Below are 72,089 nucleotides of genomic sequence, written 5' to 3'. Positions count from 1 at the left end.
AAGCCATTGGAAATGTGAAATGCTGGTACATTAATAACCGGTGTAAGCAGCAGAATGTTAATTGCGAGCATGCAAATGTGCACGCATTGCGTTGTACAGGTGCCGGATGTCAGTTTGTGGGTTGCAGTTCCATACCTGTTGCACCTAACCGGTCAATACAGAGACTGTTAATGCTATTTGTGGATGACGCTGTAGTTGGCTCCCGATTAATGTCTTACACACGCTCGACTGGAGACAGGTTTGGTGATTGAGCAGGCCAAGGCAATATCTGCTAGATGAAATAATATAAGTCTTTCTGATGTTGCAACAATTGTAAAACACGCCAAATAGTAACTTCATTTACATAAATAACACGACAGAACACAATTCAAGAAGTTCCAATATCAAATACCTATTAGGCCTATTTCAAGCAAAATGTTTTACGTTAGGAAATAGTATCACTTTCATTCGTACGCTCCAGTTTCTCAAACATGAGATCGGAAAGTAGTAGTACGAAGTTTTTATGTAAATTGGGAATCGTCATATTCTTGCATGTAATTTGTGTGATGTCCCCGTTTCTTCTCCTTCCTCATTCTAACAAACAATCCTGTCATCACTAATGCTGTAACTATTGCTGGCACTGTCAAAACTTATTCTCCGGTTACTAACCCTGACAGAATCACAGTTTCAGTTATCTTGCGTTTATTCTCCCGTTAGGCGTTATTACGTCTTCGTACAACGCGTTTTCCGCGCTATTCCGAGAACAGAACTTAAAGCGGCTGCTAACGGGAGAGTGTACAACTGGTAGTGTAGCGATATGGCAAAAATTTTCTGTCATAATTTCATTTTCTTGGATACGCCGAGAAGAATTTCTGTAATCCTTCTTACTTGTTATTCCTGTTAGTCGTTTATTTCCACTCTGGTACTATGAATCTATGGACTTCGGTAACAATTAAAACAACATCCAATCACATACATAAGCAAACAGCGATTGGCATTCACCCGTTCGGCTTTATTCGGTTCAGTTCTTATAGTCCCGTACCCTTTTGTCTGCGGAAATTTTTTTTTATTTCTAGATGCCAATGGGATTCCCCTGGCAGAGACATCACGTACACTATGCACGCATTCAAAAATCAACTTGTAACTAGTTCAGAAATCAACCTAGAACGTATTCAGAATAATTTAAAAATCAACTGGGATGCATTTCAAAATCATGTAAGTGATCGATAGAGCAACGTGCGTTCGATGCTAGGGTAGCTCGTAAAACAGTGTTTTCTTCTTCATGAATATGAATCTGGCACCTTCTGACATTGCCGCCCGGGTTAGATACCCCGATTTGCCCCCACTTAGATTCTGGCCTGCAATTCGTAAAGAACGTGGCTGTGCTTGCAATACTAATGCTTGAGATTGCATCTCCATCTGACCTGCGTGTAAACACTGACACGGTTGGTAAGGGCATCATAAAGCCTTTGTATCCTTTCCTGAGGCAAGTTGGACCACGACTGTTGTAACTCGTCCTTGATATCCTGGGATAGAGCTGGCGGCCGAGCTAGTCCCACATCTTTTGCAGGGGACGAATCAGGGGGGTCTTGCAAGCCACAGGACTATCACATCACGCAGACAGATCACAGAGACACGTGCCGTATGTGGACGAGCATTGTCCTGTTGAAAAATGTCACCACGGAACCGTCGCATGAGGACGTATGGCGTCTGTGACGTAGTGTTGCGTCGTCAGAGTTCCCTCATCAGCACCGCACCTGACCTGATCCCATACCCTGTGGCTCCCCACACCAGGACACCAGGAATAACACCTCTGCGCCGCTCCAAAACTTCGCGGAATGCGATCTCCACTATACTAATCGATGTTGGTTATTGCTGAACACAATGTGATACAATTCAATACCAGTCTACGGTTCCAGTCACGACACCACTCCAAACGCAACCACATGTGTTGGGATTGGACGACAGCCTACGTACAGGATGGTAATTCCGTTGTACGGGTACTGCTAGTCTCGGACCAATTATACGAAAACACAGATGTCATCGGAGAGTACATTACATGTTCTCGTATGTGAAATGGAGATGTGATGGGGTTACGATATGCTTGGTGCGCGGTACAGCACTTCTTCCTTGTGGTGGTCACACGCTGTCGCCTGGGGCCTTGACGATAAATATTCTTGCCTTCACGATCCCATCCAGCTCAACATCGGACCACTGTCACGTCTGAATGTCCTACAAATCTGGGTACGGTACGATTCGACCAGCCGTCCAAATGGAGACCCATAATGAGTCACCTTATAAACTCTGCCAGTTACTGATAACGATGTCTCACATGATTACAGCATCTCTGCGTCCTTCACAGCAATCACTCAACACCTGACACTGCTATATACCGTGGTCGATTTGGAAACAACGTTAAACCGCAACAACAATAATGCTCTCTGGCGGTAGTTAAACATGTCACAGATAACTGTGACTCTGATTATTCACATACCCACCGACGCTGTGAACGTATATGAAGATACATCGATATCTGACCATATCTTGAAGGTGCTTAACTTTTTTTTAATCAGACTGTGTACTTTGTTTTAGGAATGAGATACACTAATTGAAAAGACTAATTTTCCTTTTCCAAACAAATGTTTCGTTTTTCCAAGAAAGTTAATATTTTAAAAGTTACTCCCTCACGAAATAAGCGTCAAACGAAAAAACTACAAATAACGAAACTCGTCTACCTTGATGTGGGAAACCAGATGGCGATATGGTTTGCCAGCTGCGTTGTTTTAAAATAGGAACTCCCATTTTTATTTCATATTCGTGTAGTACGTAAAGAAATATGTTTTAGTTGGACCACTTTTTTCGATTTGTGATAAATGGCAGTGTAATAGTCACAAACATATGGCTCACAATTTTAGATGAACATTTGGTAACAGGTAGGTTTTTTAAATTAAAATACATAACGTAGGTACGTTTGAACATTTTACTTCTGTTGTTCCAATGTACCTTTGTGAACTTATCATTTCTGAGAACGCGTGCCGTTACAGCATGATTACCTGTAAATACAACATTAATGCAATAAATGCTCAAAAAGATGTCCGACAACCTCAATGCATTTAGCAATACGTGTAACGACATTACTCTCAACAGCAAGTAGTTCGCCTTCCGTAATGTACGCACATGTATTGACAAAGCGCTGACGCATGTTGTCAGCCGTTGTCGGTGGATCACGATAGCAAATATCCTTCAACTTTCCCCACAGAAAGAAATCTGGGGACGTCAGATCCGGTGAACGTGCTTGGACGACCAATTCACCTGTCATGAAAAATGCTATTCAATACCGCTTCAACCGCACCCGAGCTATGTGCCGGACATCCATCATGTTGGAAGTACAACATCATTCTGTCATCCAGTGAAACATCTTGTAGAAACATCGGTAGAATATTACGTAGGAAATCAGCATACATTACACCATTTCGGTTGCTATCGATAAAATGGGGGCCAATTATCCTTCTTCCCATAATGCCGCACCACACATTAACCCGCCAAGGTGGCTGATGTTTCACTTGTCGCAGCCATCGTGGATTTTCCGTTGCCCAATAGTGCATATTATGCTTGTTTACCTTACCGCTGTTGGTGAATGACGCTTCGTCGCTAAATAGAACGCGTGCAAAAAATCTGTCATCGTTCCGTAATTTGTCTTGTGCCCAGTGGCAGAAAGGTAGACGACGTTCAAAGTCGTCGCCATGCAATTCCTGGTGCATAGGAAAACGGTACGGGTGTAATTGATTTCGCAACATCGACGTTTTTAAGATTCCCGATTCTCGCGCAATTTGTCTGCTACTGATGTGCGGATTAGCCGCGAGAGCAGCTAAAACACCTACTTGGGTATCATCAGTCGTTGGAGGTCGTGGTTGACGTTTCACAAGTGGCTGAGCACTTCCTGTTTCCTTAAATAACGCAACTATCCGGTGAACTGTCCGGACACTTGGATGACGTCGTCCAGGATACCAAGGAGCATACATAGCACACCCCCGTTGGGCATTTGATCACAATAGCCATAGATTAACACGATATCGACCTTTTCTGCAATTGGTAAACGGTCCATTTTAACACGGGTAATGTATCACGAAGCAAATACCGTCCGCACTGGCGGAATGTTACGTGATTGCACGTACTTATACATCTATGACTGTTAGAGCGCCATCTATCACAAAGAGGGCCAACGATTTCGCCATTTGGTTTCCCCCTTCAAGCTAGACAATTTTCGTTATTTGTAGTTTTTTCGTTTGACACTTATTTCTTGAGATATTTGGCCCGGTCATGATCAGTGGACTACCCTGTATATATATTGTTCCAATCTTAAAATATAGTCCTTTCAAAAGTCCAGTGTTATCGCTTTGCAATAAAAAAAATTCTGCATCGAAAAAGTGCACTTTTGCTAAAATATTACTGATACGTTGCACGGCTGGCGCCAGTACCCCTGCCTTGTAGTGTCTTCTTTGCCATCCACCGATTTCGCTTTGGCTGGCCGCGAGTCAGTTGTTCACCGAGGATTCGGCTATTCAAGCCTGCAGCGTCGTGGCAGCAAGCCTCTCAGTGGATGGTCTGTCAGTTGTGGTTACAACACGGTCGGGAGGTTGGCCCTTTCTTCTCATTGCGGGTGGTATTACTGGAGTTTTGCGGCCGGAGACGGCGGAAAGGTTTTGGGCTCCGACTCGTGGCTTTGTGTTTTCTCTTTTCTCCCCACGCAGTGCATGTTGAGAAGAACAACTTGCCGGAGCGCGGCCCGGGCATATGCTGTGTGTTCGGTTTAAACATGTGCAAATGTATGCTTTTATATACTGGTTAATGGTTTTCTAACGTTGCCTTCAGTGACGAGTCCGATACGTCAAAGTTACGTCACACGTGATATGGTAACGGGGCTTGGGATTTACATCTTAGTTTCCTACAGCTTGACGATGGATCTGCAGCTATACGTAAGAAAACCCGGTGAGCTTATTATTGAGTGATGGTATATCTAAAATTGAGTCGGTTATTATGAAAAGGTCATAAGTCCATAAAACATGATTTTGAAATATTCAAAGATAACTGTTTTATGCTTCAATGGTAGAAGATATGAAGTACTTGAACTTTTATACTCTGATGTACCTGGAAACTATTAAATCTACATTTTCAAATAATCAATTTTTATTTTCACATTCTTCAAATTACTCTTTTTAATCCTTGACTCATGCCCTTTTGATCCAAATATAAATAAATAATAGTAAAACTATAGAATTTTGAGAATTTATTAAGAAACTCAAATTACAAATAATATTTTAACATAGTCATCATTACAGATGAGCATTGTTGCAATATTTACTGTAGGTTTCATACATTTTCATCTTCTTCAGCTGTTGAAGGCCAAGTGAATAAATCATTTTAAAAGTTTTCGTGCTCCTCTGGGATGTACTGTTCCAGTTTCTTTATATCGTTTATCTTAACTTTATTTATAGGACATTTCACTCTGTGCGCTAAGGTTGTGGGAGTCTAACATTTGCCAGGGGTTTTAAAAGTCTGAAAGAGTTTTGTGTCAGTCCATCAGTGAATGATCGGGCAACTAATACCACTTGGTTGTGGCTATCATGCTCAAAAATATTGTACTGTGAAACACTGAAATTTGATTGTTGATAATGTAGGGACATAAACTGTAGGCTACTTCCGGTGATATAAACAATATTACATAAAACTACTGAGAAGATGTACGAAAACGTCACGAGTCCTGGACTCATGACATTTTCATACCAATTAAAAATTTTGGCAAAGATTTTCTTGGCTTTAAAGGCAGAAACTCAAGACGTTCTCAACACAGGTACATGCGTCTACAGATGGAGAACGCGAAAGTACTGAATCTCAATTTGTGAAAAAATTGGACTATGATATTTTCATTATAACTGATTCAATTGTTATAGTCTTGGTGATTAAGTACCAAAATTTGCACCTTAAGTAACGAGTAACGGAATAACATGTAAAACTTCATAACATCCCGTGAAAGTGTAGTTCTGGTGGACTCTTGCCCGTTTAAGGCAAGCGGCAAAGTTGCTATGTTAGTCAATCCGAGTTACGATTGCATTGAATTATGACCTTGTGCACGGGCTTCTTAGGCAGTCATACGTCTAATTATGAAAAGCGGTTGTTATTACGTTTCAAGGAGCAATCGTATTTATGCATGTACTGCAGTGTTTAAATGAATTCTTAAGGGTTGAGTTCAAAAAAGGGAAGAAAATTGAGTAGCTTTCCTGTTTCAATTTTATGTTTTATTCTTTTACGTAATTTTGAGTGTGCAACCGCAAGCGTGCTGTTGTAGTTGATTTATGTTTCAGCTGGGAGGAGCGCAGTGTATTTCGTCCGGTACGTTGGGACATGGCACCGGGGCTTGAAGACTTGGCCGTTGCCAGTGGAACTGTGTTGCATTAGACCAGGCTCCATTTTCCTGGCCTTCTATCTCGATCTCGTTCTTAAGTTGAGTATTGCTGTTCTATTTGTTGCCGCCTGTGTCAAGTCGGTAAGCGTTGCAGCTCGTCCCTCCGTCGCCTTGGCGGATGCGCCTTTCGCTCGAAATAGGAATTTAAACTTGTAAAATTAGGTCACTCTGTACTTAGTGCCTGATAAGATTGCTGAAGGCTCCGTCTTATTAATTCTGTATTACCTTATCAGCCATTTTATCATATTTGTATCTTGTATGCTGATTGTGAACTTCAAATTTTTATAAAGGAGGGTTTCATGTGCGTTTGAGCTCAGGGAATGTTTAGATACTGAGGCGCTGTGTGTATTAATATTTTGTTTTTTAATTAGTGCCTACCTGTAATTGCATCAATTGGATTATTCATAAGTCAGAAGTTTGTGACTTTACTGCCGCGCGTTCAGGTCTTAGAAGTTGTCTTATTGTTACTTGTGTGCATTATGTTATGCCTTAATGTTATACATTGGTATGAGTTTATATTACAAAGAAGAAGTCATTGTACAGGATAGACTTTCGGGTTCAGAGTTTGGCAAGTTTTGATTGTATTAAGTATTTATATCAACAGAAAATTTCTTAATACGTGCATTTGTTATACAGATTTCAACAGGGATATAAGAAAAAAAAAATATTGTGCTTGTTAAATTGATTGATTTTATTGTATTTAAATTGTGCAAGTTAATAAACATGAACACAAGTTGTGAATGTTTGGCCCTGCTGCTTCCTGTCGTACTATTGGACGCAAACAGCACGTTCCAATTAGGTTACTTACTAAAATATTAAAATTAGAAATCTTAACTTTACAGTAAATTCTTAAATATCTTTTAGTAGATTCAAGTGTTCGCCAAAACATCCGGCCCATAATCTAGATTATTTGTGCCTGTTTAAGGGCGTCCATAGAAAAGTGAAACTAAGCAGTGTCCATAATGGCCTGCACATACCTTTAAACAGGCATCGAACAGAAAGCCTGAGGCAGTCAATAGCTATCATTCAAACAGCAAAGTTAGTATGTTAGTCAGCCCGAGTTATGTTCGTAATTTTAAAATCTTTCTGTCTTTAATGTTGACATAAAATCGTAATTCTTGTTTATTTTAATATTTCACGATTTCTGTCCTGCGCGTTCCTTTAAACAAGCGTTGAATCGAAACCCAGAGTTAATCGATAGCTAATATTCAAGCAGCAAAGTTGCTATGTTAGTCAATCCGAGTTACGATTGCATTGAATTATGACCTTGTGCACGGGCTTCTTAGCCAGTCATACGTCTAATTATGAATAGCCTCATGTGAACTCTTATTGGCGACTTGTAGTCTTTGTAACTTACTGCCATGTTTTAAATGTATATCATTCACTGTGAGCAACTTGATTATCAAGAATGTTTAGGAACAATAAATGTGCGTGGAGTGAAAATCGAACTTACCTATGTCGTATACAATTATTTGGTAGTTTGAATCATGGAATAATCACCATAAGTGGCATGCTGAAAAGGAAAACCTTCTGAGGCACAAAACAGGCTGCAAAGCATACAGCTTACTGCGGAAAAATAAACGAAAAATATATCTGTTCAAAAAAGCAGATAAAAATTCACTTGACGCCTTCCTGAGAGAAAATCTCCACTCCTACCAAATTAATAATTTAAATGTAGAGTAGATGTGGGTTTAGTTCAAAGAAATATTATCGGCAGCAATTGAGAGATATATACCAAATAAATAACAAACGACGGAGCTGATCCTCATCGGAGTAGTGAAGCATCTCAAATCACTTAATAAAAGGAACTCTTCTGGTCCAGACTGTATACCAGTTAGGTTACTTTCAAAGTATACTGATGCATTATTTCCATACTTGACAATGACATACAACCGTTGGCTCGAAGAATGATCCGTCCCCAAAGACTGGAATGTGGCACAGGTCACGCCATTATTCAAGAAAGGTAGTAGGAGTAATGCACTAAATTACAGGCCCATATTGTTAACTTCGATATGCAGCAGGATTTAGGAACATATTGAACATTATGAATTATCTCGAAGAAAACGGACTATTGACACACAGTCAACATCGGTTTAGAAAACATCGTTCCTGTGAAACACAACTGGCTCTTTATTTACATGAAGTGTTGAGTGCTATTGACAGTGTGTTCCCTGCCGCCGTTGGATAAGCAGCTGCCAGCATCAAGTCGTAGACTCTTAGCTCACTTATTTGTTACATAGTTAAATTCTTAATTTTTTTGCGTATTTTTGGGTACTTGCATTGTTTGATTCATAAATTTCGGGCGTATTATAGTATTTGAGAGTTGTAGCATCGCGCTTTAGTACCTGAATAGTGTAAATTCGCGTAGTCTCCTTTTGCCGCCGGGCAGTGTGTCAGCAGTGCGCAAGTAGCAGCATTACTGCGTTTACTAAACAATCTTGCATTTTAATAACATTGTTTGTGCTCTCTGTAGATTAGTTCAGACGTTCTTTGCACAACAGTATTTAGCATGGATAGGGAATGTGACTGCTGTGATCGGATGCGGGCTGTGTTGGCACCCCTTCGCTCCCAGCTTCAGGCAGTGTTGGCTCCGGTCACACAGCTTGAGGCTGTTGCCAATGGGCATCACTGTGGGGGTCCGGATGGGGGTTTGTCGGGGACGGCCAGCTCGTCCCACGCATCCCCCGATCGGACTACGGCTGTAGCTGCCCGGGATACTGCCCACACTGAGGCTGACCCTTCACCCGTGGTAGTAGAGTGGAAGGTCATCTCGAGGTGTGGCAGGGGGCGAAAGGAAGGAGGGCTGAACGGAAGGCCTCTCCAGATTGTCTGACGAACTGGTTTCAGGCTCTGTCTCTGGCTGATACTGATCTTCGGCCAGACATGCCTGTTTGTCCTGTTCCAGAGGTTGTCCCTCAGTCTGCAAGATCCGGGCGGTCGCAGAGGGTGGGCTTACTAGTAGTTGGGAGCTCCAACGTCAGGCGCTTAATGGGGCTCCTTAGGGATATGGCAGCAAGATAGGGGAAGAAAACCAATGTGCACTCCGTGTGCATACCGGGGGGAATCATTCCAGATGTGGAAACGGTCCTTCTGGATGCCATGAAGGGTACAGGGTGCACCCATCTGCAGGTGGTCGCTCATGTCGGCACCAATGATGTGTGTCGCTATGGATCGGAAGAAATCCTCTCTGGCTTCCGGCGGCTATCTGATTTGGTGAAGACTGCCAGTCTCGCTAGCGGAATGAAAGCAGAGCTCACCATCTGCAGCATCGTCGACAGGACTGACTGCCGACCTTTGGTACAGAGCCGAGTGGAGGGTCTGAAGCACAGGCTGAGCCGGTTCTGGCTGCAAATTCCACTGGATAGGTCAGGAGTCCACTACACACAGCAAGCGGCTTCACGGGTAGCAGGGGATGTGTGGCGTGGACTGGGCGGTTTTTTAGGTTAGATGGCCTCGGGCAAGTACAGAAAGGGCAACAGCCTCAAATGGTGCGGGTCAAAGTCAGGACATGCAGGGGCCAAGCAGCAATCGGTATTGTAATTGTAAACTGTCGAAGCTGCATTGGTAAAGTACCGGAACTTCAAGCGCTAATAGAAAGCACCGAAGCTGAAATCGTTATAGGTACGGAAAGCTGGCTGAGGCCAGAGATAAATTCTGCAGAAATTTTTACAAAGGCACAGACGGTGTTTAGAAAGGATAGAATGCATGCAACCGGTGGTGGCGTGTTTGTTCCTGTTAGTAGTAGTTTATCCTGTAGTGAAGTAGAAGTGGATAGTTCCTGTGAATTATTATGTGTGGAAGTTTCACTCAACAACCGAGCTAGATTCATAATTGGCTCCTGATACCGACACCCCGACTCAGCAGCATTAGTGTCAGAACAACTGAGAGAAAATCTGGAATACATTTCAGATAAATTTTCTCAGCATGTTATAGTCTTTGGTGGAGATTTCAGTTTACAAGGTATAAACTGGGACACTCAGATATTTAGGACGGGTGGTAGGGACAGAGCATCGAGTGACATTATACAGAGTGCACTATCCGAAAATTACCTCGAGCAATTAGACAGAGAACCGACGCGTGGAGATAACATCTTGGATCTACTGATAACAAACAGATCCGAACTTTTCAACTCCGTAAGCGCAGGACAAGGAATCAGTGATCATAAGGCAAATTTCAGACTACCTAACAGATCAAAACGAAAATTTCTGTGCCGACACTCACAATGTTGAGTATTTATGAAAAAAGTTCAAGGCAATCGTAAAATGCGTTTTAGACAGGTACGTGCCGAGTAAAACTGTGAGGGACGGGAAAAACCCACCGTGGTTCAACAACAAAGTTAGGAAACCACTGCAAAAGCAAAGAGAGCATCGCTGCAAGTTTAAACGCAGCTAAAACCTCTGAGACAAACAGAAGCTAAACGATGTTAAAGTTAGCGTAAGGAAGGCTATGCGTGAAGCGTTCAGTGAATTCGAAAGTAAAATTCTATGTACCGACTTGACAGAAAATCCTAGGAAGTTCTGGTCTTTCGTTAAATCAGTAAGTGACTCGAAACAGCATATCCAGACACTCTGGGATGATGATGGCATTGAAACAGAGGATGACACACGTAAAGCTGATATACTAAACACCTTTTCCCAAAGCTGTTTCACAGAGGAAGACAGCACTGCAGTTCCTTCTCTAAATCCTCGCACAAACGAAAAAATGGCTGACATCGAAATAAGTGTCCAAGGAATAGAAAAGCAACTGAAATCACTCAACAGAGGAAAGGACCTGACGGGATACCAATTCGATTCTACACAGAGTACGCGAAAGAATTTGCCCCCCTTCTAACAGCCGTGTACTGCAAGTCCCTAGAGGAACAGAAGGTTCCATTTGATTGGAAAAGAGCACAGGTAGTCCCAGTCTTCAAGAAGGGTCGTCGAGCAGATGCGCAAAACAATAGACCTATATCTCTGACATCGTAGAATTTTAGAACATGTTTTTTGCTCGTGTATCGTCATTTCTGGAAACCCAGAATTTACGCTGTAGGAATCAACATGGATTCCGGAAACAGCGATCGTGTGAGACCCAACTCGTTTTATTTGTTAATGAGACCCAGAAAATATTAGATACAGGCTCCCGGGTAGATGCTATTTTCCTTGACTTCCGGAAGGCGTTCGATACAGTCCGCACTGTCGCCTGATAAAGAAAGTAAGAGCCCACGGAATATCAGACCAGCTGTGTGGCTGGATTGAAGAGTTTTTAGCAAACAGAATACAGCAGAAATGCAGGAAGATCTGCAGCGGATAGACACTTGGTGCAGGGAGTGGCAACTGACCCTTAACAAAGACTAATGTAATGTATTGCTAATACATAAAAAGAAGGAGCCTTTATTGTATGATTATGTGACAGCGGAACAAACACTGGTAGCAGTTAGTTCTGTAAAATATCTGGGAGTATGCGTGCGGAACGATTTGAAGTGGAATGATCATATATAATTAATTGTTGGTAAGGCAGGTACCAGGTTGAGTTTCATTGGGAGAGTCCTTAGAAAATGTAGTCCATCAACAAAGGAGGTGGCTTACAAAACACTCGTTCGACCTATACTTGAGTATTGCTCATCAGTGTGGGATCCGTACCAGGTCGGGTTGACAGAGGAGATAGAGAAGATCCAAAGAAGAGCGGCGCGTTTCGTCACAGGGTTATTCGGTAAGCGTGCTAGCGTTACGGAGATGTTTAGCAAACTCAAGTGGCAGACTCTGCAAGAGGGGCGCTCTGCATCGCGGTGTAGCTTGCTGCCCAGGTTTCGAGAGAGTGCGTTTCTGGATGAGGTATCGAATATATTGCTTCCCCCTACTTATACCTCCCGAGGAGATCACGAGTGTAAAATTAGAGAGATTCGAGCGCGCACGGAGGCTTTCCGGCAGTCGATCTTCCCGCGAACCATACGCGACGGGAACAAGAAAGGGAGGTAATGACAGTGGCAAGTAAAGTGCCCTCCGCCACACACCGTTGGGTGGCTTGCGGACTATAAATGTAGATGTAGATGTAGAAGGGATTTGAGATCGATTCCGTATTTCTGGATTTCCGGAAAGATTTTGACACTGTACCACACAAGCGGCTCGTAGTGGAATTGCGTAGTTATGGAATATCGTTTCAGTTATGTGACTGGATTTGTAACTTCCTATCAGAGTGGTCACAGTTCGGAGTAATTGACGGAAAGTCATCGTTTGAAACAGAAGTGATTTCTGGCATTCCCCAAGGTAGTGTAATAGGCCCTTTGCTGTTCCTTGTCTATATAAACAATATGGCAGACAATCTATGCAGCCGTCTTCGGTTGTTTGCAGATGATGCTGTCATTTATCGACTAATAAAGTCATCAGAAGATCAAAACAAATTCGAAAACGATTTAGAAAGCATATCTGAATGGTGCGAACATTGGCAGTTGACCCTAAATAACGAAAAGTGTGAGGTCATACACAAGAGTGCTAAAAAGAATTCGTTAAACGATAAATGAGTCAAATCTAAAGACCTTAAATTCAACTAAATACTTAGGAATTACAATTATGAACAATTTAAATTTGAAGGAACACATAGAAAATGTTGTGGAGAAGGCTAACCAAAAACTGCGTTTTATTGGCTGGACACTTAGAAAATACAACAGATCTTCTTTTAGAATATGGCTGCGCGGTGATGGGTCCGTACCAGATAAGTGAGGGAGTACATCGAAGACGTTCAAAAAAGAGCAGCACGTTTTGTATTATCGCTAAATATGGGAGAGAGTCTCACTGAATTGATACAGGATTTGGGCTCGACATCATTAAAAGGCGTTTTTCGTTGCTACAGAATCTCCTCACGAAATCCCAAGCACCAACTTTCTTCTCTGAATGCGAAAATATTTTGTTGACACCGACCTACATGCGGAGAAACGATCACCACGATAAAGTAAGGGAAGTCAGAGCTCGTACGGAAAGATACAGTTGTTCGTTCTTTCCGAGCGCTATACGAGGTTGGGATATTGGAGAGTTGTGAAGGTGGTTCGATGAACCCTGTGCCAGGCACTTAAATGTGGTTAGCAGAGTATCCATGTAGCTGTAGATGTAGAAAGTGGGAGCGCCGACATTCATGGGTACCAACCGTTTGCTAGTCGAAACTATTTCGTTACTCCTTCTTCGGAAAATAGTTATATCAAGCGTATTCAAAATGCCAGATTCTGTGCGCTCATACATGTTCCCATTTACCAATTATTCCATTTCACTACAAGTACTGCGTTTATTCTAAAGAAAAAGAGAGAAAGCACAGTAAGCATAAAACGATACTACAGAACACGACAAACAGGTTCTTACCGTTGTAAGGCTCATTTCATGTTTTACCATCGACAAAGTATGTCCTGCTTTCTGAACCGCTACTCGCTTGAGACATTTATATTTGCGCTCTGTACCAATAAGTGCTGTCGAGTGTAATTGCAGTTAACAGCCCGCACTCTCGCTGATACACCGTCTGCTACATTTTCCTTGGAAATTACACTGAGAACTTTTCACTTACTGAGACATTCAGGGAAGTAAATACCTGAGTTCTTCTATTCGGAAATGAATGTTGTTTGGAACGTGAAATGTTTTGCTATTAACTGCGTGACAAATTGAGGTATTCTTTGTCGAGCAAAACTCGGTAACGGCTTTTTATCGAAACTTGTAATCTGACACCATTAAGGGAGGCAGGTAGCGATGCATTTAAAAGTAATCGCATGCGATATGTTAATACGTCGTTAGCTTAAATTTGAGTGGTAAAGAAGTACTTAAGCGAGTAACTTTGTCCGACGGAAGTTTCTAACGCTGGAACACATTTTTGGCCATTAGCTAAGGCACCGATACTAGTCTCCGTAAATGTAAATGGTACAGTTGGCGGCCATGTCGCCACCTGTCGAGAAGCGTCTTCTTCCTCCGTGCATACTGACTCGTTTCGTTGCGTGTATACCGGGTGGTCACAATTAAACTTTTCCTACTTAACACGTTATAACACGGAAACTAATCACAGCACGAGTACCAAACTCGGTAGCATTAATGCCAAGGACGTTGGGAAGAGAAATAATGCAGCATCAATTCAGTTGAAACAGTTGTAATGTGCTGCTACTGTACATCATACCACTACATACCGGTACCATTACTGCTACAAAAGGGGCTCAATATGGCGCCAATCAGTGTCCAGAAGAGTCTGAAAACGCAGGATTGCATTCTGCTCAGCAGAACGAAGCTTGTCTGGCTACCTCTCTTAACACGTTGCGCTTCAGATCAACACACTTGTGAATGTTCCTCTTGTAAACCCTATCCTTCAGCTAGCCCAACAACCAGAAATCACAGGGAGTGAGATCAGGCATCATGCCAGCCAAGCAAGTAGGTACACTGGCTACCTCTCTTGAAATGCTGCGCTTCAGATCAGCACACTTGTGAATGTTCTCCTTGTAAACTATGTCCTTCAGCTAGACCCAGAACCAGAAATCACAGGGAGTGAGATCAGGTATCTTGCCAGCCAAGCATTTTGAAACGTCGGCTGATAATTATATCGTTTCCACAAGTGTTTCGGAGAAGCAGGTGAATTCAGGTGGGGCCCCATCTTGCGTGAAACCTGTCGATGTCAATGCGTCTCTCTCCTTTAGGAAGGATATGACATGCTGGTGAAGCATATCGCAGTAGCGCTGGCCAGTCACACTGCACGTCTTTGGTCCTCGAGCTCCAGACTGTTTAAAAAGAAATGGGCCAATGATGAACGTAGCTGTGAAGCCACACCATATGGGGATACGTTCACCATACAGAGAACATTTTACACAGTGACTGGAGGTGAAGATCCCGACACTCGACAGTTCTGTTCACCTCGCCCGTCAGAGAAAAATTTGCTGCGTCTGTCCATAGGAGGGTCGAGGGTCAGCTGGCCCTCGTCAACTTCAGTCCTTGCGAGAATGTAGAGAGCGAAGTCAACACGTCGTTGTACGTCCTGTGTTGCTGGCTGCTGTACGAAATGGATCTTGCATGGATAACATTTGAGAACGGTTCGAAGCACCTTCTGTACAGTGGACCACGGGATGTTCAATTGTCGTGACACAGCACGCGCACTGCCTGACGATTGGGAATTGCACTCAGCGTTGTCTCCTATAGCAACAGCGATTTCATCAACCACCTGTGGTGCAACCGGTGATCGGCCTCTTCCCGGAGCGACGCCCAGTTCTCCAGTTGATTCGAACTTCATCATTCTCCACACAGCAGGCGGAGTAAGAGAACCCTTCTGTAATCCTTTCAGCCGGCGATATTCTCGAAGTGCAGCTGCAGAATTATCGTTGTTTTGATAACAGAGCTTTACCAATAATGCCCTGCTCCCTTTGTCGAAGCTCATGTTGACACGACAACAAGTGCACTTCGATGGTCAGGTTGGTTGGGTTGTTTGCGAGAGGAGACCAAACAGCGAGGTCATTCGTCTCATCGGATCAGGGAAGGACGGGGAAGGAAGTCGGCCGTCCTGATATTTGCCTAGAGCGATTTAGGGAAATCACGGAAAAATTAAATCAGGATGGCCAGAAGCGGGATTGAACCGTTGTCCTCCCGAATGCGAGTCCAGTGTGCTAACCACTGCGCAACCTCGCTCGGTCGACTGGTCAGGTGTGTGAGACTATGAATCACGATGACTGATAGCGGCACCTGGCGGCAATAGTTGGAAGCGGACGGCGGCGCTGTGAAGTATGTAAATCACTGACGCCATACTCTGGACGTTAATGCTACCAAGTTTGGTACTCATACGGTAATTAGTTTCCGTGTTATAGCGTATTAAATAATAAAAAAAACTAAACCAAACTGGTCTTGGAAGGCCCAAGGGTACCGACCGGCCGCCGTGTCATGCTCAGCCCACAGGCGTCACTGGATGCGGATATGGAGGGGCATGTGGTGAGCACACCTCTCTGCCGGCCGTATGGCAGTTTACGAGACCGGAGCCGCTACTTCTCAATCAAGTAGCTCCTCAATTTGCCTCACAGCGGCTGAGTGCACGCTAGTTGCCAACAGCCCTCGGCAGACCGGATGATCACCCGTCCAAGTGTTAGCCCAGCACGACAGCGCTCAACTTCGGTGATCTGACGGGAACCTGTGTTACCACTGCGGCAAGGCCGTTGGCAACTTACTAAATTGGGAAAGTTTAATTATAACCACCCAATATATATGTGAGTGTAGTGGATGTGTATATACAGAGTGTAGGTGAGTGTAATGGGTGCAGAAACAGTGTAACGTTACGTTTGTGTTGTATGATGAAGATGAGAAAAGTGAGTTGGTGAAACCCAGTTCCAATACATACCATACCTTCTATGGAGGCTGCCAGGCTTAATGTCCCATCCGACGTACGAATCATCAAAACCCACACTCCCACTTCATAACACAGCGGCGCAGAAGTTAGGAATTTGATGGAGGAGGACGGTGCAAAGACTGGTGAACAGGAATTTCAAGCCACCATTTCTCCTCCGCTTGTCGGCGAAATACTGGCAGGAAAAAAAAAATAGTGCCCATGGAAAGATGATTTTGACGCTATGAAGGCATATGCCACATAGCGGATAGTAGATGTCCTGAAAATGGTTTCAGTGTCGTCCGCCAACAGGTGGCGTAGTGACCTAGCCTCCAGGGCGCCACCTGTGTCTTCTCTTTAACAGGGAATGCTCGCAGCGTCAGTGTGATGCAAACGTGCGAAGCAAGAAGGCAACCATGTCATAGAGACGCACTTGTGCGTGCTTCTTACAGTCAACTGAGCGAGTCTGAAAAAATTGTTGCTTCCCGTGTGGCGGGATGGTCCTTTCGGAGAACTGCCACGCGTCGGACGTGAGGCATTAGTTGTGAAACGAAGTTGGTATCAATGGTCACGTGAACATTCTTACATCCGTACACGAGGTTCTGGACGTCCACACAGCGCAGACGCCAGCCAGGATCGTCGTATTGTAGGGGCACCAATGGAAGTACCACCACACAGAGAAGAGGGCTTGTGTCGAAACCAACTGTTTCAATCCGGTGATATTACAGCCACGCACACCCCTAGCCCGTCTTCCAATCATGCCACAGCATCGACGTGCACGGCTCAACCGGTGACGTCAGGGGATCACTTGGAATGACGCGCCATGATCTGCAGCAATGAAAGCAGATGATGCCTGCGCGTTCGTGGTTCGCTCGTACACCATAGACATTGTGAGCGCTGACTAGTAGAGCGCATTCGTCCAAGACACAGTGACCTTATCGTCTGGGGTGTAATGCGCTTCAGCTTTCACCTTTGGTGTTTCTGGAGGGGGACGCTAATCAGTGCTCGAAATGTGCAGAATATTGTTAGACTCGGTTTTCTACCGTTCTTTCGACAGGAAGGTGACGTGTTGTTCCAACAGGGCAATGCAACGCTCACGCGCTGCCCATGAACCTTAACATGCTCTGCAAGATGAGCAGCAACTTTCCTGGTCAGCATGATCTCTGGACTTGTCTCGAGTCGAACACGTGTGGCATATCATGGGACGAGGAATGACTTGTGCGACTTGTCAACCAACAACTCTTACAAAACTACGTGTAACAGGTCGAGCTGACGGCACATAACGTATCCCAGGACTGTACTCGCCATCTGTACGATTTACTGGATGCCAGAGACAGCTCATTCATTGGCGCCTGTGGGGGCTACACCATAGTATGGATGTCTCAGCATGGCTCTTAACCTAGTACCTCAGAACTTCTCGCGCTATTGATCAGTAAATGTAATCATTTAATGTACTCCATATGAACTGTTGCAACAATAAAATTTGCATAAAATGGGAACCCATCAAACGGTGTACTAATTGTTTTCCGGCAGTATACTGGCGGCAAAAATGTCGTTGACCACTAAGATTCGAAACGGTTTACCTCGCGTGCGATAGAATTCCGTGCGTTTAGAATTCCGTGTTGTTTGTGGTTTTGAGCAGCCTTTCTTTGTTCCCACGGTCACATGCTGTGACACACACCAGTTCACGTCAGCATATGGATTGAGGCCGCAGGAAGAAGCAAGGGTACTTGCATCTTTTCAGCAACGTATGTGCCATCATTATGAGGAGAGGTAAAGTGGGCGGGAAGTCCGGGTGTTGGCCTCATATTCACTCACTGTTCGTTAAATCACTATTTATGAGCTGTCGGAGCTGGCGGTCTACCGGTAAAGCGAATTTTTTGAAACCACGAGGTCACGGCATCGAAGCCTGGCCGAACCATGGGAATTTTCTGTCGGCCTTTAATATAGCCTCTCTGAGACTGCAGATGTGTGTGCAAGTTGCGCTTGCATGAGTGTGTTTTTGTGCGTATGTGTATGTGTGTCTACTGCTGACAAAGGCCTTAATGACCAAAAGCTATGATTGTGTGAATCTTTTTATTGTGCCAATCCCAGCTCAGCATCTCCGCTATATGGCAGGTAGCAACTTTCCTTCTCTCGTATTGTTACATTCCATCACGATGTGGGAAGTCGTCAAGAAAATGTCGTTCGGTCTATTGCAGTGTTCAGATTCCTGGAGTAGGTTAGAGACACAGAAGTTGCCAAAATGCCGTCCGAAAACATGCCCTCAGCCATTGAGCTTCGAAAAATTGTGGGCTACATAGTGAAGCATTATTTTTGTGATCTGAACTAATGGTCGCGCACGATCTGCTAACAGACTCCAGTATCGACCGCTTTTGGGGAACAATTGAAGCAAGCATTCCCTGTCTAGCAACACCACCAAAAACTGCAAAAATTTAACTTGTTTTTTTTTTCAGCAGATTAATTCATTCAGCATTCGGAAACCAAATGTGTCTCAGTGCATAAGTTCAAGTGACAATGTTCCATGCCAGTATTTGTGATGACATGATTACCGAAGTGGAAAATTTATGCGAGATGGAGTCTTACATGTCTCATACAAAAGCTTCGTTCGTGGATCGCACGACTGCTTACGCAGGATTTCTACCTAAGAATGAGCGAATGAATTCCTTCTCTAAATGTGCAATATTAGTGCAAGTCGATACGTATAATGAATTCGCAGTATATATTATTTTCGAAAGCATTTTACTTTCCAATAATACTGTTCCTCTGTGATCATGGACGTGACCCAGTTGTTTCATCCCGTAGAAGTATTATGCTATTTTCAAGCTGCAAAATACCACACTCCTAGACGATATATTTCTCGTTTGATGAAAAATCGTTTCAAGTGTCGCTGACTTCTGTTACTCTCTGTAACATCCATGCGGATTGCCTGAAAAAAAAAAAAAGCTTCAAAATATCATAAAAGTTTTCAGACAGCCTGACACTTTATTAAAATCATGTCACACTTTTCATACAGATATCTGGGAAAATAATTTTTTTGCTAGTTTAGATGTGAATTTCGAATAAAAATACCTTATTAGATTCTGATTAACTATGCGAAGACTTGCGAATATCGTTCCCTGTGAGGCAAAGCCACATTTGCGGGGTACTTACTTAGCAGTGACTTCATAAACACTTCCATATATTAGCCTGCAAACAAGAATGCACAAATTTAAACGACATACAAAACACTGCTCCAAAAATTAATTTTCTTATAATTACTGTGACGGCAGCAGTTGAAACATGCTTCAATCATAGTAAAGGACACATATATATTCTGGCATGGTCCCTATCTATAAAGTATCTGTCACATGAGGTTTACTATATGAGCAATAATCCTGACAGTATTTGCAATATATGCTGACAGTATTTGGTATCTAAATGGTACCAGTAATAGTGAAAATGTATTTGGGGAGATAGGACTACGAGTTACATTGATTTGTCGTGATAGCATTTCTTATAATGCACAAAGGAAAATCTCTTGAATCATGCAAACATAAGAAATTAGACCGCAACATCTACTTTTACTCACGAAAATCTCTTATTATTTTACTGGTACATTAAGAATTTGACGGGATTGTAACACATTAAACCTGTTTTCTTTAGATATTCAATGCAGATGAATTATTTCCAAAGTATGGTTCATCTGACTGAATATATATAAATAAAATACCTTCTATAACATCAAGCAAATCCAGAGTACCCACTTTCAACAAATGTATAAATTTACACATTGAATAGTTACCGAAGTACAAGCAATATGTACTACTGCACAGGACCATGTGGTTGAGGAGAGCATGGATATTCCAGTAAGGAACATGGGGTTTAGGATAGAAAATAACTCAATCACATTCGTCATTCGTCAAAGAAATAGCAATAAAAGTAGTGTATGTCTAAGGGTCAGTCAAACGGAAACGAGACAGGTGGGAAAAATAGTAAACTGTTTATTGTTTCAGAAGTAATCGAAATAACTTAATTCATTTATCCCACTGTGGGACAAGACGGGGCCACATGTTACGAAGGATCTTTTGACTGCTCAGCAGAAGTTTCGCTGGGAATCTCTTACAAATCCTAAACACAGTCCCGATGTCTTCCCATGTGATTTCCATATTTTTGGAGCACTGAAGAAAGACATTCATGGCCCCTCGATGTGTCTTGGATGAAGAGGTGTACGCGTGGGTATAATCATGGTTCTGTGGACAACTGTAAACATTTTTTTTTGAGTCAACGTACTGACTGTCTTGTGGGATAAAGGTATTAACAATTATGACGATTACTTTCCTCCCATCTGTCTCGTTTTCATTTGACTGCTCCTTACATGCACTGTGCTGTAGTGTCAGTTGAGTTGATGTGCTGCAACAAGACGCACTATGAACAATAAACAGAGGCAAGAACTGTTTACTGCTTTTAGTGTGACCTATTTCTGATGGCCTGATTCCGGTATTGTTGTTTTGGTTCAAATGGTTCAAATGGCTCTGACCACAATGGGACTTAACTTCTGAGGTCATCAGTCCACTAGAACTTAGAACTACTTAAACCTAACTAACCTAAGGACATCACACACATCCATGCCCGAGGCAGGAATCGAACCTGCAACCGAAGTGGTCGCGCGGTGCCAGACTGTAGTGCCTAGAACCGCTCGGCCACCCCGGCCGGCTATTGTTGTTTTGGTCCTTTTATTAGACATATGGTGTAATTGTGTGATGTGCTCGTGCGAGGGTAATCCCTAAAGTAAAGTCTCCTATTTTTTCATAAGTACAGAACTCTGTTTGTGTGGCGGTTGGTCACACTGTTATGAAGAGTGCTTCGCGCGCTGTGTGTAAATATGCGCAAACAGCGCTGAGGCACTCAGTCTTGGCTTGGCAGCAGCTGAGAATGGAGCTCCCTTTGGATGTTAGCGCCAAGTGCAAACTGCGCGCAGTTATTCGGTTTTTGAACCCAAAGCGTACTGCACCGATTGAAATCCATCGCCAATTGACGGAAGTGTATGGTGAGTCGTGCGTGGATGTCAAAAATGATCATAAATGGAGTAGAGAGTTTGTAGCTGGTCGGACCGAAATTCGCGACGAATAAAGGAGCGGGAGACCGTTAATTTCTGAGGAGACAGTGTTGAAGGTTGAGTAAAGCATGCATGAAGATCGGTGGATCACCCTGGATGATCTCTGCACGTTGGTTCCTGAGGTTTCCCGAAGCAGCGCTCACAGAATTTTAACTGAAACATTGAACTACCGGAAGGTGTGTGCAAAATTGGTTGCACGGATGCTGACTGAATACCACATGCGACAATGAGTTGATGCTTCCCGCGCATTTCTTCACCGCCTTGCAGCCGAACAGGACAACTTTCTGGACTCAAATGTCACGGGTGACGAAACCTGGGGATACCACTTTACATCTGAAACCAAGCAACAATCACGCCAGTGGCTGTATCCTTCTTCGCAGCATGGCGGCGAGCTGTTGTGACATGGACATACAAAATCTGCCACAGCGTCTACAAAAATGCATCGACAGAAATGGTGATTATGTCGAAAAGTAGCTAAATGTTCAAGCTGTGAACTTATGTAAGCCATATTAGAAATAAACAAGTCTATGTACTTATAAAAAAATAGGAGGCCTTACTTTTGGAATTACCCTCGTATTATATAGAGCTCCGTTCATGATAATCTTAGTTCTTTCACTATACCACAATGAATGTTGAATTAGCGAAACAGAATAATACGTTGTGAAACGCAATTTGTAACTGATTAAGATTTAATGTCTACGTGACATACCCATTAGTGACTAGCCAAGTGCGTGTATATGGCTTATGTTATATTGCCCTGTAACTGATAGCGTCCCACTGTGGCGATATGGCTCTCTGGACCGGATAACATTTTTCATAGTTGGACGTAGTACGTTAACACGCAAAGCATAAGGACTAGACAGATACGGTAACAAAGCACATTAACTACTCGGTGGAGCCGGCCAGGGTGGCCGAGCGGTTCTAGGCGCTACAGTCTGGAACCGCACGACCGCTACGGTCGCAGGTTCGAATCCTGCCTCGGGCATGGATGTATGTAATGTCCTTAGGTTAGTTCGGTTTAAGTAGTTCTAAGTTCTAGGGGACTGATGGCCTCAGAAGTTAAATCCCATAGTGCTCAGAGCCATTTTTTTACTCGGTGGAGAGGAATGAAAGGTCGGCAGTGTGTATCAAGCGGTCTCCCACTCATGTACAGGAAGTTGGGCTTCACATTGCGGTAGGTCAGCGTGACGTTTGGCTGCACCGCCAAATGGGACTGGCCTTGCAACACGAAGCCAGTGTATGTCAGTCGGTCAACAATTACTGTGCACTGTGGTCGTGTTCTTCATTACAAAATGTCGTTGAGACTACATTTGGACGACTTGACAGGGGAAGAACCACCTAGAAACTGGAAGAAGGACGAAGTGTGATGAGTGTAGCCTAGGAGTTTTGCGTCGCTCACAGCACTGTTTCACGTGCCTGGTGGGGTTTCCAACCACACACACTGTTAGCCGAAGGAGAGGAGGTGGTCGACCATGGTCAACTACGGTCCAGATGCTACATTGCGCAGCAGGAAAAAAAGGACCCATTAAAACAGCGCATGCTATTGGAACCACGTTGAACACTACTGCAAAGCATGAAATCTTACCCTACAGGTCTTTCAATATTTTTTAATATATCGGTGACCTGATATATCGATATTTGGAAGAGTTACAACAGGCGGTCGATATATGGAAGAAAATCGACGTACATGTACATAAATCGAAATAATATCGACGTAGCGGCCATTTAAAATATCGACAGCAAATTGTAAATATACTACCAGGTTTACAGCTGTATATTTAAGTATAGATTCATTGTTAGATATTGTGTACATCAACAAGGTAGCAGCGTTCTTATATCCCTTATAGCAAGAAGTGAAAGGGAAACATTGCACGTTCATGCCTGCACTTTACTGACAATGGTAACTGCATGTAAGTGGCACAATAAAATGTATCCGATGGATCAGTCATTTGGTTCCGACACATATCAAATTTGTTCGGAACATTTCATGGCGACTTCCCTGTTTGTTCATTTTCGCAAACGGCAGCGAACTAATAGTCGCAGTGTCAAAATTGCGTGGTGAAGTTAAGGGTTGCAGTTTCTGTTGGTAGTGCCGAGCGCCGACTCCGTCAGCATATCCCCTCACACCTCTCTGCCCACCGCAAAGACCAATCTTGTCATTTAGATTTTTGTCCATCAGTTTCAGCAACTGTTTTTTGGGGAACGCTGATGTGGAGAAATAGCTCACTAGATGCGTTACAAATGTTTTTTTAAGGCAATTGGTGTGCTATTTCTTCACATCGCCTATCTTCTTATTCCATTTAAATTGCCACCCCCTAGCGCAATCTGAATTCTTCTTTGTGCCATCTATACTTGCTAACAATGGTAACTACATGTAAGTGGCACAATAAAATGAATCCGATGGAAGAGGAAGAGTGAACGCGATGAAAGCTCACAACGTAATAAGACTCCATCGTATAGTGAAAGTAAAATTGTTATACTACAATTTCACAGAAAAATTTCAAATATTTAATCTATACATCGATATTTCAGCGACAGACCTACTTCACAGTAGCACGGTGACTGCGCAAGGGTGGTATCTTTTCCCGACAACCAGTACGCAAGAACACAAGCTCTGTTGATGCGCGGATATCGGCAGTACCATGGTCCCAAGAACATAGGGACTGAACAAATGAGGAATGCGGTCGTACGCTCTTTTCAGGTGAGTGCAGATTCAGTCTGATTCTGAGCAGTGATCCCAGACATTCTCTCATATGGGGAGAGGTGGGAACACGTAGCCACGAATATTCTCGAACATGATCGTGTTAGTGTTCCAGGTGGTGTGGTATGGGGAGGTACAGTATTGCATGGACGTACCGACCTCCATATTTGTGAACATGATACACTCAGCGATCAACGTTATTGTGTCACTATACTCCTACCCCAAGAACGTCACTCATGGAGTGAAGAAAAACTGGTTCAAATGGCTCTGAGCACCATAGGACCAAACGTCTCAGGTCATCAGTCCCCTTTAACTTAGAACTACCAAAATCTAACTAACCTAAGGACATCACACACATCTATGCCCAAGACAGGATTCGAACCCGCGACCGTAGCGGTCGCGCAGTTCCAGACTGAAGCGCCTAGAACTGCTCGGCCACAATGGCCGGCCACTCATGGAGTGTTTGGCCAATAAACGCAGAGGGAGAAACAGAAGAGTAAGAATGATATTTTCACTCTGCCGTAGAGTGTGCGCTGATATGAAACTTCCTGGCAGATTAAAACTGTGTGCCGGACCGAGACTCGAACTCCGGACCTTTGCCTTTCGCGGACAAGTGCTCTACCACTGAGGTACCCAAGCACGACTCACGCCCCATCGTCACAGCTTCAGTTCAGCCAGTACTATGCTCGTACACAGCAGATTCGCAATGTCCTCGAGACACATGCTGCCAAGTGGGAGGAGATACAGAGGAAGAAAGAGGCCGAGGAACGCCGTAAGTTCCCTTTAGAGCAGCGTCTAAAGGAACATATAGTTGGCCAAGAAGGTGCTATGCAACTGCATCAGCTATTCGCCGGAAAGAGAATGGTTGGGCTGATGAAGAACATCCACTAGTGTTTCTCTTTCTTGCCTCCTCTGGAATTGGCAAAACTGAATTAGCCAAGCAGCTTGCAACATACCTGCATCGTGGGAAACCAGGAGGGTTTATTCGTCTAGATATGTCAGAGTATCAAGAAAAACATGAGGTTGCAAAGCTAATTGGTGCTCCACCAGGTTATATTGGTCATGATGATGGAGGTCAGCTTACAAAAAGACTTAAACAGTGTCCAAATGCTGTTGTCCTTTTTGATGAAGTAGATAAAGCTCATCCTGATGTCCTCACTGTTCTTCTGCAGTTGTTTGATGAGGGTAGATTGACAGATGGGAAAGGAAAAACAATTGAATGTAAAAATGCAGTATTTGTGATGACCTCAAATCTTGCCAGTGATGAAATAGCACAACATGCACTGCAGCTGCGCAGGGAAGCAGAGGATGTTATGCATCAGAGGCTGGAGGGAAAACTTGATGAGAAGGAAGTTCAGGAAACAATAACTATTTCCCGTGGTTTTAAGGAAAATGTTGTGCAACCAATTTTAAAAAGACATTTTCGGAGATATCCAAACTTCATAGAAGCTCTTCTGCGAACCTTGCAGAACTAGCTCTACCGGAAGAAAGAATGTTGCGGAGACATGGCTTACCCACAGTCTAGGGGACGTTTCCAGAATGAGATTTTCACTTTCCAGCGGAGTGTGCGCTGATATGAAACTTCCTGGGAGATATTAACCTGTTTCGGCAATAACCTTACTTCCGGGAGTGCTTGTTCTGCAAGATTCGTGGAAGATCTTCTGTGAAGTTTGGAAGGTAGGAAACGAGGTACATGCAGAATTGAAGCTGTGAGGACAGGTCATGGGTCGGGGTAGCTCAGTTGGTAGAGCACTTGCCCGCGAAAGGCAAAGGACTCGAGTTCGAGTCTCGGTCCGCCACACTGTTTTAATCTACCAGGAAATTTCAGAAGAGTCAGAGTTAACTTTAAGTCATTACCTCTCAGGGAGTGTAGTTCCGCGCAAAATCAATCTGTATACGATACGAGATACTTGCTGATGAGCCAAAATATGACCAAACAACATCGTGGTGGTCGATATTTGTAAGGTACTGTAGTAGCGATCTACACTCTAAGGAAGAAAAAAACCGGCTCATCACCAAGGAATTATCCTAATGGGGCTTTCTTCAGTATAAAGAACTTCACAATATAAGTAAATTATAGCCTGCTGGTCCACGTCTGGCTCACAAGAAGATATTCGGCTTGGCGTTAACTGATAGAGTTGTTGGATATCCTCCTGAGAGAGAACGTGCCAAATTCCGTCCAACTGGCGTATTAAATCATCAAAATTCTGAGCTCGTTGGAAGGCCCTGAGCGTAATGCACCAACCATTCAGAATTGGTCAGAGATGTGGCGATCCTGCTAGCAATGGTAGAGTTTGGCAAGTTCAAATGGTTCAAATGGCTCTGAGCACTATGGGACTCAACTGCTGTGGTCATTAGTCCCCTAGAACTTAGAACTACTTAAACCTAACTAACCTAAGGATATCACACACATCCATGCCCGAGGCAGGATTCGAACCTGTCACCGTAGCAGTCGCACGGTTCCGGACTGCGCGCCTAGAACCGCGAGACCACCGCGGCCGGCAAGAGTTTGGCAAGTACGAAAACAAACAGCAACATCTAGCCGGAATGTAAGCCCAAATTGGCTTGCCATAAATGGCAACAGAACGGAGCGCAGAATATCGTCTACGTACCGCTGTGTTGTAAGGATGCAGCTGATGACAACCGTAAGGGTTTTGCTATGAAATGAAATTGCACGGCAGAGCATCACTTCTGGTTGTCGGACCGTATGGGGGGCGACAGTCAGCTTGGTATCCCACCACTCTCTATGGCGTCTCCAGAAACGTCTTTACTGTACATCGAGGCTCAGTTCTAAGCGAAATTAATTACTGATGACACTTATACTACAGCCAAATGCGATCTCAGGCCGAAGTCATGTCTTGAGATGCCCCAGACAGTGGTGGGGTACCAACTGACTGTCGCCAGCCATATGGCGCTTCACTGAAGGGTGATGGTCTGATTGTCACTTCATTTCATAGCATGACATCTTTGGTTGTCATCCTCGGAACCCTTACGGCACAGTGGTACGTCGACGATCTTCTGCCGTACGCTTTGTTACCCTTCATGGCAATCCATCCTGCACTTACATTTCAGCAAGATAATGCTTATAATAATTCCAATCACAAAGAAAGCAGGTGACAGATGTGAAAATTACCGAACTATCAGTTTAATAAGCCACGGCTGCAAAATACTAGCACGAATTCTTTACAGACGGATGGAAAAACTGGTAGAAGCCGACCTCGGGGAAGATCAGTTTGGATTCCGTAGAAATTTTGGAACACGTGAGGCAATACTGACCCTACGACTTATCTTAGAAGAAAGATTAAGGAAAGGCAAACCTACGTTTCTAGCATTTGTAGACTTAGAGAAAGCTTTTGGCAATGTCCAGTGGAATATTCTCTTTGAAATTCTGAAGGTGGCAGGGATAAAATATAGGGAGAGAAAGGGTATTTACAATTTGTACAGAAACCAGATGGCAGTTATAAGAGTCGAGGGACATGAAAGGGAAGCAGTTGTTGGGAAGGGAGTGAGACAGGGTTGTAGCCTATCCTCGATGTTATTCAATCTGTATATTGAGCAAGCAGGAAAGGAAACGAAAGAAAAATTCGGAGTAGGAATAAAAACTTTGAGGTCCACCGATGACACTGTAATTCTGTCAGAGACAGCAAAGGACTTGGAAGAGCAGTTGAACGGAATGGACAGTGTCTTAAAGAAGGATATAAGATGAACATCAACAAAAGCAAAACGAGGATAATGGATTGTAGTCGAATTAAGTCGGGTGATGCTGAGGGAATTAGATTAGGAAACGAGACACTTAAAGTAGTAAAGGAGTTTTGCTATTTGGGGAGCAAAATAACTGATGACGGTCAAAGTAGAGACGATATAAAATGTAGACTGGAAATGGCAAGGAAAGCGTTTCTGAAGAAGAGAAATTTATTAACATCGTGTGTAGATGTAAGAGGAAGTCGTTTCTGAAAGTATTTCTATGGAGTGTGGCCATGTATGGAAGTGAAACGTGGACGATAAATAGTTTGGACAAGAAGAGAAGAGAAGCTTACGAAATATGACGCTACAGAAGAATGCTGAAGATTAGATGGGTAGATAACATACCTAATGAGGAGGTGTTGAATAGAATTGGGGAGAAGAGAAGTTTGTGGCACAACTTGACTAGAAGAATGGATCGGTTGGCAGGACATGCTCTGAGGCATCAAGGGATCACCTATTTGGTATTGGAGGGCTGCGTGGAGCGTAAAAATCGTAGAGGGAGACCAAGAGATGAGTACACAAGGCAGATTCATAAAGATGTAGGTTGCAGTAGGTACTGGGAGATGAAGAAGCTTGCACAGGGTAGAGTAGCATGGAGAGTTGCACCAAACCAGCCTCAACACTGAAGACCACCACAACAACAACAATGCCCGCACGTTCACTGGGAGAGTTTGTGCTTCTTTTCTTCATGCCCGCCAAATCCTGCCTTGGACAGCAACGTTGTCGGATTCCTCCATAATTGAGAAAGTTTGGAGGATTATGAGCAGTGGCCTACAAGCTCGGTACTTGTCAATTGGACAGCATTTAGCACTGTAGCCGTCAGGAATACGTTCAACATCTCTATCAATCAATGCCAAACCGAATAACTGTTTGTATAAGGGCCAGAGGCGGACCAACGTGTTGTTGACTTGCTCAATTTCTTAAGCTCTTTCTCTCGGATGAATCAGACATTGTTTCTGATTCCTTATCATTTATTTTTCTGTATATAGACATCACATCCGTCGATTTCCGTCACATTCGGATAATTCCTTCGTTGTGCGTCGTTTTTTTGTCTTAGAACGTAGTTGGCTTGGATTCGACAATTCCTTAGTTGATTTCTGGATGAATGTTTCACCAGGTATCTACTCAATGACCAAACAAATATTGTAAATTATGAGTCATGGGTTTTTGGGTGTGGAGCTGATGTCTTATACCGATCCATATGTTCAGTTCAGGTGGTTCTGGTGGCCCAGAAATCAGGGTGAGTTTACTGTCATCCTATCCTAACCGTTAGAAACGATTCAGTCCTTTAATTCTAACAGTTATCCAGCCAGAAGATGCTATCGCCGCTTGGGAAGGGCATCAAGCATGAAAATGTGCAGGAGGTGCCCAACAATGTTCCAATAATCCACAGACATCATGGTGCCCTCGATTCATTCTCGAGGTCCCATAGAATGTCCATGTGAATGTCCGCATTGCATAATACTGCATCTACTGGACAACGTCTTTATCGCGATACATGTTTCGGATAGCAGTATCCATCGACGCGTATATGGACACGACCAGCATCCTGGTGCATGGAGAAATGCGGCTAAATGCAACTTGGTGACACATTCCCACTGATACACGGTCCAAGCTTGAAGATCCCGTGCCAGTTCGCTCGTAACTGAGGACGCAGTTCGGTAAACGTGGGAACATTTACGGATCGTCTGTTCTGAAGTCCCATGTTCCAGAAGCTCCTCGGAACGCTGTGTTGCATAACAGCCGTGGCTGCACCAGTATCGCATACTGCCGTCAGATCTACCACAGATCGCCGGCTATCCTGCAATACAGAGTGGGAGACCATTCAACCTCAATGTTTTGTCACGAGGCACCGATACAAGGCGTTCCGCATTTATTTGTCTATAAGAAACCGTTCACGGAAGACGCGAAGTATTGTGTAATTAAACTTTAGCTACATCTTCATCTACATTTATATTCACACACCGCAAGCCACCGTACGATGCGTGGCGGAGGGTACCCAATACTAGACATTTCCTTTCCTGTTACACTCGTAAACAGAGCGAGGGAAAAACGGCTGTACCTCCGTACGAACCCTTATTTCTTCTTTCTTATCTTCGTGATTCGTACGCAAAATGTTCGTTGGCAGAAGTAGAATTGTTCTACAGTCAGCATAAAACTCCAGTTTTGTAAGTTTTCTCGATAGTGTTCATCGAAAAGAACGTCCTCTTTCTTCCAGGGGTTCCTGTATGAGTTCCCGAAGCATTTACGTAATACTTTAATTCGACCTGGTGCGGAACCCAGACACTCGAAGAGTACTCAACAATGGGTTGCACTAGTGTCCTATAGGTGGTCTCCTTTACAGATGAACCACACCTTCCTAAAATTCTCCCAACAAACGGGAGTCTACCATTCACCTTCCATTCTACCGTCGTTACATGCTCTTTCCATAGAGTTAGCCGCCATTCACCACACCAGCTAGAAATTTTGTTAAAATTGTCTTGTGTCCTTTTACAGTTATTCAACGCTGACACCTTCCCGTACACTACATCATCATCAACAAAGAGGGCAAGCCGAGTTTTGCACGAACGATGCTTTCTAAAACCGTTCCTATTTGCGGACGGAAGCTTTTCCATCTCAAGAAAAGTTGTTATATTCCAACTGAGAATATGGTCAAGAATTCTGCAGCAGACCGACATTAGTCTGCAATTTAGTGGACCTATTCTTTTATCCTTCTCATTACTGGAGTCACCTGGCCCTTTTTCCAGCCCTTTTGGACTTCTCCCTCGGCGAGAGATTCACGTTAAATGCAAGCGAAGTAAGACGTCAGTGCCTTAGCGTAGTCTTTGTAAAGCCAAACTGGGATTCCATCCGGACCTGACGACTCATATGTTTTCACCTACGCCAGGGACGCCTATTACTGCGTCTTCCATACGGGAGTCTATACGATGGTCAAACGATGGTACGTTTCTTCGATTCACCCGCATGAACGGTTTGTTAACGGTGAAAGTTAAATCTTCAGCTTTCCTTTTGCTGTGTTCTACTGCCTTCGCAACTGGTCAGCAAGTGACCGGTTAGAAGCCTTAGACCCGCTTAGTGATTTTACGTAGCACCAGAATTTCCTCAGGTCCTCGGCCTGATCTTTTGCGATGGTGTGACGGTGGTAGTTGTATGCTCGAAACTGTAGGCACATGGACCATGCTTTTCAACGCCAATGTTGAGCGTGCCGAGTTCAACGTGCTGCTGAACGCTCAGAAACTTTGGAAATTTGTGGTAAGGTCTTTTGGGACCAAACTGCTGAGGTCATCAGTCCCTAAGCTTACACACTAACTAATCTAACTTAAAGTAACTTACGCTAAGGACAACACACACACACATGCCCGAGTGAGGACTCGAACCTCCGATGGGGGGAGCCACGCGGACCGTGACAAGGAGCCCAAGACCGCTCGGCTACCTCGCGCGGCGAACGCTCAGAAACGGTGCGACTTGTGCACACGGTACGTGATCCCCAACGTGGTACGCGATCGCACGCGCTCCAGCGTCAGTTGTCCGCTGTACCTGGCTCGTGAACAGCACTGTGTGCGAAATGAACGAACGTGAAATTTCTACATTAGCTCTATTGAAACGTACATTTCCTCCCTTGTCCATATGCTAATCAGGTTGTTCTGTCTGTGCTATCCGTAAGTAAAAGAAGGTAGGAGACGAGGTACTGGCAGAAGTAAAGTTGTGAGAACGGGGCGTGAGTCGTGCTTGGGTAGCTCAGATGGCAGAGCAATTGTCCGCGAAAGGCAAAGGTCCTGAGTCAGAGTCTCGGTCCGGCACACAGTTTTAATCTGACAGCATTTTTCGAGTTTCGCTGTTAAACCGCAGTGGGACTTTTCCGTCGTTAATCCATTATACGAAACATAATTCTCCACAGAACGATTTATAATCCCTTTAAATTTTTCTCGTGATTTCTCTACATCCATCAAATTGAAATTGAAATTGGAAATTTGTGGTAAGTTCTATGGGAGCAAACTGCTGTGGTTATCGGTCCCTAGGCTTACACACTATTTAATTTAACAGTTTTAATCTGCCAGGGAGTTTCAAAATCTGCAATATCTGAACATGTTGTAAGGCAAAAAGGAAAGTACCATGTCCAGTCGATAAGGATATCAGTTTATAAAGGTTCCACTACTAAGAGCGCGATACTCATTTACAATGGTTCTTCACACGAGGTAAAAATTATTTCATCATTCTCACTTGATCATTGCTCCTAATCTGTAGCAGAATCTTTACGACGCATGAAATACAAAATTTAAAAGAGGAAAGGGCAAAATATCTTATTACAAGCTGTCATGTAGATTAAGCCAATCGAAGAAACATATGTTTATATTAAAATAATAAGAAAATGTCGAAACTTATTAGGAACGCGAAGAATACTAAAAAAAACAGAAATGAACGTAGTAGGACGCGATTCCCAACTCTACCTACTTAGTCTGTGTCACTACTCACTGCTCTATATCGACCGTCGGTATTTGCCAACTATACCTAGCATCTTACATCTCCTGAAAGTTTTAATCGTAGCTACGTTACAAACTGAAATTTAATTATGATAAATTATACCAAGAAGAATGCGGTTTTGATGGATCCTCAATGTGCCGTTGCCAACAAACGGCACACACTCATAATGCGCGAGTTACAATACTTCTTCAACCACGAACATGACGTGTCTCGTGATCTTGTCACAACGAATCCTACAATTAACGTCGGCTTTTCGAGAGATGCTCAATTTTCTGGTGCTCAGAAAAGGCGTATGCACATATGGGTTTCAACTGAAAGACCGAAAAATTAGGTTCATCAAGTTGTAATTCAGCCAATGCAAAAATTCAGTTATCCTTATTGGTTCAGAATATCCGAGGACTAAGGGGTAGGCTTAATGAGTTGCTTATTTCTGTTGCAGAATCAGTGTTGAGCAAACCAGTTGTTATAATCTGCATCTCTGAACATAATGTGACCACTGGATAGATTTGTTAAATGTTACAGGATTCAAGTTAGCTTCTAGCTTCTGTAGAGAAAATATGGAGAAAGGGGAATTGCCGCATTTGTCAGAAACTGTTGTGATTTCAAGAATATTGATATTAAGAAGCTTGTGCTACAGAAGTAGTATTTCATTATAAGTCCTTTACAATAGTAAGTTTGTACAGAGTGCCTTCAGGAAACTTTAAACTCTTCATAAAATATCTGGAAGCTTTGTTTCCCCATGTCGCAGAAAAGAAAAGAATGGTGGCTGCTGGTGATTTTAATGTGGATTTATTTAAAAGCAATGTCAGTGAATAATTATTGCAATCATTAACACTCTCGTTGAATTTAATTCATACTGTGAAGTTTTCAACTAGGGTATGTAAATGTTCTGAGACTGCTGTTGATAGTATCTTTGTTGAAGACAAATCTAGGGAAAAAAAGTCATATCACAAAACCAATAGTAAATGGGTTATTGGATCATGACATACAGCATCTTTATATCTCACGGTAAAAAATCTATTAAAACTGAGTACCGGATGAAATTGCTCAAAGTTATGAACTGTATGGGAGTTTACAATACTTCTGACTCAAATGGAAAATACAAAATAAAGTTAGTTCCTCTTTGAAAAGTAACTCAAATCAAACAGCGGTCCAGAAATGAACTATGAATTACACAAGGAATAAAGATATCATGTGGGGCAAAACCGCTCTGATGTTAGCATCGTAATGCATTACAAAGATTACTGCAAAATATTGAAGCAAGTAATCCAGAAGCTTCATTATGAGAAAAAGATAATTACATGTGGCAACAAATTAAAAACTGCGTGGGATATAGTGAAAACAGAAACAGGAGGAGCCAGAAAGGGAAAGGGAAAGATAGCTCTAAAAATAAATGGTAACATGTGCTTATAGTGTTGCAAACTTGTTTACAGTGTTTGAAAGACTTTTTGATACGGAGCTCCTTCTATTCTATAGACGAATATTTTAACAGGGACTGTTAGACCAGCTTAAGTAAAAATGTCTGTAAGATTTCAGCTTTGACAGCACTTGCTTTCAACAGTCAAGATTATATATTTTGTGTATGATAAACTTACTAAAAGTGCATTACTGTGTTTCGTTCTGACAGTGTATTAATTCTGTTAATATTAGCAGTCCCAGTTTACTGTAATGTATTCACCTATTTTGACAGTCTCCTGACAAACGATCCGGGTAGTGAATATTATAAAAAAAATTTATGTTTTTTATTTAGCACTTTCTGACATGTTCCATACCCACGAGAATCATCTCATTTTTGGGTCTATGGAACAAAAACTGAAGCTAATCTAATCTCCAACATGGCACCTAGCCACTCTGTACTGAAGGTAGGTGACGTGCATGTGATGTAGGTGGTGTTCTGCCATGCCACTGGTCAAAATTCAGACTCATGTACAGAATATCTGACAAGCTAGATATTCCAGAACGAAATTTTCACTCTGTAGCGGAGTGTGGGCTGATATGAAATTTCCTGCCATATTAAAACTGTGTGTCGGACCGAGATTCGAACTCGGGACGTTTGGATTTCACGGGCAAGTGCTCTACCATGGAAGCTACCCAAGCACTATTCACGAAGCGTCCTCACAGGTTTAATTCCGCTAGTACTTCTTTTCCTACCTACTTCTCTGTGAAGATTGGAAGGTAGGAGACAAGGTACTGGCGAAATTAAAGCTGTGAGGAGATGTCGTGAGTCGTGCTTGGGTAGCTCAGATGGTACAGCACTTGCCTGCGAAAGGCGAAGGTCCCGAATTCGAGTCTCGGTCCGGCACACAGTTTTAATCTGACGGGAAGTTTCACGCTAGATATTGCACTGCATGTTTAGAAAGAGTGTCCAACGACTCGGCACGCTCGCTCAATATTCGAAAGCACAGTCCGTGTGCCGACGGCATTAGCATGTAGTCATTCTGAAGTGAGAGTGCAACGGCCTTCGCTTCCTCAGCATTTTTCGAATCTCGTTGGTGAACCACAGTGGGACTTTTCCATCCTAAATCCACTACACGGAAAAATTCTCCAGAGCACGATTTATAATCCCTTTAAATTTTTCTCATAATTTCTCTTCATCCATCAAACTGGAATTGAAATTGGAATTTTGTGGTAAGTTCTATGGGACCAAACTGCTGAGGTCATCGGTCCCTAGGCATAAACACTACTTAACCTAACTTAAACTAAATTACGCTAAGCACAACACACACACACTACCAATGCCCAAGGGAGGACTCGAACCTCCGACGGGGGCAGCCACGCGAACCGTGGCATGGCGTCCTAGACCACACGGCTAACTGGAACTGAATGCTGTCCGCACCTCGTGGTCGTGCGGTAGCGTTCTCGGGTTCGATTCCCGGCGGGGTCAGGGATTTTCTCTGCCTCGTTAGTTAGGTTTAAGTAGTCCCAAGTTCTAGGGGACTGATGATCATATATGTTAAGTCCCATAGTGCTCAGAGCCATTTGAACCATTTTGAACTGAATGATGCCATTATATTGTCAAAATGGGATGCTAACTTGATATCTGCTCTTTCTACCAGAAATACTTCCCTAACCTTCTTGACTGATTTATTAACTTCAGTAAACATAGTCGCTATGATGGTATCATGGTCAGTAATCCTTGTCTCTGGTTCTACGTATCTTCCAATGTCACTTCCATCGGATGTGTGCCAAAAGGAAGATATGACTGCCGGCAATACTGATGAAACCTCTAGAGCTTTTTGTGCTAACTCCATCCCCCACCCACCTCACCACCCCTCCCACAGTAGCACGTAGAGTCTCATTAAGAGTGAATTTACGTGTGGTATGTTGCGAGGACACATTACAGCGGGGCGAGCTGCGCGTGTGTGTGTGTGTGTGTGAGAGAGAGAGAGAGAGAGAGAGAGAGTGAGTGAGAGAGAGCGCTCGTGCCTATAGGTGAGAGAGGGTGGGTGGGTAGATTGAGCGTGGGAGGCTATCCGCGTCGGCTCGCCATTGATTATTTCCGCCGGTGGGGTCGGAAGGCAGGAGGAACCGCCCCCCACCCCCGCCCTCGTCCGCCGCTCTTAGCTAATGGAGGCGCGCCGCGCCTGGCGGTCGGTTCGCCACGGCTTCGCCCTAATGACGTGTGCTGTTTGCCCAGGAGTGGCCGCGTCTAATTAGCGAGACACAATTACCGCTGCTCGCGCGTGCGGCTGACGACTTCTGGAATTACAGCGGGGACGATACACAGCTGCCAAACAAACGCAGCTCTATGCTCGTCATGGACTGCCCATATGGTTTCCTTCCAATGGAAGATACATTTTTCCGGAAGTACAAGGCAAAACAGTCGAAGTATCAATTTTACGAAAGACCATAATTGTCTCCCTGTACGACGTTTAAGTTAGAAATTCGGCTCAAAAGTGCCTTCAGCCGTCCTCTGTATTTTCGCAAAAGTGTGGCGTCCTGCTACGTTACTCCCCGGCTCCACGACTCTTCGATCAGCAACTAGTGAAAAAAAACCACAGCTCAGATCGTCATGTGAAGGGTAACGTGCGTTAAAGACGTCACATTGGCACAAAATTTCACCACAATTCTGCCCAACGTCGCTGCGGACGTGTCATATGATGGGAACGTCGTCTCACCCCACCTTGCTCACATTTCTTTCGTCGGCGATTCTAACAACCCTACCACAACAAAGGTCAAAAATTAATTATGATTGTAGTGTTGCTCACGCTGCTAAATATTGCATCTTCGGGCAACAACAAAGTTATACACTCCTGGAAATTGAAATAAGAACACCGTGAATTCATTGTCCCAGGAAGGGGAAACTTTATTGACACATTCCTGGGGTCAGATACATCACATGATCACACTGACAGAACCACAGGAACATAGACACAGGCAACGGAGCATGCACAATGTCGGCACTAGTACAGTGTATATCCACCTTTCGCAGCATTGCAGGCTGCTATTCTCCCATGGAGACGATAGTAGAGATGCTGGATGTAGACCTGTGGAACGGCTTGCCATGCCATTTCCACCTGGCGCCTCAGTTGGACCAGCGTTCGTGCTGGACGTGCAGACCGCGTGAGACGACGCTTCATCCAGTCCCAAACATGCTCAATGGGGGACAGATCCGGAGATCTTGCTGGCCATGGTAGTTGACTTACACCTTCTAGAGCACGTTGGGTAGCACGGGATACATGCGGACGTGCATTGTCCTGTTGGAACAGCAAGTTCCCTTGCCGGTCTAGGAATGGTAGAACGATGGGTTCGATGACGGTTTGGATGTACCGTGCACTATTCAGTGTCCCCTCGACGATCACCAGAGGTGTACGGCCAGTGTAGGAGATCGCTCCCCACACTATGATGGCGGGTGTTGGCCCTGTGTGCCTCGGTCGTATGCAGTCCTGATTGTGGCGCTCACCTGCACGGCGCCAAACACGCATACGACCATCATTGGCACCAAGGCAGAAGCGACTCTCATCGCTGAAGACGACACGTCTCCATTCGTCCCTCCATTCACGCCTGTCGCGACACCACTGGAGGCGGGCTGCACGATGTTGGGGAGTAAGCGGAAGACGGCCTAACGGTGTGCGGGACCGTAGCCCAGCTTCATGGATACGGTTGCGAATGATCCTCGCCGATACCCCAGGAGCAACAGTGTCCCTAATTTGCTGGGAAGTGGCGGTGCGGTCCCCTACGGCACTGCGTAGGATTCTACGGTCTTGGCGTGCATCCGTGCGTCGCTGCGGTCCGGTCCCAGGTCGACGGGCACGTGCACCTTCCGCCGACCACTGGCGACAACATCGATGTACTGTGGAGACCTCACGCCCCACATGTTGAGCAATTCGACGGTACATCCACCCGGCCTCCCGCATGCCCACTATACGCCCTCGCTCAAAGTCCATCAACTGCACATACGGTTCACGTCCACACTGTCGCGGCATGCTACCAGTGTTAAAGATTGCGATGGAGCTCCGTATGCCACGGCAAACTGGCTGACACTGACGGCGGCGGTGCACAAATGTTGCGCAGCTAGCGCCATTCGACGGCCAACACCGCGGTTCCTGGTGTGTCCGCTGTGCCGTGCGTGTGATCATTGCTTGTACAGCCCTCTCGCAGTGTCCGGAGCAAGTATGGTGGGTCTGACACACCGGTGTCAATGTGTTCTTTTTTCCATTTCCAGGAGTGTATTATGTGGCAGGTGTCATTAGAGCACAGTTAATAAAGTAATTTCTTGAAATAATGGATAAACTAGGCACTCATCTTTTCGTGTTTCCCACGCTGGTGTCGTTGTGAACTCATGGCTCAATCGTCGAAAATCTAGGTAGTGATGATTCCAAGCTCGGATGCAAAGAGGCCTAGGTGTTATTCTGCGATATTCAAAAGTTTTATAGATGTGTTTCATAAACCATTCTTGACGATTAAACTTTTGCAAGTTAGGACAATGGTGACGTAAAAAAGTAATCAGCACTTCTTCTTTCTTACTTTTGTTGCAACATCACTTCACAATACAAAACATACTTGAAAATATCTTCCTCACTGTTAAAGTTCACATTTCATAAACACTACAGTCTGCGTCTTTTCGACATGACGATCCAGACTTGACTCTCTAATAACCGCTTACGCGCCCAAAAATCAGAGTTACAAGTACGTCAGAGACCATAGTGACAAAAGAAAGAATACACATAAGAATAATATCATTGCAATATAAACATATCGATGTATCAAAGTAGCTCTACATTAATGAAATCAAATCTGAATGTTGTCACAGAAATATGTTAACTATTTTACAGAAACACAGTAGAATATTGCTGGTATCGAGAGGTTGAGATGAGGTGCCGTAATGATTACGTAATTCAATTACCATTACACGATGGAGGCCAAAACCGGCATCGTTGAAATCAAGTGATTTTAGTGCAGGTGGCCGAGGGAAACGATTTCGACACGCTGCCACTCAGAACTGCTGTGAGTAGGCCTATGGAGTTTCCAAAAAAAGGGCCATGATTCTCAGATATTTCTTTGTCGAAAACGACAATTCACAATGCAGTGAGCAAGAGCTTCAAATGATGATTCAAATGGCTCTAAGCATTATGGGATTTAACATCTGAGGGCATCAGTCCCCTAGACCTAGAACTACTGAAACCTAACTAACCTAAGGTCATCACACACATCCATGCCCGGGGCAGGATTAGAACCCGCGACTGTAGCACCAGCGTGGTTCCGGACTGAAGCGCCTAGAACCGCTCGGCCGCAACGGCCGGCTTGTCCTTCTCCCTCTTCTGCATCTTATCTGCCACGTGTACTGCCGCCACTTCGTGATTAATAATGTAATGTTATTTGAAGACCATTTTTACTGTACATTAACAATCAAGTCGTTCTCTACTAAATGTTGACGCGTTAACTCGTCAATTTCAGAATATTATTCATATCAATTGCGGAGAATACGCAAAGGACGTATGTGGCTTCGGATCCGCCATTGGCGAGATTTGTCAACTTGTTTAAAATTCTGTTTTCATCGCACTGCTGAGCCTGTGTCTGCAGTGATGGAGTTCAAAATGTATCATGATTATTACAGCAACGAACTATTATCATGTCGGCATTTGTTTTTTCTATCAAGCGTATTCTGTATTGCGACGGACCACATCAGGAACTTGCGAATTTTCGAACAGAAAATGGCTCTAAGCACTACAGGACTTAACATCTGAGGTCATCAGTCCCCTAGAACTTAAAACTACTGAAACCTAACCAAACTAAAGACAGCACACACATCCCTGCCCGAGGCAGGATTCGTACCTGCGACCGTAGCGGTCGCGCGGTTCCCGACTGTAGCGCCTGGAGCCGTTCGGCCGCCCCGGACGGCGACCCCGAATGTCAGCAGGGGACTGTTCAAGCTGGTAAGGGCTCTGTAATCGTATGGGGCGTGTGCAGTTGGAGTGATATGGGACCCCTGATACGTGTAAGTACGTATCTGACAGGTGACACGTACGTAAGCATCCTGTCTGTTCACCGAAATCCACTCATGTTCATTGTGCATTCCGACAGACGTGGAGAATTCCAGCAGGACAATTCCACGCCCCACACGCCCAGAATGCTTCGGAATGGGTCGGGAACACTCTACTGACTTTAACCACTTCTGCTGTCCACCAAACTCCCAAGACATGAACATTATTGAGCATATCTGGGATGTACTGCAACGTATCGTTCAGAAGAGATCTTCATCCCCTCGTACTCTTACGGATTTGTGGACAGTCTTGCAGGATTCACGGTGTCAGTTCCGTCCAGCACTACTTCAGACATTAGTCGGATTCATGCCACGTCATGTTGTGGCACTTGTGCGTGCTCGCGGGGACCCTACACGATATTAGGCAGGTGTAACAGTTTCTTTCGCTCCTCAGTGTATACAGAATGCGTGGAATGGAAGTACAATGCGGTGATAGAAGCCCTACGTCAGGCAAAAGTTCTCAACGTTGGCGGATACAGTCTACTTTGGGATCCGATTTTTCTCGTTTCGAGCCTGAAGAGAATTTGCGTTCGCGATTCTGCGCCCGCCGGCTGTGATCTGTGTAGCAAACCTCGTCCGGCTGGAATGTTTTAACGTAATGAATGGATGGATCGATAAATTGGTATTGGCGCGTGACAGCAATGTCTTCAGCGCCCGTGCAAAAACAGTTTGAGACGAGTATCGGTAAAATACACTAAACAGGAATACAAAACAGCACATAAAATAAAAGTAACGAAAATTGAAAAACAATGTGTCTACCCGCACAGCAGCACGGAAAGAAGCACTGCATCAATATTAAAACATTAGCTAAACAGGAGGAAAGTGGGAGAAGCAGATAAAACAATACAGCAGATGGGTGTGATAGGGTGACCGCAAGAACAAGAAAGGAGGAGCCAGCCACTCTGCAACACACTAAAACCTCCAGCCTAAAAGTTTGGGTGATTCCAGATGCATTACAATACTTTAAAACTTTAACTCGTTTCATCATCAGCTAAAACAGATGGCAAATTCCCACCAATAATTGCTGTGGCCCTTGCATCACGGTATAAAATGCACTCTGTTAAAATATGGCGGGTAGAGATGTGCACGCTACAAGCATTACAAAACGGTGGATCCTTTCACCGGAGTAGAAAGCTGAGTGAGAGGGCAGTGCCCAATTCGAAGACGTCTGAGGGTCGTTTCATCCTGACTGAGCAACTCCCTGGAGAAACGCCAGGGATGGGTTATTGACTTCACCAACCGCAGCTTATTGTGCACCACGGCCAGCCATTCCTCCTCTCACGCGGGCCGGGGTAGCAGAGCGCTAGGCGCTACAGTCTGGAACAGCGCGACCGTTACGGTCGCAGGTTCGAATCCTACCTCGGGCATGGAATTGTGTGATGTCCTTGGGTTAGTTAGATTTAAGTAGTTCTAAGTTCTAGGGGACTGATGACCTCAGAAGTTAAGTCACATAGTGGTCAGAGCCATTTGAACCTCCTCTCACAACTGCATGCACTTCCTGTGTAGCGCAGAAACGACAATCTGCAAGGGAATAGGACACTGTGCCGCATCCTGTCCTCTGCAGGCCTCCTTGGCAGTGCGATCGGCCGGTTCCATGCCCTGGCACCCAGCAGAATGACACCTGTTTTCCCTGCTGTTGGAGCAATTACAATTGGTCGTATACCATCTGGGTCAATTTCTAAACTGGGCACAGATTCTGTAACAGTTGAAAGGCACTAGCGGAATCGGAGGTGATGAGAAACCGTTTGCCCTGAATACGGCTCATCTCCTCCAATGCCTTCAGTACCGCTTAGATCTCTACTGAGAAAAAGGCATGCTCATCGCGAAGGCGAATCCTGATGGTATAATCGGGGAACACTATCGAGTAGCCAAGGGGGTTCCTTTGTCTGGGGCTCACATGTACACTACTGTGAAACCGTGATTTTTCTTTTGTTTCTTTTAGTGTTCAACCCTGAGGTTGGTTTGCAGCAGGGTGCCATTTCTCTCTTCTGTCTGCCTTCCTCTTCATTTCCACGTATGTGTTACATCCAACGTCATTCACGATCTGTTGCACGTCGCCCCCTCCGGTTACTTCCCTTAGTAGCTCCTTCTGCTATTGTTCCAGTGATGCTGTTGTGTCGCAGGATGTGCCGTACAAGTTTGTCTCTTCTTTTTTGGATGTGGGTCTACAGAAATCTGGTTTCATGTACTCTTCTAATCACCTCTTCATTTGTTACTTTGTTTCTCCATCTGATCTTCATCATCCTTCTATAGCATCACATCTCCAGGCTCTCTAGCCGTCTTCTCTTCCAATTGTCTAAGTTTCACATCCGTATAATTCCACACTCCAAACGAAACTTTTCATTATACGTTTCCTTATTTTCAGACATGTTCTTGCTGGTGAGTAAGTTCTTTCTCCGATTAAATGCCATTTTGGCCTCTTGTATTCTGCTCGCAATTTCTTTCCGCCTTCTACCGTCCCTTGTGATTTTGCTTCCCAAGTAAGTAAATTCCTGTATCACTACCAGCTCCTCTCTTTCAATTCTTATTCTCAGAGGTTCTTATTCTGCTCCTGTACTGCATACCGTCACTTTAGTCTTTTTCTTGTTTATTCTCATTCCATACTGATTGCATAAAATTTTTTCCATTGTTCTGAGAACTTCCTCTAAATCTTCTTTTGTCTCCGTGAAGATAGCAATATCATCTGCATAATGTAGCATGTCTATCTTCTGCAGTGACGCGCATATAAAATGTTAAAGAAATGTAAAATCTGGGGTACTATTTTTATTAAAATTGGTCAAGTCAAAAATAAATCTGGGCCTCTGGAGGGACCAGGGTGCAAATCTGCTACAACCGCAATGTATAACAGTAAGACCGGCAATCCTGTGTACAAATCCCGTATCGCCTCGTTGCCCGTTGCGGGTTACGAAATAGCCTTTCCATTGGAGGCCGAGCAGGTGTGTATAGTGTGGACAGCGTTTTATATGCCTGGCGCACAGTAAGTAGCCGTCGCCTTATTTGGAATGGTGGTCGACCAGCCCCTGCACTGAGGCTTTGTATTGGGGCTTGTTCTGAACGTCCCAGTGGCCAACCGAATCCCTTCATGGTGTACCACGTCCAACATCTTTAAGTAAGACGGTCTCGCAGATCTATACACGTTACACCCATAATCTAGTCGAGATACCACAAATGTCCTGTAAAACTGGAGTGGACAAGTCCTGTCTGCCCCCCATGTACAGTGACTAAGACTTTTTAAAACACTTAGCGCCTTAAGGGACCGTTTGGACGTAATGTCAACAATACTACTCAACAATACTACTCAGCGGTTCAGTTGATTAGCACATCGCCCGAGATAGCCCCAAGTGACTGGCTGTAGCTGGAATTAAATGTTGACCAGCGGTTCAGTTGATTAGCACATCGCCCGAGATAGCCCCACGTGACTGGCTGTAGCTGGAATTAAATGTTGACTCTAAACAGGTCTTGCACCGAAATTTTTCGGGGCGAGGCACTTCAGAGAACTAGGAGACTAATTGGCAACTGTTGGGCCGTGGTATGTACTGATTGGTCAGCGGTAGGCCCACCTGACATGTTTGCTGCAGTGGCGCCTGGCGTGGGAGAAAACTGCAGATGGAGAATGCATCCCGAGTACGTCTGACCTGTTCTCCATGTCGACATTCGGGCTGAGCGGGGAGCCCGAATCATTGTCGGATACTGAAAGTGGTGCAACCAACTGCAGAAACTGCGAGGAAGTTACACGACGTTCAAAGATTTGCAGGGAGTGGTAAAACTTGAGAGGGGCCATCTTTCTACAATCTTGATCTCTTAATGCTTATACACTGTCCCTTGTGGTCTCCGGGTTAACCTTCATTAGATAGTTCATTTCTGGCTTTTAAATGTACGGAGCAGTCAGTACATTTGATCACTGACATTTGGTGTAAGAATTATCGGTTGCAAAGACCTCAGGTCTCATAATGCGAAGAACGTCCGTAAAGCCTCGTCTTCGCTGGATGCTTCCAGATGTCTGTCATTTATTACATCTGAAAAAGGAGATAAAGGCAGTTGACGAAAGCTAGAAGTTTCTACCGAATCTGATGTTACAGAAGAACTGAAACCATTTAATGTTTCAACGCAAGTCATACGCTGTTACAGTTTCTAGTTCTCCTCATAATTTCTAAAAAAGAGTAGCAAGTTTTATATAGAGCTGTGTTTTTCTTTGCGAACTGGAAGAGAGATAATTACCTGCAAACAACATGAATGGAAGAAGGCAGGTGCTTAAATACTCTCGTAACGTGGTGCGCTTTAATTAGGCAACGACGTTTGACTAAAGAGCAAATTACGCGTCACGCGAACTTAATGTCGCTCATGGAAGTTAGGACTAAATGACGCAGCGGCGCTTCTGAAACGCACAGACATTGAGCGATGCTTTCACACAATATCACCGGGAAGTTGTGCAAATCTTTTTTCACCCTCTCTCTGACAAATAGATACATTCATTTAGTTGCATCCTCATGGTAGTATCTTACATTTTCAGTGGATCATACTCATGTTAAGTCTTGCCTTAAGTTGAACTACAGTTACTAGAAATACTTAAATTAGTCCGTGCAAGCTAATAAATAATACGTATATGTACCACAATAAGCGTTTGGTTTTATTGACGCAAAGCATCTACGAAGGAACATACATTCCTGGAAATGGAAAAAAGAACACATTGACACCGGTGTGTCAGACCCACCATACTTGCTCCGGACACTGCGAGAGGGCTGTACAAGCAATGATCACACGCACGGCACAGCGGACACACCAGGAACCGCGGTGTTGGCCGTCGAATGGCGCTAGCTGCGCAGCATTTGTGCACCGCCGCCGTCAGTGTCAGCCAGTTTGCCGTGGCATACGAAGCTCCATCTCAGTCTTTAACACTGGTAGCATGCCGCGACAGCGTGGACGTGAACCTTACGTGCAGTTGACGGACTTTGAGCGAGGGCGTATAGTGGGCATGCGGGAGGCCGGGTGGACGTACCGCCGAATTGCTCAACACGTGGGACGTGAGGTCTCCACAGTACATCGATGTTGTCGCCAGTGGTCGGCGGAAGGTGCACGTGCCCGTCGACCTGGGACCGGACCGCAGCGACGCACGGATGCACGCCAAGACCGTAGGATCCTACGCAGTGCCGTAGGGGACCGCACCGCCACTTCCCAGCAAATTAGGGACACTGTTGCTCCTGGGGTATCGGCGAGGACCATTCGCAACCGTCTCCATGAAGCTGGGCTACGGTCCCGCACACCGTTAGGCCGTCTTCCGCTCACGCCCCAACATCGTGCAGCCCGCCTCCAGTGGTGTCGCGACAGGCGTGAATGGAGGGACGAATGGAGACGTGTCGTCTTCAGCGATGAGAGTCGCTTCTGCCTTGGTGCCAATGATGGTCGTATGCGTGTTTGGCGCCGTGCAGGTGAGCGCCACAATCAGGACTGCATACGACCGAGGCACACAGGGCCAACACCCGGCATCATGGTGTGGGGAGCGATCTCCTACACTGGCCGTACACCTCTGGTGATCGTCGAGGGGACACTGAATAGTGCACGGTACATCCAAACCGGCAAGGGAACTTGCTGTTCCAACAGGACAATGCACGTCCGCATGTAACCCGTGCCACCCAACGTGCTCTAGAAGGTGTAAGTCAACTACCCTGGCCAGCAAGATCTCCGGATCTGTCCCCCATTGAGCATGTTTGGGACTGGATGAAGCGTCGTCTCACGCGGTCTGCACGTCCAGCACGAACGCTGGTCCAACTGAGGCGCCAGGTGGAAGTGGCATGGCAAGCCGTTCCACAGGACTACATCCAGCATCTCTACGATCGTCTCCATGGGAGAATAGCAGCCAGCATTGCTGCGAAAGGTGGATATACACTGTACTAGTGCCGACATTGTGCATGCTCTGTTGCCTGTGTCTATGTGCCTGTGGTTCTGTCAGTGTGATCATGTGATGTATCTGACCCCAGGAATGTGTCAATAAAGTTTCCCCTTCCTGGGACAATGAATTCACGGTGTTCTTATTTCAATTTCCAGGAGTGTATTTTCATTGATTTGCTTTATATGGGGATCTGGTAAGCGTAATATCTCTGAATTTTTTATTCTGTTCTCAATATCGGATGACATATTACACGTCATGCATATTACTCGGTCCACTTTCCCGCTCGCTGATGCAAGTTGCAACCCTCAGTCGCTAGAGGGCTCCAAATCGTAGTGTGTAAGATGGTAGTGTTTTACAAACTATGGCGGCGCTTGAGGAACAGGGTGCTGTAATACAGTGTAATAGAGTTTCTGACCGCATAAAACTCAATCCACGTTTGGAGCTCCCTTCCTTCAGCATGAAAACGAGAACAGCGACGCCTTGGGTTCACCGTTCTTCCTTACAGTCCCAACTCGGGCCCATGCGATTTCCATCTGTTTCCAAAACTTAAAGAACTCCTTCGAGGACTTCACTTTGATACTGATAAAGCGATATAAGCAGAAGTGAGAATTTGACTCCGTTAGCAAAATCAGACATTCTACAGTGACGGCATTAACAAACTGGTCTTTTTTGGGAGAAATATGTTCATCACCAGGGCTGGTATGTGGATAAAAACGAACATGTAGCCATGAAGAATAAACATGTAGACTGGTGATAAAGTTAGCTGTATTTCAAAAGCTTGAAGAGTTTTCATATGACATATGCGAAGGAATTACTTTTCAGCAAGTCATAAAAACACTTTGTTAGAAAAGACAATCAGATGTGATTTTCAGTTGCGGTGCAATACTTTGTGTCCGATATTCGCTTACATCAGGAACTATCGTCTGCTTGCACATTTATGAGGTATTTGTTCGTTTTGTATTGATTTGCTTACCTAAACGCATGACTCCGCAGCTTGTGGTCTTGCTGTAACGTTCTCGTTTTGCGCGCACGGGGTCCCTGGTTCGATTTCCGGAGGCGTTGAGGATTTTTCCTGCCTCGAGATGACTGGGTATGGGTGTTGTTGTGTCATCGTCGTCATAATTCATCCCCATTGCGGTCGGAGGAAGGCAGAGGCAGACCACCTCCGCTAGGAACTTGCGTAGTCGGCGCTGCGGGTCTCCCGCATCGTTCCGTACGCTCCTCGGAGTTATTATCATTATCGTGAGAGTGTGAAATTAGTAACAACTGCAGTATAACAATTATACTTACCAACATGTTTATAAAACTAATAGAAACTGTCAATAATAATAACAGTCATAACAATAACAATAATAATAAAGTGCATAAGTTGTCTGCAAAAAGAAAGACAAGCTTTTGTGGAATTTTGTTGTTTCGTACGTAATTACTTACAGTTTAGGGACAGAGCGAAATAACTTTTTCTCTACTCTCTGCATCGCATTTTTGTGCAAATTGGAGTTTTTATGCATTGCTATTTTTTCGAACAAATGAACAAGATATCTAACACACCTATTTTTTCACGAAATAGCTTCCGGGCTGAAAATCGGATATAATTATGTTGCACCCACACAGCAACTTACGTTTATTATATACATTCAACCATTATTCTGTAACGAGGATGTGCTTTTTCATAAAATGCTGACCTTACTTTTCCTCAGTTCCTCACATAATAAACTTAATGACGCACTCTTCCATATTTCTGACATAACTGCGACCGCACAACGTGTTAGTGAGATGCGAGTGTGTATATTCTGCTGTATTTTGGCAAAGAAAGCAAATAATAACAAGACAACAAGATAAATGTGTATATCTTACGCGAAATTTGCCACTCACAATAGTTCTCTGAAAGTTACAAATGGTTAACAAGCCAGGTGACCGAGCGAGACGCCGCAGTGGTAAGTACACTGGACTCGCATTTGGGAGGATGATGGTTCAAGCCTGTGTCCGGCCATCCTAACTTAGGTTTTTCATGATTTCCCTAAATCGCTTCAGGCAAATACCGGGCCGGCCGCTGTGGCCGAGCAGTTCAAGGTGCTTCAGTCTGGAACTGCACTGCTACTACGGTCGCAGGTTCGAATCCTACCTCGGGCATGGATGTGTGTTATGTCCATAGGTTAGTTGGGTTTAAATAGTTCTAAGTCTAGGGGAGTGATGACCTCAGATGTTACGTCCCATAGTGCTTAGAGACATTTGCACCACTTGAGCAAATGCTGGGATGGTTCCTTCGAAAGGGCACAGCTTACTTCCTTCACGTGCTTTCCTAATTTGATGCAACTGATGACCTTGCTGTTTGGTCCCTTCCCCCAAATCAACCAACCAACTTTTGTATCCCGCCTGGAAGGCAGAGTGTGGGACTACTCCTATAAACTGAAAGGTCGGCCTAATTGCAGGAAGTGACTAGGAGCAGGAAATGGTGAAAATCTCTCGGTACTGCTCTTATAAATGGTTTTACTATATCACAATATTAACTGAACACATAACTTTGCATAGATGAGAGAAGCCTTAGACCTGTCGTAAGTAGTACTTAGTCTGAATAGCAAGCTGAGGTTCAAGTGATGTTTCCAAGCCGTCTGCTCTTGATGAAATGGGTAGAATGTGGAGTGGAGCTCGTAGAGCTCTCCTGCTCTGGCTAGAGGGCGCTGTCGTCGGTGTCTGTCGTAGTGCCAACCTAGCAGAGCGCATCTACGTTGTAGTATCGTAGCTATCGATACCACACCAACCAAGCCAGGCGAAAGTAAATTGCTGCATTTTCGGCATAATTCTTTTTACATACTAATCAAAGCACAGATGACAAATTTTTTTGAATTGTTGTTGTGCACATAGTTCCGCATAGTCAGCACGTACACAACTTTCACAATAGAGCGCGCCCCGCAAAGCACAACAGGTCAGGCGCAGCGATCGTCCATCTCCGCACTATGAGAGGACGCTGTCTTAGAGACGGACCAAATTCTGCTTCCGCTGATCCGCGTATTAATATGTAACGCAGCCAATGAGATTGCTGCTAACGTAGAACCTTTTCTCCTCGCGGATCGCACTCGGGCAGTGATACCTGAATGATCGAGGTATTATAACGAGTGTACAGACCTCCGATTAGTCAGTCTGCATAAGTCTGCCTCAGTCTGCATTTGACTGTACCAGTCTGTAGTCAAGTTTCAGTCTGCGCCTAATAAGATTATCATATTCCTGTACATAGCCATGAAGATAAATGTATAGACACTTTGTCAAGTATCAGAGATATGTGAGAATAAGATTAACGTACCAAGACCAAAGGAACTTCAGATTGTCAATTGTAAATAGCATCCAGAACGAAGTTAAGTTATTTTTATGATTGTTATTATTTTAATAAATGTGTGTGAAAATTAATCAAGTTCTGTTTAAAGTTGGTCACCGTCAATCTGCTACTCTAAGCGTGCAAGTGGCCACAATAAGACCACGAGACATATTGCTGACACTCGCCTACTTCGCTAGAGCGACAAGTCAACTAATCTGATGGTGTGTGTACCGAAGGTCCTACAGTACACGCACCTCAATGGTCACCATGTAAGTGTTGTGGTTGTGCAGGGTCCATAATATTTACAAAAAATGTGAATGTGGGCTCCAGTTTAGAATGGCGCTTCCCCTCCAGCGCTCAGCATCTCCCCTACAGCACCTGCCCAGAACCCCCACCACTACCGCTCTCCCCACGCGTGTTCCGCCCTCTGCACGGACTCTGCTGAATGGTGCATCGTGTGCTTGAGCTGAATTCCGCTGCGACTCCTCCCTACCTGTCTCACCACTCTCTGTGTCTGTTTCAGTCCTTCTGTCATACTCACGTTATACACGATGTGGAACATATTTTTTGAGTGTACCGTTTGCCATAATATCAGTCGCATTTTCTTTTTTTTTCGGAATTTTCTCTACACGAGCCCCACTGCGCTGTTGACGTCATCTACGGTGGATACGAGCTGATATGTATGCAGTGACGTGTTTTTTTTTTGAGTTGCACCGTGAACCGGAGCTGGCTCTCCTCCGCCCCGCTAAGCCCCTGCTCACGTGGCTAGCAGGCAGGTACAGGGGCACTACTGCGCCGCTGGTGTGACGTGGCAGTTTGTCCGCCGGGGTGCGGACCCGCGGAGCGTTCGCAGCCCGTTTACCCGGGCGTCCATCACCGCCACCGGCGGTGCGGCTACGCGCGCGCAGCGCCCCGCCTGCGGTGACATATTTGCAGGCTCGTAAAGTCAACGAGCGCGAGTATATCTTCCGCAACGTTTCCCGGAAACCCCGGTCTCCGGCGCCTGCGACCGAATGCTAAGGCTCGCCTCTCTGACGTTAAGTGCTTTGCCTAATAACTTACCTGCAGAGCTGCGTAGCGACGCGTGCCTTCGCACAAGGTTTTCGAATAAGAATTTCCTCTGACGGCTTGTTTGCACCGCGAGTCTTTTCTGCTCGGAAATTCAGCTAGATATTCCTCTAAGGTCACTAGGATGTTGAAGCTCTCCAAGCGTATAACTCGCCTGATGTAACTTTGTGGCTGCACGTTGAAGTAGCTTCCCCTCCCGTCGCTCAGTCAGAGCAAATTGAATGCACACACTACTTAACAACGTTATTTGGAGTGTGGAGAAATTAGTGTAGTACCGCACACGTGTAGGTCGTAAGAACAAAGGTATCACTCGCTGGTAATACTTCTTAATGAACACTGTACACAGTCGCAATGTCTGTACTAAACCTTGAGTCTCTGAATTGTGTTTCAGCAGCTGTCAGGAGTGCCTCAGAGAAGTGTGAAAGAACCGCTGTTGTCTCTACATACATAAAATATATGCAGACAAGTTTGGCAACATTCTGCGGTTGTTTGAGTGACTGTAGGAAGACAAAAGACAGACAAAGTTTCTAATTGGTGTGATGAATGACAGCTAGCCATAATGTGGAAAAAGTAAGCTAATGAGGAAGACTAGGAAGAACAAACGTGTTAAGTTCCGATGCAGTAACACTAGAGTCCTGATTGACACAGTAAAGTCGTTTAAATGTCTGGGTGTAACGTTGCAAAGCCATGTGAGGTGGAACGAGCACGTGAGAACTTTAGTAGGGAAGGCAAATAAATGGTCGACTTCGATTTATTGGGAGAATTTAGGGAAAGAGTGGTTCAACTGTAAATGAGACCGCACATAGGACGCTGGTACGACCTATTTTTGAGTACTGCTCGAGTGTTTGGGATCAGTATCGTATCGGATTGAAGGAAGACATCAAAGAATTCAAAGGCGGGCTGCTGTCATTACATGGTATCTTGAGAAATGGTCGATCATCGTCAATAAGTACATATTACCTATAAAAATTCTTCTAAATGGCCCTAACACATCAATTCCTTTCATATGAGAAGGTATCTCCGATTATGGCAATCTCTAGAGTTGTATCTTTTGCTGGCTCAAATTTGTTCATTGTGCACAATGAATGTAAATTTTTTACATATTGCTCCACATCACTATGTCATATTCTCCATCAAAGCCTCTCTGCGACTTGTCTGTCAATAGCTCTCCTACCTCCACGTCCTGATAGTACATCATCATGCAGTAACACTAGAGTCCTGATTGACACAGTCAAGTCGTTTAAATGTCTGGGTGTAACGTTGCAAAGCCATGTGAGGTGGAACGAGATTGTGATAACTTTAGTAGGGAAGGCAAATAAATGGTCGACTTCGATTTATTGGGATAATTTTAGGAAAGAGCGGTTCAACTGTAAAGGAGACCGCACATAGGACGCTGGTACGACCTATTTTTGAGTACTGCTCGAGTGTTTGGGATCCGTATCATATCGGATTGAAAAAAGACATCAAAGAATTCAAAGGCGGGCTCTACATTTGTTACCGGTATGTTCGAACAACACAAGTATTACGGAGATGCTTCGGCAACTCAAATGGGAAACCCTGGAGGGAAGGCGACGGCCTTTTCGAGAAACACTATGCAGGAAACTTACAGAACCGGCATTTGAAGCTGACTGCCAGACGATTCTACTATCGCAAACATACATTCCGCGTAAGGACCATGAAGGTACGAAAATTTAGCGTTCACACAAAGCGGTACAGGTAGTCTTTTCTCCCTCGCTCTGTTTGCGAGTGGAACAGAAGGGGAAATGACAAGTAGTGGTACAGGGTACCCTTCGCCACGCACCTTACGGTGGCTTACGGAGTATGTAAGAGGGATATTCGGAAAATAGGGTACGATCGGTCACGAAATGGAAACCACTGTGAAAATTTAAAATATTTTATTTACAACAGTTAGCAACACCATCCAGCTACTTCTCTACATAATCACCGCTCCGTAGTGTTCTACCAACTTTCCAATACCCTCATCATAGGAGGCAGCCGCCTGGGCTTTCCACCAATTCTCTATGACGATCTGCCAAAATGTTTTTGTCTGTGCCAAAATGTTTTCTTCATAGCCAGCAGTTTACGTGAGCAGAGATGAAACTCAGGGTGAGAAAATCAGGGGCTATATTGTGGGGGATCAAACACATACCAACCTAAAACGCCACAGGGGCATCTTCATTGCCCCTGAGGAGTGCGGCGGAAAAGTGCCATCAGTTAGGAAAGGTGTGACAGTTATGTTACATGGGCTGCATGATATCGGCCGAAATCTCTCACCAGGCCCTCATATTCGTGTGAGACACTATTGTTCTAAGTATGTTTACGTGGTCATTGGCTTACAGAACTCTAAAGAGCGGCGTGACGCGATCGACAAGAATACTAGAGACACTGCCGAACACATCTGTGCAAAGCTTCATCGGATGGTAAATGTAGATTCCATTTCGCGCCCGATCGCACCTCACATTCCCCGAACAGGCCTCTATATACACCACTGGCCATTAAAATTGCTACACCAAGAAGAAATGCAGATGATAAACGGGTGTTTATTGGACAAATATACTAGAACTGACATGTGATTACATTTTCACGCAATTTGGGTGCATAGATCCTGAGAAATCACTACCCAGAACAACCACCTGTGGCCGTAATAACGGCTTTGATACACCTGGGCATAGAGTCAAACAGAGCTTGTATGGCGTGTACAGGTACAGCTTCAACACAATACCACAGTTCATCAAGAGTAGTGACTGGCGTATTGTGACGAACCAGTTGCTCGGCCACCATTGACCAGACGTTTTCAATTGGTGAGAGATCTCGAGAACGTGCTGGCCAGGGCAGCAGTCGAACATTTTCTGTATCCAGAAAGGCCTGTACCGGACCTGCAATATTGGGTCGTTAATTTCCTGCTGAAATGTAGGATTTCGCAGAGGTCGAATGAAGGGTAGAGCCACGGATTGTAACACATCTGAAATGTAACGTCCACTGTTCAAAGTGCCGTCAATGCGAACAAGAGGTGACCGAGACGTGTAACCAATGGCACCCCATACCATCACGCCGGATGATACGCCAGTATGGTGATAACTAATACACACTTCCAATGTGCGTTCACCTCGATGTCGCCAAACACGGATGCGACCATCATGATGCTGTAAACAGAACCTGGATTCATCCGAAAAAATGACGTTCTGCCATTCGTGCACCCAAGTTCGTCGTTTAGTACACCATCGCAGGCGCTCCTGTCTGTGGTACAGCGTCAAGGGTAACCGCAGCATTGGTCTCTTAGCTGATAGTCCATGCTGCTGCAAACGTCGTTGAACTGTCCGTGCAGGTGGTTGTTGTCTTGCAAACGTCCCCATCTGTGGACTCAAGGATCAAGTCGTGGCTGCACGATCCGTTACAACCATAAGATGCCTGTCATCTCGACTGCTAGTGAAACGAGGCCGTTGGGATCCAGCACGCCGTTCCGTATAACTCTCCTGAAACCACCGATACCATATTCTGCTAACAGTCATTGGATCTCGACCAACGCGAGCAGCAATGTCGCGATACGATAAAGCCCAACCGCGATAGGCTATAATCTGGCCTTTATCAAAGTCGGAAACGAGATGGTACGCATTTCTCCTTCTTACACGAGGCACGACAACAACGTTTCACCAGGCAACGCCGGCCAAGTGCTATTTGCGTATGAGAAATCGGTTGGAAACGTTGCAGGTGTCGCCAACGGCGCTAGCATTGTGTGAATGCTCTGAAAAGCTAATCATTTGCATATCACATCATCTTCTTCCTGTCGGTTAAATTTCGCGTCTGTAGCACGCCATGACCGTGGTGTAGCAACCTTAAAGACCAGTAGTGTAACTATGGATGTTGATTATGTTTCTAAATTAACGAACATCTTCTATATGCCTAACAAGCAGATAACTTAGTAACGACATATTCATTTAACAACAGAACATAGTCGATGGACATCATCAGTAAGAGGGCGTCGTCTATTGCGAGAAAACTAGATTTATTTATATCGATTCTTTAGTTAGATTTTATAGCTTGACCATACAACCATCGTTTTTGTACACACATAAAATAAACACCAGCAATAACGATTTTAGAATTGATACTCAACAGTTCAGATAACAACAATGTGTAAAATATTTAAACTAAAGAATTATGATAGTATGATGATAATAAAAATAGCACTGGTAACATATCATGACACACATCTCCAATAACAATCACAATCTTTACGGTAAGGAAGTCCTGTCAGGCGAGTCAAGGCGTCGTTCTCCAGCGACGTTACGACAAGTTTCCTGTACCTCATCTTCAGGCGAAGTGTGGACTTCACTTCCAGTTCGTACTTTTATAGCTTCTGAACTGCAGCCTTCTCTGCCCCGTCTGAAATGGTTGGGTCACTCATGGACGTCTGGAAGGGATACTGCAGACGGAGGTAGGGGTAGGGGAGGATTCCCGGAGTGGCGTCGTGGTGCTGCCTGTCTGTTTCTTCTGCTGCCTTCACCGCTTTCACATTAGAGCGCTCTTGATGTGTTCTTGCTACTGCTACATTCAATGCGGAGCTCAATTGTAACCCACTATCCCAGTTGATAAGACCATCACGCACCCTGATGATCGAGTTCCAGAACCCGTTCGCCTGGCACAACATCTGTGTCTGTTAAAAAATCAAACATATGGTCTTCGTTGATTCTGTGTTCTGCCATGGCATTATTGTCCGTTCGGCCGTGGCGAACATTTCTCACATGTTCTGAGCGGCGCTACGAAGTATTTCTTTGCGTGTGCCTGATATACTGCTTGCCACATTTGCAAACTGTAGCTGTAGAGTCCAGGTGCCGATAGTCCTAGTTCGTCTTCCATTGAGCCGAGCATATTTTTTCATTTTAGCCAATGAGCGGAAAATGGTTTTAATGTTGTTTGGTCGTGGGCAGGATACAGAACAAGCACCAGACGCTTTGTGTCTTCTTCCTCATCGTCTTCCTCATTCTCCTTGCTCGGCTGGACAGCTCGTCTTATCTGTGTCTCTGAGTAGCCATTATTGTGTCATGTTTCCCTCAGATTCTGCAACTCGATGGTTAGGTTCTCTTTGTCGCACATGTCTCTTGCTGTGTGCACCAGGGTGGTGAGCACTGATATGCTTTGTGCTGGAAGATAGCAGCTGTTGGCATTCAGGTGCAGGTCTGTGTACGTCTTTTTCCTATAGACAGAATGTCCCAGCATGCCATCAGTTTTCTTCCTTATCAGAATATCGAGGAAAGCCAAGTACCTGATTTTTTCTACTTCCATCGTAAACATTATGCTGTTCTGTATGCTGTTAAGCCTCCCCCCATGAGCCATGGACCTTGCCGTTGGTGGGGAGGCTTCCGTGCCTCAGCGATACAGATAGCCGTACCGTATATGCAACCACAAAGGAGGGGTATCTGTTGAGAGGCCAGGCAAACGTGTGGTTCCTGAAGAGGGGCAGCAGCCTTTTCAGTAGTTGCAGGGGCAACAGTCTGGATGATTGACTGATCTGGCCTTGTAACGATTACCAAAACGGCCTTGCTGTGATGGTACTGCGAACGGCTGAAAGCAAGGGGAAATACGGCCGTAATTTTTCCCGAGGGCATGCAGCTTTACTGTATGATTAAATGATGATGGCGTCGTCTTGGGTAAAATATTCCGGAGGTAAAATAGTCCCCCATTCGGATCTCCAGGCTGGGACTACTCTAGAGGATGTTGTTATCAGGAGAAAGAAAACTGGCGTTCTACAGATCGGAGCGTGGAATGTCTGATCCCTTAATCGGGCAGGTAGGTTAGAAATTTTAAAAAGGGAAATGGATAGGTTAAAGTTAGATATTGTGGGAATTAGTGAAGTTCGGTGGCAGAAGGAACAAGACTTCTGGTCAGGTGACTACAGGGTTATAAACACAAAATCAAATAGGGGTAATGCAGAAGTAGGTTTAAAAATGAATAGGAAAATAGGAATGCGGGTAAGCTACTACAAACAGCATAGTGAACGCATTATTGTGGCCAAGTTAGATACGAAGCCCACACCTACTACAGTAGTACAAGTTTATATGCCAACTAGCTCTGCAGATGACTAAGAAATTGAAGAAATGTATGATCAAATAAAAGAAATTATTCAGATAGTGATGGGAGATGAAAATTTAATAGTCATGGATGACTGGAATTGGGTAGTAGGAAAAGGGAGAGAAGGAAACGTAGTAGGTGAATATGGACTGGGGCAAAGACATGAAAAAGGAAGCCGCCTGGTAGAATTTTGCACAGAGCACAACTAATTCATAGCTAACACTTGGTTCAAGAATCATAAAAGAAGGCTGTATACGTGGAAGAAGCCTGGAGATACTAAAAGGTATCAGATAGATTTTATAATGGTAAGACAGAGATTTAGGAACCAGGTTTTAAATTGCAAGACATTTCAAGGGGCAGATGTGGACTCTGACCACAATCTATTGGTTATGAACTGTAGATTAAAACTGAAGAAATAGCAAAAAGGTGAAAATTTAAGGAGATGGAACATGGATAAACTAAAAGAACCAGAGGTTGTACAGAGTTTCAGGGAGAGCATAAGGGAGCAATTGACAGGAATGGGGGAACGAAATACAGTAGAAGAAGAATGGGTAGCTTTGAGGGATGAAGTAGTGAAGGCAGCAGAAGATCAAGTAGGTAAAAAGGCTAGAGCTAGTACAAATCCTTGGGTAACAGAAGAAATATTGAATTTAATTGATGAAAGGAGAAAATATAAAAATGCAGTAAATGAAGCAGGCAAAAAGGAATACAGACGTCTCAAAAATGAGATCGACAGGAAGTGCAAAATGGCTAAGCAGGGATGGCTAGAGGACAAATGTAAGGATGTAGAGGCTTATCTCACTAGGGGTAAGATAGATACTGCCTACAGGAAAATTAAAGAGACCTTTGGAGATAAGAGAACCACTTGTATGAACATCAAGAGCTCAGATGGAAACCCAGTTCTAAGCAAAGAAAAGAAAGCAGAAAGGTCGAAGAAGTATATAAAGGGTCTATACAAGGGCGATGTACTTGAGGACAATATTATGGAATTTTAGAGGATGTAGATGAAGATGAAATGGGAGATACAATACTGCGTGTAAAGTTTGACAGAGCACCGAAAGACCTGAGTCGAAACAAGGCCCCCGGAGTAGACAACATTCCATTGGAACTACTGACGGTCTCGGGAGAGCCAGTCCTGACAAAACTCTACCATCTGGTGAGCAAGATGTATGAGACAGGCGAAATACCCTCAGACTTCAAGAAGAATATAATAATTCCAATCCCAAAGAAAGCAGGTGTTGACAGATGTGAAAATTACCGAGCTATCAGTTTAATAAGTCACAGCTGCAAAATACTAACACGAATTCTTTACAGACGAATGGAAAAAGTGGTAAAAGCCGACCTCGGGGAAGATCAGTATGGCTTCCGTAGAAATGTTGGAACATGTGAGGCAATACTGACCCTACGACCTATCTTAGAAGAAAGATTAAGGAAAGGTAAACCTACGTTTCTAGCATTTGTAGACTTAGAGAAAGCTTTTGACAACGTTGACTGGAATACTCTCTTTCAAGATCTGAAGGTGTGGGGGTAAAATACAGGGAGCGAAAGGCTATTTACAATTTGTACAGAAACCAGATGCAGTTATAAGAGTCGAGGGACATGAAAGGGAAGCAGTGGTTGGGAAGGGAGTGAGACAGGGTTGTAGTATCTCCCCGATGTTATTCAATCTGTATATTGAGCAAGCAGTAAAGGAAACAAAAGAAAAATTTGGAGTAGGTATTAAAATGCATGGAGAAGAAATAAAAACTTTGAGGTTCGCCGATGACATCGTAATTGTGTCAGAGACAGCAAAGGACTTGGAAGAGCAGTTGAACGGAATGGATAGTGTCTTGAAAGGAGGATATAAAATGAACACCACCAAAAGCAAAACGAGTGATGCTGGAGGAATTAGATTAGGAAATGAGACACTTAAAGTAGTAAAGGAGTTTTGCTCTTTGGGGAGCAAAATAACTGATGATGGTTGAAGTAGAGAGGATATAAAATGTAGACTGGCAATGGCAAGGAATGCGTTTCTGAAGAAAAGAAATTTGTCAACATCGAGTATAGGTTTAAGTGTCAGGAAGTCATTTCTGAAAGTATTTGTATGGAGTGTAGCCATGTATGGAAGTGAAACATGAACGATAAATAGTTTGGACAAGAAGAGAATAGAAGCTTTCGAAATGTGGTGCTACAGAAGAATGCTGAAGATTAGATGGGTAGATCACACAACTAATGAGGAAGTATTGAATAGGATTGGGGAGAAGAGAAGTTTGTGGCACAACTTGACCAGAAGAAGGGATCGGTTGGTAGGACATGTTCTGAAGGATGAAGGGATCACTAATTTAGTATTGGAGGGCTGCGTGGAGGATAAAAATCGTAGAGGGAGACCAAGAAATGAATACAGTAAGCAGATTCAGAAGTATGTAGGTTGCTGTAGGTACTGGGAGATGAAGAAGCTTGCACAGTATAGAGTATCATGGAGAGCTGCATCTAACCAGTCTCAGGACTGAAGACCACAACAACAACAACATGCTGTTAAGATGGTCAAGAAATTCCTGCATGCTTTCGTCATCATGTGGTCACGCCACGAATGTGTCGTCCATGTATCGCTAGAATGCTTTTGATTTCAGAAGGGTGGTTTCACGGACCGTTTCCTCGAATTGATCCATATGTAAGATTGTGATGTGTGGCACAGGGGGGATCAAGTAGCGACTCTGTCTAACTACTGATAGAACTTTCCAGTACATTGGAAATAGGTGGTAGTGACCACGTTTCACAGTGTCTCCGTTGAAGTGGCTCCATAGTAATGTCAAGGAGGGACAGGTACAGTCCATGAAACAAACTTGTGCACTTGTCAGTTGAATTCAGCTCGCATCAGTAGCAATGCAAAACACTGGCAATGGGGACAGCGCCTCATTAACACATGCTTTTTTCCTTTACTGTAATTTCATGCCCCTGCCCCATATGGGCAGGGGAGTGCTGGTAGCGGCAGAATCTACAGCTCTTCAGCGGAGTGCCTTTACAAAAAATAAAAATGGGTACTCATACACAAAAAAGGGGGAAAAAAGGGGATATGAAAACACAGTAAATGAAGACAATGGAAGTTAAAATATACACTATCACAGGAATGTACATTGGATGACAGTTAAAAAAATCGGTATAACGCAGTTGGCGACCTGTGATGCACTTAAAATACACTATAGTCACACACACAAGTTAAAAGTTGGCCACAGTATAAAAACGCACACAGCGAGAGACACTTGAAAATCTCATTGTATGTGACGGAGCACACACGAAGAATAATGTACCGCTGGTAGGGACCTGCCGAGGATTGGGAGGCATGAGCGGAGGGATACAGAGGGGTGAGGAAGGTGCAGTGAAGGGTGGGGGGGGGGCTGGAGGAGGCAAGAGGAAAAGAATAAAAAGGGGGTTAGGGGCCGCACCAAGAGGCAAGAGACAGACAGGGTGGGAGATGAAGAGGGAAGGCAAGTCAGGAGAGGGCACAGAGACACAGAAGAGGTGCATGGGAAAGGCAGCAGGGTGTAGGAGGGAGAGAAACTGCTCACGCGAAAGGAAGAGGAGGGGAGAGGGAGCCGTGAGGAGTACAAGGGGAAGGTCAGGTTAGAGTTGGTAGGAGGGGTAGAGATCAGATCAAAGCTCATCATCTGGGAAGGGTAGGTGATGGAAGTGGAAATGGGAAAGGAGATGGAGGGTGTGGAGATGAAGAGAAGGTTGAACTCAATAGTAAAGGCGCAGCAACAGGCTGGGGATGGAGAGGAGGGAAGACAACAGGGGATGGGGGGGATCAAGTCAGCAGATGATGTACAGGGTGCAGATATGTTTGTAGAATTTGGAGAGCTTTATAGAATCTGCGAGGGGCAGAAATCCAAGACATGCTGGCATAAAAGGATGGTGTGGGTCAACGATTTGTGGGTGTGAAGGATGGTGGAAGGATGCAGTCCCCATGTCTGGCTGGACAGGAGTGTATTGTGGGCTTTGTGTTGGATACTAAGGAGATGGGGAGTCCAGGTGAGGTGACGGTCGAGGGTGAAGCCAAGGTATTTCAGGGTAGAGGTGAGGTGGATAGGACGACCATAAATGGTGAGGTAAAAATCGTGGAGTCGGAAGGAGCAGGTGGTATGATCTATGATGATTACCTGGTTCTTGGAAGGGTTGGTACAAAGGAGCCACTAATTACACCAAGAAGTGAACTGGTCGAGGTGGGTTTGAAGGGTGCATTGGGACTGTTGAAAGGTAGCATATAGGGCCAGGAAGGCGGTGTAATCAGAAAATTGGAGGAGGTGAATAGGCGGGGGAGGTCTGGGCATATCGGCAGTACATGTAACACACTTTTAGCACTGTATTTATTCCTTTATTATTATAACGATATTATTATTAGACCTTTTGGATTTCCCGCGATTACTTATAATTATGGCATATTGTTCCATACATTGAACACTTCCTTCAATGTAAGTGAAACCCAGAGATGCTTCTGTCTCGAAAATACACTTCTGGAAAAAAAGAAATTAGTACACTTGCAAAGATGATGTCGATTTGATCCATTGACGGCACTGCCATCTGGGGGATCGTAGGAATACTCATAATGGTTTCAACGCCGTCCGCCAGGAGATGGCGTAGTGGGATAGTTACCGTGTGTATCTGAACCACTCAGTGCGGTGCAAGTGTGTGAAGTAAGTAGACAACCATGCCACAGAGATGCATTCATGCTTCCTACAGGCAAATGAACTAATTTGAAAGAGATCAAAATATGGTTTCCGAGTGGCGGGATGGTTCTTTCGGAGAACTGCTACACAAGCTGGACAGGCTGCGTCAGTTGTGTAAAGATGCTGCTATCAGTGGCCCCGTGTTCATTCTCAAACCTGTAAACGAGGTTCTGGATGTCCATCTCGCACAGACGCCCAGCAAGATCGTCGTACTGTAAGAGCAGCACTGACAGGCCTTACAGCCCCCACAACGCAGATAAGAGGGCTTGTGAGCCCAGACATGTTAGCGCCGGTGCAGCCTGAGGATCACTTGGAAGATGGAATGGCATGCCGTGTTCTACAGGGACGAAAGCAATTTCTATCTACTTGCAAGTGGCGGTTACGGCCTTGCCGCGGTGGATACACCGATTCCCGTCAGATCACCGAAGTTAAGCACTGTCGGGCATGTCCGGCACTTGGATGGGTGACCATCTGGCCGTCATGCGCTGTTATTATTTTTCGGGTTGCACTCAACCTCGTGAAGCCAATTGAGGAGCTAGTCGAGCGAATAGTAGCGGCTCCAGTCAAAGAAAACCCTCATAACGACTGGGAGAGCGGTCTGCTGACCACATGCCCCTCCTATCCGCATCCTCAACTGAGGATGACACGGCGGTCGGATGGTCCCGATGGGCCACTTGTGGCCTGAAAACGGAGTGCTTTTAACATTTTTATGCAAGTGATGGTTGTTTGCACGTACAATGTAGACCTGGTGAATGCTGTCTTGTAGAGCGCATTCGTCCGGTTTTATGGTCCAGGGTGCGATAAACTACAACTCTCGTTCACCTTTGGTGTTTCTGGAGGGGACGTTAACCAGCGCTCAGTATGTGCAGAATGTTGTTAGATCCGTTACTCTGCCGTTTTTGCAAGAGTTAGGTGATATATTCTTCCAACAGGATAATGCTCGCCCACACACCACACGTGAAACTTGGTGTGCTCTGAGAGACGTACAGCAACTTTCCCAGCCAGCACGATCTGCGAACATGCCTCCAATCGAGCATGGGTGGGATATGGTGCAACGAGAAGTGACTCGTCAACCAACAACTATTACAGAGTTACGTGAACAGGTCGAGCAGACATGGCATAAGTTATCCCGGAACTGGATTCGCCATGTGTACGATCGACTGGATGCCTGCATTGCCGCCTGCGGAGGCTACACCACATACTAATATGGGTGTTTCAGCGCGAGTCGATACCAGGCACCTCAGAACCGCTTGTGTTGTTGATATGTAAGTGTAATCATTTCGTGTACTGCATATGCACGGTTGCAAAAATAAATCTTGATGCATTGTAAACCTCTAAAAGGGTGTACAACTTTTTCTGGCAGTGTTCGTTCTCATGATGGCAACTGCTTCAGATCCCCACAGAGTAGTGGTGGACACAGGGAGAGGTACGTTTCTCTTTATTATCTTCTCCAGCAGCTCCTATTGCTCAATTTTCAACAAGACGAAAGCGAAGAGGCCGTGATTGACAACGGCAAGTGCTTTGCATCCCCACATCCACAATATATTATCTCGGGAAGTCTAAAGCAACACAGATGCCGTCGTTCACTTCCATCCTGATAGGACTGGAGGTGCTTGTTTTGCTTCCTTACGTTCCAGGGAACTAAATTTAGATGTGAGCTTCCATCTTTTGCTGCTTAAAACTACTTTTTAATTTTGTTTGTAAGCCACAGTTTTCATGCCAAAGGCATTTTATGTGGGATTTAATGGTGTCACAAAATTAATGTGGGACTATTTAAAGCGTATTCCTTCCGTGGTTAAGTATATCTAACGCTTGGTTGTGGGAGATTCCACCGTGTGCTTTCACATTGTTATTTTATATGATTTTCCTTTTCCTGTCACACGGAATGCACTGCCCTAATATGTTGTTAGTATAATCCATACAAATGAAAATCAAATGCCGCACGTATGAAAGACCATCTCTTGAGAACGGCCCAACCGAATTGGCTGTTTTTTTTTTTTTTTATACTATGTTCGTAATTCTCAGAACGAGGTTTGTATGCAATAAGGTTTTTGGAAAAGTCCACCGGTAAAGTGGGAAACCTGGATGGTATTTTTGTAGGAAAATCTTAATGAAAGAAATGTGACGATCGGTTTGATAGTTCTGCAGTCACGTGTTTTCACAAGACCTACAAATTCCACATTTAATACCGATATTATGCGAGAAAGAATACAACTTAAAGTGATATTTCAGTGCACAGACTGAATTCGTGGTAACTTGTTGTGTTGCAAACATTCAGTTGATTTTAGTTCGTGATTTATGTACTATCAAAAACAGTCGTGATCACAATTTATTTATTACGGTGACCGGTTTCGACCGGTACTGTGATCATCTTCGAACCAATGGGTAAGAACCTAATTCTGCTGGAGAAACCGGTCACCGTAATAAATAAATTGTGATCATGACTGTTTTTGATAGTAAATATTTGTAACACATTGATTACTGTTCACTCCCATAATATATTTAAAAGTAATCGTGGTTCATTTGTTTGGAAAAAGTGCCATCAGCGAGGCGTCGAAATATCGCTCGGTGTACGCATAACGCGGGTCAATTACAGGCGCAGGAACAGGCTGGAGGTGGAGAGGAGGGAAGACAACAGGGGATTGGGGGGGAGGGGGGGAGGGATCGAGCCAGCAGATGATGTACAGGGTGCAGATATGTTTGAAGTTGGGGAAGGTGATGATGTCATAGAGGATTGACAGGGGGGGGGGGGGGGACGGAAAGTGCATGGCGTTCTAGAATTTGGAGAGATTTATAGGATCAGTGAGGGGCAGAAATCCAAGCCACGCTGGCACTCAGTGCGTCCGACGAAGAGTGTAGTCAGCGCATGTGGGCATGCTGAATAAGAAATTCTCAGGCGCGGTCCATTATGACTCCGGAACAATGAATACAGTCTAGTTCGACTCGCTCAGTTCGAGATTGCGCACCAAATAACTTGGAACGTCGACGAAACAGACGGCCAAACCTTACAATTCGAACTGAACGTTTGGGTTCAGATAGCACTCAATAGTCCATCACGCCACGGATGCATTGGTCGACTGCAGAGCAATGAACTATGTTTGTCAACATTGCAATGCTTTCAGGTTTCGAAACGAATCATCAGGATTATGGTTATAAAGAAGGGGACTAGGATATGGACAGAGAGATGAGGGAGGAGGAAATGGATAGAAAGAGTGTGGGATAAGAGATGTACAGAGAGGGAGGGGGGAGGGAGGTGATGGATAGAGACAAGGGGGTCAGGAGGAGGAGATGGACAAAGGGATAGGGGAAGAGCAGAGGAACAGAGAGAGAGGAGAGGGGAGAAGCAGATTAGGACGTATATCCAGTTTCCATACATACTTAGCAATTGCGAAACATTGCCGGGTTCGCTAGTAATAAAAAATAATAATAAGGCAAGTAAGGAAAAGGTACCGCGTTCTGGGACTGCGTGGCCAATTCGACGCGACCAGCTTCAATCCGGATACTAGTTGATCCAACTCTACACGCTAGTCTATACCACGTGACACTTTTAATCTCTGCAGAACCACTGCAGCTTAAAGCCCCTTGAATTTCCTTTCTCTAGCTGAGCCTTGATCACCATATGCAGTTGTACCCCTCTTCCCCACACACATTTCCTTGCGTTAGTATCGATCGAGGTGGTGCAGTGGTTAGCAAGCTGGACTCGCATTCCCGAGGACGACGGTTCAGACATGCGTCCGGCTATCCTGATTTAGGTTATCCATGCTTTCTCTAAATCGATTCAAGTAAATGCCAGGATGGTTCCTGTGAAAGGCCACGGCCGACTTCCTTCCCCGTCCTTCCCTAATCCGATGCGACCGATGACTTCGCTGTTTGGTCTCCTCCCCCGAACCAGCCAACCAACCTTTGTTAGGAAATTAACTGTTCCTCAATACCTCAGAACGTTGTCGTGGTGTCACCGCCAGACACCACACTTGCTAGGTTGTAGCCTTTAAATCGACCGCGGTCCGTTAGTATACGTCAGACCCGCGTGTCGCCACTATCAGTGATTGCAGACCGAGCACCGCCATACGGCATGTCTAGTCTAGAGAGACTCCCTAGCACTCGCCCCAGATGTACAGCCGACTTTGCTAGCTGTCTACATACGCTCTCATTTGCCGAGACTACAGTTTAGCATAGCCTTCAGCTACGTCATTTTCTACGAGCTAGAAAGGCGCCATATTCAGTTACTATGAATGTATTCTGAACAGATAATATCGTGAATCATGTACCGTCAACAGCGACTTTCATCATTAATGAATTAAAGTTAAGTATCAAACCAATTACGTCCGCTTTCTGAATTCTAATTCCTTGTCATGTTCCAGACCTCACGTCAGTATAGTTCTTCCCTCCTCACGCCAGCCTGCGTGAGCTAAAATGCGTGCATTTCGGCCTCCAGTTGTAACACGGTGTTGGCTCTTCTGCCAACGCAACAGTTTTCTGTCAACTAATTCCTTTATTTAGTAAACCAGTGCCATAAATATCTCCTCCGTTTCATTCAGTATACGTTCATGAGTTATCCGCTGTACCCACCTAAACTTCGGCATCCCTCACCCGCACCACACTGCAAAAGCTTCTATTCTGTAGTGTTTATCGTCCACATTCCGCTTCCATACAATGCTACACTCCAGAAAAATACTTTTAGAAAACGTTCCTGACACTTAAACTTAATATGAATAATAATAATAATAATAATAATAATAATAATAATAATAATAATAATAATAAAACACTCCAGACAAATACTTTCAGAGAAAGCTTCCTAAAACTTTAACTTAATTTTAATAATAATAATAATAATAACAAGAATAATTTTAAATGGTTATAAATGGAAATCCTGCAAAGTGTTTCAGCTGTATGGCCCACGTATATCTGTTCTCAAGTTAGTTTGACACTACTAAAGCGCTACTACCCATTTGTTCTGCACCGGTACCTATTAAACATGACTCATGGTACCCTCTACAGCATACTATCTGCACGAGATTTTTATTTAGTAAATGAAACTTACTGCTTTTGAGGTACTCGTTAGGACTCCACTCGCCGCATACATTGTGATTTGCAGGTTGCCGGTTTCATGATACGCTGTTCGCCCGTACTAGCAGTAAACAGAATGTAAAATCCAATTACAGACCGTTCTAGAAGATATACCGACCCACACTAACGCTTCAGATTGCAGTGATGTTGAACGTAACGCTTTGTGAAACTCCACTGTTTCGTGCCCCTGGCTAGCACGTAGAGGAAGGAAGATTCGTAGGAATTGTTGACAGGGAGATCCTAAGCGTAGGTACTGTCGGATGATAGGAAAAGGCCTTTCTTTCTAAGCGCTCAGTGGTCACTTTCATCACTTTGTGAGAGAACTGTTGCTTAAATCTATGTATTAAGCGTACGGTGTAGGCATCCTTCCTGTTTTTAGCACAAACGACCCGGAAAAAATAATATATTTGGCCATGTAGCCATGGAGGAAGAAGCGGTGAAAACGTTAGCAAGACAGCAAGACTAGGAAGTTTGTGTAGACGGTTGGAACAAGGAACAATATGAGTGGCGTTTAATTTCGTTTTTTATGTGAAAACTTCACTCCTGGAAATTGAAATAAGAACAGCGTGAATTCATTGTCCCATGAAGGGGAAACTTTATTGACACATTCCTGGGGTCAGATACATCACATGATCACACTGACAGAACCACAGGCACATAGACACAGGCAACAGAGCATGCACAATGTCGGCACTAGTACAGTGTATATCCACCTTTCGCAGCAATGCTGGCTGCTATTCTCCCATGGAGACGATCGTAGAGATGCTGGATGTAGTCCTGTGGAACGGCTTGCCATGCCATTTCCACCTGGCGCCTCAGTTGGACCAGCGTTCGTGCTAGACGTGCAGACCGCGTGAGACGACGCTTCATCCAGTCCCAAACATGCTCAATGGGGGACAGATCCGGAGATCTTGCTGGTCAGGGTAGTAGACTTACACCTTGTAGAGCACGTTGGTTGCACGGGATACATGCGGACGTGCATTGTCCTTTTAGAACAGCAAGTTCCCTTGCCGGTCTAGGAATGGTAGAACTATGGGTTCGATGACGGTTTGGATGTACCGTGCACTATTCAGTATCCCCTCGACGATCACCAGAGGTGTACGGCCAGTGTAGGAGATCGCTCCTCACACCATGATGCCGGGTGTTGGCCCTGTGTGCCTCAGTCGTATGCAGTCCTGATTGTGGCGCTCACCTGCACGGCGCCAAACACGCATACGACCATCATTGGCACCAAGGCAGAAGCGACTCTCATCGCTGAAGACGACACGTCTCCATTCGTCCCTCCATTCACGCCTGTCGCGACACCACTGGAGGCGGGCTGCACGATGTTGGGGCGTCAGCGGAAGACGGCCTAACGGTGTGCGGGACCGTAGCCCAGCTTCATGGAGACGGTTGCGAATGGTCCTCGCCGATACCCCAGGAGCAACAGTGTCCCTAATTTGCTGGGAAGTGGCGGTGCGGTCCCCTACGGCACTGCGTAGGATCCTACGGTCTTCGCGTGCATCTGTGCGTCGCTGCGGTCCGGTCCCAGGTCGACGGGCACGTGCACCTTCCGCCGACCACTGGCGACAACATCGATGTACTGTGGAGACCTCACGCCCCACGTTTTGAGCAATTCGGCGGTACGTCCACCCGGCCTCCCGCATGCCCACTATACGACCTCGCTCAAAGTCCGTCAACTGCACATACGGTTCACGTCCACGCTGTCGCGACATGCTACCAGTGTTAAAAGACTGCGATGGAGCTCCGTATGCCACGGCAAACTGGCTGACACTGACGGCGGCGGTGCACAAATGCTGCGCAGCTAGCGCCATTCGACGGCCAACACCGCGGTTTCTCGTGTGTCCGCTGTGCCGTGAGTGTGATCATTGCTTGTACAGCCCTCTCACAGTGTCCGGAGCAAGTATGGTGGGTCTGACACACCGGTGTCAATGTGTTCTTTTTCCCATTTCCAGGAGTGTATAATACAACGACAACTCGTTACTAACGACAGTGAGCAGCAGAAGTGACAGAAAGTAATTGAATCTTAAATTAGCGAGCAAGTGGGTCAAAAATTTGCAGGTAAGTGCTTTCAGCACTGTTTGGGCACTTAAAGTAAAAAATAGGACTGTTACATGTAGGTTAGGCAAAAATACGTGTCAAATAGTGGCCAAATTTACGTTTTGGGTCCCACTGAAAATAAGATATCGAATAAACTCATAAATCGACCAACATCCGCTTACAACGTGCCTGTTACTGTTGTGTGTGTAGTCTGGGCAATATCTGTGTTGTATAAGGATGACAGGAAGGAGAGGGTGAAATCTACCGTCTGTACATAACCCACTCTAGTCGAGTAGCACAAGCAGGACGTCCGACGTTAACCACACAAGCGGCGTGTAGTGAAATTCCGTGCTTATGGAATATCGTCTCAGTTATGTGACTGGATTTGTGATTTCCTGTTAGAGAGGCTACAGTCAGTAGTAATTGATGGCAAGTCATCGAGTAAAACAAAAGTGATTTCAGGCGTTCCCCAAGGTACTGTTACAGGCCCTTTGCTGTTCCTTATCTATATAAACGATTTGGGAGACAATCTGAGCTGCCGTCTTTGGTTGTTTGCAGATTGACGCTGACGTTTATCGACTAATAAAGTCATCAAAAGATCAAAACCAAATGAAAAACGATATAGAAAAAAATATCTGAATGGTGCGAAAAGTGGTAGTTGACAGTAAATGACGAAAAGTGTGAGGTTATCCACTGGCAGTTGACCGTAAATGACGAAAAGTGTGAGGTTATCCACATGAGTGCTAAAAGGAACTCGTTAAACTTTGGTTACACGATATATCAGTCTAATCTAAAAGCCGTAAATTCAACTAAATACCTAGGTAGTACAATTACGAACAACTTGAATTGGAAAGAGCATATAGAAAATGTTATGGGGAAGGCTAACGAAAGGCTGCGTTTTATTGGCAGAACACTTAGAAAATGTAGCAGACCAACCAAGGAGACTGCCTACACTACGCTTGTCCGTCTTCGTCTAGAATGCTGCTGCGCGGTGTGGGATCCTTACCAGATAAGACTGACAGAGTGCATCGAAAAAGTTCAAAGAAAGGCAGCACGTTTTGTATTATCGCCAAATATGGGAGAGAGTGTTACAGTAATGATACAGGATTTGGGCTACAAATCATTAAAAGAAAGGCGTTTTTCAAAAATGGTTCAAATGGCTCTGAGCACTATGGGACTTAACTTACGAGGTCATCAGTCCCCTAGAACTTAGAACTACTTAAAGCTAACTAACCTAAGGACATCATACACATCCATGCCCGAGGAAGGATTCGAACCTGCGATCGCAGCTGCCACGCGGTTCCTGACTGTAGCGCCTAGAACCGCCCGGCCACCCCGGCCGGCAAGGCGTTATTCATTGCGACGGAATCATCTCACCAAATTCCAATTATCAACTTCCTCCTCCGAATGCGAAAATAATTTTGTTGACACGGACCTACATAGGAAGGAACGATCACCACCGTACGAGCTCTGATTTCCCTTATTTTATATAAGGGAAATTAGAGCTCGTACGGAGAGATTTAATATATAAATTATAAATATATAAATAAAAATAAAAATTCATGGAGACGAAGTAAAAACTTTGAGGTTCGCCGATGACATTGTAATTCTGTCAGAGACGGCAAAGGACTTGGAAGAGCAGTTGAACGGAATGGACAGTGTCTTGAAAGGAGGATATAAGATGAACATCAACAAAAGCAAAACGAGGATAATGGAATGTAGTCAAATTAAATCGGGTGATGCTGAGGGAATTAGATTAGGAAATGAGACACTTAAAGTAGTAAAGGAGTTTTGCTATTTAGGAAGTAAAATAACTGATGATGGTCGAAGTAGAGAGGATATAAAATGTAGACTGGCAATGGCAAGGAAAGCGTTTCTGAAGAAGAGAAATTTGTTAACATCGAATATAGATTTATGTATCAGGAAGTCGTTTCTGAAAGTATTTGTTTGGAGTGTAGCCATGTATGGAAGTGAAACATGGACGATAACTAGTTTGGACAAGAAGAGAATAGAAGCTTTCGAAATGTGGTGCTACAGAAGAATACTGAAGATAAGGTGGATAGATCACGTAACTAATGAGGAGGTATTGAATAGGATTGGGGAGAAGAGAAGTTTGTGGCACAACTTGACTAGAAGAAGGGATCGGTAGGTAGGACATGTTTTGAGGCATCAAGGGATCACAAATTTAGCATTGGAGAGCAGCGTGGAGGGTAAAAATCGTAGAGGGAGACCAAGAGATGAATACACTAAGCAGATTCAGAAGGATGTAGGTTGCAGTAGGTACTGGGAGATGAAGCAACTTGCACAGGATAGAGTAGCATGGAGAGCTGCATCAAACCAGTCTTAGGACTGAAGACAACAACAACAACAACAACAACAACAACGGAGAGATTTATGTGTTCATTCTTTCCGCGCGCTATACGAGATTGGAATAATAGAGAAATGTGAAGGTGTTTCGATGAACCCTCTGCCAGGCACTTAAACGTGATTTGCAGAGTATCGATGTAGATGTAGATGAACCTCTTCATCCACCAATGGTGCCACTCGTCATCATCCCACTATGCACTGCGAAAACGTTTCGAATTTAATCCAAGACTTTGGCGCAGAGACCCGTAATCTGGAACTGTAGGACACCGTCGATTGCTGGCCAAACACAGGCGGTGAAAGCTCCGTGCACCCCCAGGATTCGAAGCGGCTGGTACCCTGGCGAGCTCCACCGCACGGGCGTGCGTTGGGCGCCCTCGGGTCGGCTGCTAAGTAATTCATCGCCACCCGACCTACGGGGCCTAATGGGAACCCGTCCCTCTCTCTGCAGCCTCCCGTAAATCTGGGGCTTCCCTGCTGGGCGCCTGCACTGCCGGCCACCGTTACGACTTCAGCCTCGTGGCTTAGCTGGCTGTAAGGAAAATTTCGTTGAATTTTGTGGAAAGACGCTCTTTATTTTTCGAATCAGGCTGCGAGGGAATGAATATTTCTTCCGAAGAGATCTAATTAAAGCTATTGCGGAGGAAGAAGGCTGTGTGCCAAGGCAGCATTCGGACTGAAACGTCGGCCTTCACGCTCTTCCCTATCCAGAATCGAATCACTACACAGTTTCTCAAGCCTAGCTTTCTCGGCACCTCTCATTTATTCCAAATCCCCCCCCCCCCGAACTTCGTAGCTCTATGCGAGCGCAGGCATAAAGTACAGGGGCGGAAGTTTATTCACAACGTGTACAGAAACCTGTCTATCGTGATAAGAGTCGAAGGATGTGAAACAGAAACAGTGGTCGAAAATGGGGTAAGACAGGTTAGCAGTCCATCCACGGTGTTATCAAGTCTGTACATTGACCAAGCTGATATGGAAACCAAGGAAAATAAAGAAAAACTTTGATTCACTTCATCTAGTGAGAGAGAGAGACAGAGAAGGCAATAAATAAACCATCAACAGCTTTGTTTCAGGGGCAACCGATAGCCGATTTCGGCACATTGTTTATCTGTGCATAGCCGTTTTACAGTACTGCCATTAAAATTGCTACACCAAGAAGAAATGCAGATGATAAACGGGTATTCATTGGACAAATATATTATACTAGAACTGAAATGTGATTACATTTTCACGCAATTTGGGTGCATAGATTCTGAGAAATCAGTACCCAGAACAACCACCTCTGGCCGTAATAACGGGCTTGATACTCCTGGGCATTGGATGGCGTGT

The 72,089-nt window shown here is 44.7% G+C and overlaps 1 protein-coding gene across 1 annotated transcript; it reads left to right on the top strand.

Moving 5' to 3' along the window:
- The first annotated feature begins 14,796 nt into the window (after positions 1-14,796).
- On the top strand, positions 14,797-50,933 carry LOC126273262 (caseinolytic peptidase B protein homolog). Its single transcript, XM_049976806.1, is given in 4 exon segments — positions 14,797-14,811; positions 25,216-25,366; positions 25,369-25,993; positions 50,903-50,933. Coding segments are annotated over 4 exon segments (822 nt in total).
- The last annotated feature ends 21,156 nt before the right edge of the window (positions 50,934-72,089 follow it).

This window comes from Schistocerca gregaria, chromosome 5 (genome assembly GCF_023897955.1).
Source record: "Schistocerca gregaria isolate iqSchGreg1 chromosome 5, iqSchGreg1.2, whole genome shotgun sequence".
In the NCBI taxonomy this organism is placed as follows: Eukaryota; Metazoa; Arthropoda; class Insecta; order Orthoptera; family Acrididae; genus Schistocerca; species Schistocerca gregaria.
Note: the sequence above shows the minus strand (reverse complement) of the source record. Positions and strands in the feature narration are given on the sequence as shown.